This window comes from Melospiza georgiana, chromosome 3 (genome assembly GCF_028018845.1).
Source record: "Melospiza georgiana isolate bMelGeo1 chromosome 3, bMelGeo1.pri, whole genome shotgun sequence".
NCBI lineage: Eukaryota > Metazoa > Chordata > Aves > Passeriformes > Passerellidae > Melospiza > Melospiza georgiana.
The window spans coordinates 28548391-28620479 of record NC_080432.1 but is presented as its reverse complement, the minus strand read 5'-3'; the positions used below and the strand labels follow the sequence as shown (position 1 = coordinate 28620479).

The following is a 72089-nucleotide window of genomic DNA, read 5'->3' as shown; positions in this document are numbered from 1 at the left end:
AGGGTTAGGGACCCTTAGACCAGGAAACCCCGAGCTCAAGGAACACTGCAGATGCAAAAGGCATCCCAAGGGAAACGCAAAAGTACCACAACAAGGCTGCCTCCACCTCTTTCATTGAGACAATCCCTAACCCTAGGCTCATTTACCTGACTAGTGTTAGAGATAGTGTTAAGCCAAGGTTTAGGGTTTGCTAAACGAGGGAACCCTGAGCTCCAGGCACACTGCAGCTATGAAAGGGTCGCAAGGAGAGCACAAAAGTGCCATAACATGGCTGCCTCCACTGCATTTTCCTTGGCACCATCCCTAACCCTAGGCTGACTTACCAGCTTAAGGTTAGGGTTAGGGTTAAGTCCAGGGTTAGGGTTTTTTAAACCAGGAAACCCTGGGCTCAAAGAGCACTGCAGCTGCGAAAGGCATCGCAAGTGGAGCATATAAGTGCCAGAACATGGCTGCATTCACAGCTTCTTACTTGGCACCATTCCGAGCCCTAGGCTGATTTACCTGTCTAGGGTTAGGGCTCGGATTATGGTTTTTTAACAAGGAATCCCTGAGCTGAAGGAATACTGCAGATGCAAAAGGCATCCCAAGGGGAGCGCAAAACTGCCACAACATGGCGGCCTCCTCCGCTTTTTCCTTGGGACCATCCCTAACCCTAGGATGAATGACCTGGTTAGGCTTTGGGGTGGGGTTAGGGATAGGGTTAGGGTCAGGGTGAGGGTTAGGGATAGGGTTAGCGTTCCTCAAACCAGGTAAATCTCACCTTAAGGAAAACTTCAGCTGCAAAAGGCATCCTACGTGGAGCGCAAAACTTCCACAACAAGGCTGCCTCTACCTCTTTTTCCTGGGGACTATCTCTTACCCTAGGGTGATTTTCCTGCCTCCAGTTAGGGCTAGGGTAAGGGTTACGCATAGTGTTTGGGCTTTTTAAACCAGGAAACCCTGAGCTCAAGCAGCACTGTAGCTGCGAAAGGCATTGCAAAAGGAGCACATAAGTGCCACAACACGGCTTCGTTCACAGCTTTTTCCTTGGCACCATTCCGATCCCAAGGTTGATTTACCTGTCTAGGGTTAGGGTTATGGTGAAGGTTTTTTTCAACAAGGAATTTCTGAGCTGAAGCAATTTGGTTGATGCAAAAGGCATCCCAAGGGGAGTGCTAAAGTACCACAACAAGGCTGCATCCATCTCTTTTTCCTGGGGATCGTCCTTAACCCTAGGCTGATTTACCTGCCTAGGGTCAGGGTTAGTGTTAAGCCTAGGTTTAGGGTTTGGTAAACCACTGAACCCTGAGCTCCAAGCACACTACAGCTGCCAAAGGGTCCCAAGGGGAGCAAAAAAGTGCCATAACATGGCTGCCTCCGCTGAATTTTCCTTGGCACCATCCCTAACCCTAGGCTGAGTTTCCTGCCTAGGGTTAGGCTTAGGGTTTAACCTAGGGTAAGGGGTTTTTAAACCAGGAAAGTCTGAGCTCAAGGAGCACTGCAGCTGCGAAAAGCATCACAAGGGGAGCGCATAAGTTCCAGAACATGGCTGCTTTCACAGCTTTTTCCTTGGCACCATCCCGACCCCTAGGCTGATTTACCTGTCTAGGGTTATAGTTAGGATTGGGGTTCCGGCTAGGGTTAGGATTAGGAGTAGGGTTAGAGCAAGGGTGAGGACTAGGGTTAGGGTTAGGGTCACTATTAGGGTTACGGTTAGGTTTAGGGTTAGGGTTAGCATAACGGTTAGAGTTAGGGCTAGGGTTCGGGTTAGGGTTAGTGTTTAGGGTTAGGGTTAGGGCCAGGGTTTAGTGGTCCTGCTAGGGTTAGAACTAGCATTAGGGTTAGTGTTAGAGTCAGGGTTAGCTTCAGGGTTAGGGTTTTGGGTTAGGGTTAGGGTTTCTTAAACCAGAAAAATCTTACCTCAAGGAACACTTCAGCTGCAAAAGTCATCCCAATGGGAGTGCAAAAGTACAACAACAATGCTGCATCCTCTTCTTTTTCCTGGGACCATCCCTAACCCTTGGCTGATTTACCTGCCTCCTATTACTCCTATAGTAAGGTTAGGGTTAGGGTTAGGGTTAGGGCTTCTTAAACATGGAAAATCTCACCTCAAGGAGCATTTTACCTCTAAAAGTCATCCCAACTGCAGTGCAAAATTACCACAACAATGCTGCCTCCACCTGTTTTTCCTAGAAACAATGCCCAACTGTGGGCTGATTTACCTGCCTAGGGTTGGGGTGATGGTTATGCCTAGTGTTGAGCCTAGTCTTAGGATTAGGTTTAGGGTTTAGGGTTAGGCTTGGGTTTAGAGGTAGGTATACGGTTAGGGTTAGGGTAAGCGCTTCAGTTAGGCTTGGGTTTATGGTTCAGTAGATGGTTAGGGTAATGGTTGAGGATTAGGGTTAGCATTAGGGTTAGGTTTAGGCTTAGGCTTAGAGTTAGGGATAAGAGTAAGGTTAGGGTTAGGGTTAGGGTTAGGGTTAGGGTTAGGGTTAGGGTTAGGGTTAGGGTTAGGTTTAGGGTTGGGGTTAGGGTTGGGGTTATGTTTAGGGTTTCTTAAGCCAGGAGAATCTCACCTCAAGGAACACTTCAGCTCTAAAATTCATCTCAAGGACAGCGTAAAATTTCCACAACAAGGCTGCCTCCACCTCTTTTTCCTTGGAACCATCCCTAACCTTGGGCTGATTTACCTGCCTAGGGTTAGGGTTTGGTTTAGGGTTAGGGTTAGGATAAGGGTTATGGTTAGGGTTGGGGTTTAGGGTTAGGGTTAGGTGTACGGTTTTGCTTAGCGTTAGGGTTAGGATTAGGGCTTGGTTTAGGCTTAGGGTCAGGGTTAGGGTTAGGGTTAGGGTTGGTGTTAGTGTTTAGCGTGTTGTTTAGGGTTAGGGTTTAGGATTAGGGTTGGTTCTAGTTTTAGGGTTGAGGCTAGAGTTAGGATTAGGGTTGAGCTTAGTGTTAGGGTTAGGGTTAAGGATAGGGTAAGGATTAGGAATTGTGTTAGAGTTTCTTAAACCAGGAAAATCTCCCGTCAAGGAACATTTCAATGGCAAATGTCATCTCAAGAGGAGCGCAAAAGTACCTCAACAAGGCTTCCTCCCCCTCTTTTTTCTGGGGACTATCCCTAACCCTAGGCTGATTTACCTGCCTCCTATTACTGTTATAGTCAGGGATAGGGTTGGGGCTTCTTAAACATGGAAAATCTTACCTCAAGGAGCACTTTACCTCTAAAAGTCATCCCAACTGCAGCACAAAATTACCACAACAATGCTGCCTCCACCTGTTTTTCCTAGAAATAATGCCCTACTGTGGGCTGATTTACCTGCCTATGGTTGAGGTTAGGGTTATGCCTAGTGTTGAGCCTTCTCTTAGAGTTAGGTTTAGGGGTTTGGGTTGGGCTTGGGTTTAGGGTTTGGTATACGGTTAGGGTTAGGGAAAGCACTTGGGTTAGGGTTGGGTTTATGGTTACGTATACAGTTAGGGTTAGGGTTAGGGTTTAGGATTAGGGTTAGCGTTAGTGTAAGGTTTAGGCTTAGGGTTAGGGTTAGGGATAAGAGTAAGATTAGGGTTAGGGTTAGGGTTAGGCTTAGGGTTAGGGTTAAGTTTAGGGTTACGTTTAGGGTTTCTTAAACTAGGAAAATCTCACCTCAAGGAACAATTCAGCTCTAAAATTCATCCCAAGGACTCTGCAAAATTTCCACAACAAGGCTGCCTCCACCTATTTTCCTTGGGACCATCCCTAACCCTGGGCTGATTTGCCTGCCTCCAGTAAGGGTTAGGGTAATGGTTATGGCTAGGGTGAGGGTTTTTTAAACTAGGAATACCTGAGTTGAAAGAATACTGCAGCTGCAAAAGGCATCCCAAGGGGAGTGCAAAAGTGCCTCAACATGGTGGTCCTTTCCACTTTTTCCTTGGGACAATCCCCAACACTAGGCTGATTAAGCTCCCTTGGGTCAGGGTTAGGGTTAAGGTCAAGTTTAGGATTAGGGTTAGGGTTTAAGGTTAGGGTTAGGTTAAGGACTAGGGTTAGGGTTAGGCTTCGGGTTAGTGTTCCTTAAACCATGAAAATCTACCATAAAGGAAGACTTCAGCTCTAAACGTCATCCCAAGGGGAGCGCAAATGTACCACAACTAGGCTGCCTCCAAGTCTTTTTCCTTGGGACCATCCCTCACCAGAGGCTTATTTTCCTGCCTAGGGTTAGGGTTTGGGTTAAGTTTAAGATTAGGGTTGGCCTTATAGTTATGTACAGGGTTAGGGTTAGGGTTAAGGTCAGAGTTACGATTTGGTTTAGGCTGAGTTTGAGGCTTAGGGTTAGGTTTAGGGTTAGGGTTAGGCTTAGGGTTAGGGTTAGAGTAAGGGCTAGGTTTAGGGTTAGGGTTTCTTAAACCTGGAAAACCTCACCTCAAGGAACACTTCAGCTGCAAAAGTCATCCCAAGGGGAGTGCAAAAGTACTACAATAATGCTGCCTCCACCTCTTTTTCCTATGGACCGTCCCTAACCCTAGGTAGATGGACCTGCCTCCAGTTAGGGTCAGGGTAAGGGTTGCGTCTTGGGTTAGGGTTTTTAAACTAGGAAACCCGGAGCTCCAAGCACACTGCAGCTGCCAAAGGATCTCAAGGACAGCGCAAATGTTCCACAATATGGCTGCTTTCACAGCTTTTTCCCTGACACCATTCCGACCCCTAGATTGATTACCTGTCTGGGGTTATGGTTACAATGAGGGCTTTTTTTAACAAGGAATTTCTGTGCTGAAGCAATTCGGCCACTGCAAAAGGCATCCCAAGGTGAGCGCTAAAGTACCACAACAAGGCTGCCTCCACCTCTTTTTCCTGTGGACCGTCCTTTACCCTAGGCTGATTTACCTGTCTAGGGTTAGGGTTAGGATAGGGGTTCCGGCTAGGGTTAGGATTAGGAGTAGGGTTAGGGCAAGGGTGAGGACTAGGGTTAGGGTTAGGGTCGCTATTAGGGTTAGGGTTAGGGTTAGGTTTAGGGTTACGGTTACGTTTAGGTTTAGGGTTTTGGTTAGCGTTTGGGCTAGGGTTCGGTTTAGGGTTAGTGTTTAGCGTTAGGGTTAGTGTTAGTGTTAGGGTTTAGTGTTCCCGCTAGGGTTAGAAGTAGCATTAGGGTTAGTGTTAGAGTCAGGGTTAGCTTCAGGGTTAGGGTTAAGGGTTAGGGTTAGTGTAAGGGTTCGGGTTGGGTTACGGTTAGGTATAACAGTAAGATTAGGGTCAGGGTTAGGGTTAAGGGTTAGGGTTAGTGTAAGGCTTCGGGTTGGGTTACAGTTAGGTATAACAGTAAGATTAGGGTCAGGGTTAGGGTTAGGGTTAGCTTTAGTGTTTCTTAAACCAGATAAATCTTACCTCAAGGAACACTTCAGCTGCAAAAGTCATCCCAAGTGGAGCACAAAAGTACAACAACAACGCTGCATCCTCCTCTTTTTCCTGGGACCATCCCTAACCCTTGGCTGATTTACCTGCCTCCTATTACTCTTATTAGTGTTAGGGTTAGAGTTAGGGCTTCTTAAACATGGAAAATCTCACCTCAAGGAGCACTTTACCTCTAAAATTCATCCCAACTGCAGTGCAATATTACCACAACATTGCTGCCTCCACCGGTTTTTCCTTGAAACAAAGCCCAACCATGGGCTGTTTTATCTGCCTAGGGTTGGGGTGAGGGTTATGCCTAGTGTTGAGCTTAGTGTTAGGGTTAGGATTGGGGTTTAGGGTTAGGCTTGTTTTTAGGCTTAGGTATACCTTTAGGGTTAGGGTAAGCGCTTGGGTTAGGGTTGGGTTTATGGTTATGTATGCGCTTAGTGTTAGGGTTTAAGATTAGGGTTAGCACTAGTGTAAGGTTTAGGCTTAGGTTTAGGGTTAGGGATAAGAGTAAGGTTGGGGTAAGGGTTAGGGTTGGGGTTGGGGTTGGGGTCGGGGTTAAGTTTGGGGTTATGTTTAGGGTTATGTTTAGGGTTTCTTCAGCCAGGAAAATCTCACCTGAAGGAACACTTCAGCTGTAAAATTTATCCCAACGGCAGTGCAAAATTTCCACAACAAGGCTGTCTCCACCTCTTTTTCCATGGAACCATCCCTAACCCTGGGATGATTTACCTGCCTTGGGTTAGGGTTTGGGTAAGGGTTAGGGTTAGGTTTAGGATAAGGGTTAGGTTTAGGGTTGGGCTTTAGGGTTAGCGTTAGGGGTACGGTTTGGCTTAGTGTAAGGATTAGGATTTGCTTTAGGTTTATGGTTAAGGGTTAGTTTACGGGTTAGGGCTGGGGTTAGGGTTTAGCGTGTTCTTTAGTGTGAGGGTTTTGGGTTAGAGTTAGTGTTTACGGTTAGGATTAGGTTTAATTTTAGCTATAGTGTTAAGGCTAGAGTTAGTATTAGGGTTGAGCTAAGTGTTAGGGTTAGGGTTAGGGATAGGGTAAGGGTTTCTTAAACCAGGTAAATCTCACCTCAAGGAACACTTCAGCTGCAAAAGCCATCCTAAGTGGAGCGCAAAACTTCCACAACAAGGCTGCCTCTACCTCTCTTTCCTGGAGACCATCCCCAACCCTAGGGTGATTTTCCTGCCTCCAGTTAGGGTTAGGGTAAGGGTTACGCCTAGGGTTAGGATTTTTAAACCAGGAAACCCTTAGCTGCAGGCACACTGCAGCTGCCAAAAGATCCCAAGGGGAGTGCAAACGTGCCATAACATGGCTACCTCCACTGCATGTTCCTTGGCACCATCCCTAACCCTAGTCTGATTTACTTTCGTAGGGTTAGGGATAGGGATAGGGTTAGGGTTTCTTAAACCAGGAAAAACTCACCTCAAGGAACACTTCAGCTGCAAAAGTCATCCTACGTGGAGCGCAAAACTTCCACAGCAAGGCTGCCTCTACCTCTTTTTCCTGGCGACTATCTCTAACTCTAAGGTGATTTACATGCCTCCAGCTAGGGCTAGGATAAGGGTTACTCCTGGGGTTAGGGTTTTTTAAAGCAGGAAACCCTGTGCCCAAGGAGCACTGCATCTGCGAAAGGCATTGCAAGGGGAGCGCATAAGTGCCACAACACGGCTTCGTTCACAGCTTTTTCCTTGGCACCATTCCAATGCCTAGGGTGATTTACCTGTCTAGGGTTAGGGTTACGGTGAAGGTTTTTTTCAACAAGGAATTTCTGAGCTGAAGCAATTCGGCCACTGCAAAAGGCATCCCAAGGGGAGCGCTAAAGTACCACAACAAGGTTGCCTCCACCTCTTTTTCCTGGGGACCGTCCTTAACCCTAGGCTGATTTACCTGCCTAGGGTCAGGGTTAGTGTTAAGCCTAGGTTTAGGGTTTGGTAAACCACTGAACCCTGAGCTCCAAGCACACTACAGCTGCCAAAGGGTCCCAAGGGGAGCAAAAAAGTGCCATAACATGGCTGCCTCCGCTGAATTTTCCTTGGCACCATCCCTAACCCTAGGCTGAGTTTCCTGCCTAGGGTTAGGCTTAGGGTTTAACCTAGGGTAAGGGGTTTTTTAAACTATGAAGGTCTGAGCTCAAGGAGCACTGCAGCTGCGAAAAGCATCACAAGGGAAGCGCATAAGTTCCAGAACATGGCTGCTTTCACAGCTTTTTCCTTGGCACCATCCCGACCCCTAGGCTGATTTACCTGTCTAGTGTTAGGGTTAGGATTGGGGTTCGCGCTAGGTTTAGGATTAAAAGTAGGGTTAGGGCAAGGGTGATGACTAGGGTTAGGGTTAGGGTCACTATTGGGGTTAGGGTTACATTTAGGGTTACGATTACGGTTACGGTTAGGGTTAGGGCTAGGGTTCGGGTTAGGGTTAGTGTTTAGGGTTAGGGTTAGTGTTAGGGTTTAGTGTTCCTGCTAGGGTTAGAACTAGCGTTAGGGTTAGTGTTAGGGTCAGGGTTAGCTTCAGGGTTACGATTTAGGGTTAGGGTTAGGGTTAATGTAAGGTTTAGGGTTGGGTTAGGGTTAGGGATAAGAGTAAGTTTAGGGTTAGGGTTAGGGTTAGGGTTAGGTTTAGGGCTTCTTAAACGTGGAAAATCTCACATCAAGGTGCACTTTACCTCTTAAAGTCATCCCAACTGGAGAGCAAAATTACCACAACAATGCTGCCTCCACAAGTTTTTACTTGATACAATGCCCAGCTGTGGGCTGATTTACCTGCCTAGGGTTGCAGTGAGGGCTAGTGTTGAGCGTAGTGTTAGGGTTAGGTTTAGGGTTTAGGGTTGGACTTGGGTTTAGGGTTTGGGTTACAGTAAGGGTTAGGGCAACCTCTTGGGTTAGGGTTGGGTTTATGGTTAGGTATACGGTTAGGGTTAGGGTTAGGTTTAGGGTTTAGGATTTGGGTTAGCGTTAGGGTTAGGGTTAGGGTTAGGTTTAGGCTTAGGGTTAGGGATAAGAGTAAGGTCAGGGTTAGGGTTAGGCTTAGGGTAAGGACTATGTTTAGGGTTTCTTAAGCCAGGAAAATCTCACCTCAAGGAACACTTCAACGGCAAATGTCATCTCAAGAGGAGCGCAAAAGTGCCTTAACAAGGCTGCCTCCCCCTCTTTTTTCTGGGGACTGTTCCTAACCGTAGGCTGATTTACCTGCCTCCAGTAAGGGTTAGGGTAAGGGTTACGCCTAGGGTGAGGGTTTCTTAAACCAGGAAAATTTCACCTCAAGGAACACTTCAGCTGCAAAAGTCATCCCAAGTGGAGCGCAAAACTTCCACAACAAGGCTGCCTCTACCTCTTTTTCCTGGCGACTATCTCTAACCCTTGTGTGATTTTCCTGCCTCCAGTTAGGGCTAGGGTAAGGATTACGCCTAGGGTTAGGGTTTTTTAAACCAGGAAACCCTGAGCTCAAGGAGCACTGCAGCTGCGAAAGGCATTGCAAAGGGAGCGCATAAGTGCCACAACATGGCTTCTTTCACAGCTTTTTCCTTGGCACCATTCCGATCCCAAGGTTGATTTACCTGTCTAGGGCTAGGGTTATGGTGAGGGCTTTCTTTAATAAGGAATTCCCGAGCTGAAGCAATACGGCCGCTGCAAAAGGCATCCCAAGGGGAGCACAAATGTGCCACAACATGGCGACCTCCACAGCTTTTTCCTTGGTACCATCCCTAACACTTGGCTGACTAACTTGCCTAGAGCTAGGGTTAGTGTTGCGCCTAGGGTTAGGGTTTGGTAAACCAGGGAACCTTGAGCTCTGGACACACTGCAACTGTGAAAGGGTCCCAAGGGGAGCACAAAAGTGCCACAACATGGCTGTCTTCAGTGCATTTTCCTTGGCACCATCCCTAACCCTAGACTGACTTACTACGTTGGGTTAGGGTTAGGGTTAAGCCTAGGGTTAGGTTTTTTAAAACCAGGAAACCCTGAGCTCAAGGAACACTGCAGCTGCAAAAGGCATTCCAAGGGGAGTGCGAAAGTGCCTTAACATGCCTGCTTTCTCAGCTTTTTCCTTGGCACCATCCAAACCCTAGGATGATATACCTGTTTAGCGTTAGGGTAAGGGTTAGGGTTTTTTAAACCAGGAAGTCCTGAGCTGAAGGAATTCTGTAGCTGCAAAAGGTGTCCCAAGGGGACCACAAAAGTGTCACAACATATCAGCCTTCACCGCTTTTTCCTTGGCCCCATCCCTAGCCCTAGGCTGATTTACTTGACTAGGGTTAGAGTTAGGGTTAAGACTAGGGTTAGGGTTATCTAAACCAGGAAGCCCTGAGATCCAGGTACACTGCAGCTGCGAAAGGCATCCCAAGGAGAATGTAAAGGGCCACAATGTGGCTGTCTCCACTGCTTTTCCTTGGGAGCATGCCTAACCCTGGGCTGATTTACCTGCTTCGGGTTCAGGTTAGAGTAAAACCTAGGGTTAAGGTTCCTTACACCAGGAAACCCTGAGCTCAAGAAACACTGCAGATGCAAAAGTCAACCCAAGGGGAACGCAAAAGTACCACAACAAGGCTGCCTCCACCTGTTTTTCCTTGGGACAATCCCTAACCCTAGGCTGATTTACCTGACTAGGGTTAGGTTTAGGGTTAAGCCTAGGGTTTATGGTTTTTTAAACCAGGAATCCCTGAGCTTCAGGCACCTTTCAGCTGCGAAAGGCATCCCAAGGGGAGCGCAGAACTGCCACAACTTGGCTGCCTCCACAGCTTTTTCCTTGGGACGTTCCCCATTCCTAGTCTGATTTACCTGCATCCAGGTAGGGCTAGTGTTAGGGATTTTTTAACCAGGAAGCTCTGAGCTCTAGAATCACTGCAGCTTCAAAAGGCATCCCAAGGGAAGTGCAAAATTGCCTCAACACGGCTGACTCCACTACTTTTACCTTGGGACCATCCCTCACCCCAGGCTGATTTACCTGCCTAGGGTTAGGGTTAGGGTTCTCCTAGGTTTAGGGTTTTTCAAACCAGGAAACACTGAGCTCCAGGCACACTGCATCTGCAAAAGGCATCTCAAGAGGAGCGCAGAAATGCCACTACATCGCTGCCTCCAATGTTTTTTCCTTGGGACCATCCCTAACCCTAGGCTGATTTATCTGCCTAGGGTTTGGGTTAAGTTTAGGATTTTTTTAATCAGGAACCCCTAAACTCCAGGCACACTTCCGCTGTGAAATGCATCCCAAGGGAAACACAGAAGACCCACAACATTGCTGCTTTCACAGCTTTTTCCTTGGGACCATCTAGAACCCTAGGCTTGTTTACCTACTTCCTAAGTACCAAAGCCACTCCCTCACTCCTCTCCACAGCTATAAAGGGGAGAGAAAATTTAATGAAATGTTCATGGGTTACATGAGAGGAGATCGTCAAATACCATCATGGACAAAATAGGCATTAATTACAATTACGAATTAAATGTATTGCTAACAAAATCAGAGCAGAATAATGCGAAGTAAAATAAAGCCTTAGAAACACTTTCCCCCCAACCCTCCCTCCTTCCCAGCTCTGCCTCCTACTCCAGCAGCATAAAGCAAGAAGAAAATGAGGGTTATGATCAGTTCATCACGTTTTCTGTCTCTTACTGCCCAGGAGAGGAGTTGCTCCCTTGGTCCACCCTGGGTTCCCTCCTTTGGAGAGAACTCTGTGAACTTCTCCAATGTGTGAGTCCATCCCATGGGCAGCAGTTTTCCCCAAACCACTGCAGAGTGGGGTCACTCTTGCATGGTGTGCAGTCCCTGAAGGACAGGCTGCTCTAGCATGGTCTCCTCTCTCCATGGGCCTCTCACTGGATCACAGCCTCTTCTCAGGCACTCCCAGCTCCTCCACAGGCTGCAGGTGGATCTCTGCATCCCCATGGATCTCCATGGGCTGCAGGGCGCAGCTGCCTCACCATGGACTGAACCACAGGCTGCAGAGGAATCTCCCCAGCTCTGGTGCCTGGGGTACCTCCTGCCCTGCCTTCTCCACTGACTTTGGTGTCTACAGAGTTGTTCCTATCACATATTCTCACCCTGCTCTGGCCACAACTACAACAGCGCAGTAACTTCTTTTTCTTTCTTCTTAAATGTGTTATCCCAGAGACATTACCATCACCTCTAATTGGCCTAGCCCTGACGAGCAGCACATCCAACTTTGGAGCTGCCAGGAATTGGTTCTGCCAGACACATAGGAAGCTTCTAGCAGCTCCTCCCAGAAGCCATCCCTGTAGCCTGCTGGCTACCAAAGCGCGGCTGTTCAAACCCAGTGTACCCTCTAAGGGGTAAAATAAGGAAACAGATCAGAGAGTATGTTCATTGCTGCTGGTACACCCAAGTTCTTGGAGGAAACCATCCATGTGAACATTGCACAGTGCTGTGTCTCCACATGATGCTTGGGGTTATCACAATGTGGCTCACCCTGCCTGGGCCAGCTCTTCAGCAGGAAAAAGAGGCAGCTCACAGTCCTGCTTCTTGTTTAAACAGTAAATAAATACACTCTGCCACTCACTTTATGAGCCAAAGGGCTGTTTTCTGTTAGAGTTGCCTATGGTAATGCTAATATGGAACAGTTTTATGAACACCATCAGCAATTCCAGCACAGTCCTTCAAACAAAAGAACTGAGAAAAGGGAAAAAATTGTAAGAAATAAAGTACAACATATGCAAAACGTACCAGTGCCTTTACAAGGTTTCTTGTTCCCCACCATAAAGCAAGGCAATCACAAGGCGTGCTGAAGTTCAGCTGGCGTTTTTCTGTAAAGACAAAGAGAAACAATAATCTTTTGCACAAAAAAGAATTTTTACACATTAATATGAGGAATCTTTCATGTCTTACAGCTGTTTTCCTATACTCTATGGAAGAGCTTGTGCCATTTCTGTTAGCCTGTAGGCTAAAATGGCCTGTGAATGCCATGAGACATTATTTTTAATGTTTTTCTTGTTCAAAGTACCCAGTACATGTCCCTGTATGCATTTGGTGGCTGCACTGACACCCACCTCCAGTGGTGTATTTTACAACACAAGACCAAACTGTGTTTTGGACTCCCTGGGGCCCAAAGCACAGTGGTATTATGTTGGAGGTCTGTGTAAGGCAGGAGGATGTAAAGCTGGGGCAGCCGCATCATGCTGTTACTTGGGTGTCCTTCCAACCATCCCCGGTCCTCATTAGAAGCAAAACTGTTCAGCATTCCATCCCCTACAGCCACCACTGGTTTTCACTGTTCCCTTTGCCTTACCCTTTCCAGCAGGCACAAACCAGCACAATTTCAGGCCATTGTGAGGTTTTGTGCTCCTCCCCCGCAGAAGCTACAGCCTGACACACTTGAAATGAGAAACTCACCCATACCAGCAGACATTATTTCTAACTATTCCCTTTCTTTTGATTAATCAGCTGCATCTCAAGCAGAAGTCAGTCAAAAAACTGGGTCATAGTCCTTCTGGCTGCAAATATGTAGTATTTCCTACACACCTATAATGTTAATGGTGGCATAAGCATCTATATCTTGATCAGATATATAAGTCGGGGAGATTTCCTTAAAAGTTTTTGCATAGTTCTACAGTACCCCCTTGAGTATCCCATAATGTTCCCAGTAATCTCTAGTAATCTTCTTTCCCTCTTATCAGCTGAGAAGTCTAGGATGAATCCCTTTGAGAAAGTCTGCAATTTCAGAGGTCCAACAAGTAGTGGCTGAAGAGTTTTAGTCTTGGATACTGTGCCTTCTATCCCTAGTCTGCTCAGCTGATGTTGTTGTGCTTCTTTATCAATTTGCCTATTGATTGCTCGCAATTAACTGGTAATGTCCAGCATCATATGGTCTAAATGGAGCAAGTAAATTCACATCTTTCCACATAACCTTGAAAAGAGGAGAAAAAGCATCTCTGAGAAGTTACTAGGAAAGGCTGCTCTTCAAATGTCAGAGGGACTTGTAGCGCTAAACATGCATCTCCAACGTCATGCATCTCGTCTGCTTTTCAGTTTCTCAGTTGTCTCAGGACAATAAGCACTTGAGACCACTTGGTCCTAGTGGTAAACAGTCCTTGAATCTATCAGATTTTGTTTTTGGTTGATCAGTTTTAGGCTGCTGCTACATTGCCGTCAAGGCTTTAGGCAGAAGTTACTTGACCTTATTTTTCTGTTTCCTCCCTGGTGAGGAAATACTTCTTGTAGCTTTCATTGAAAATAAATTATACCTGTATTTAAGCTTCCCCTCTTTTGGCAGCATCTCTCTGATATCACAAGTGCCTCTCATCTGACATCTCTGTTTGGCACCAGAGAACTCATTTTCTCATTTTCAGGTAACATCACTTTGGTGAGGCCTTGCTGCTTCAGGTGAAATGAAGGTAAGGATTTTTTTTTCTGGATCTGTGTTTTCCACAGAAGGAAGGGGAAGGTACCCATAACAGGAGCAGGACATTTGAGCACTCACATAAAATGCAAGCAGCATATTGTCTGGCCTAACATGCATCTCATATGTAATGGACATCTGCATTTTTATGAATGAACAGCCAGATGGATATGCCATTACATTAGGGCATACTTCACACGACTGTTTGATCTTTAGTTTCCTTGTTTTCTAGGCAGTAGAAGGAATTAGCAGAATATTCTGCTTTCTTTTGATGCAGAAATTGGGACTTGAAATGCAGTAATCAGTTCTATTTCATCCTTTCAGTCAAGTAAAATTGAAAGATAAATTAAGGAACAGATTATCTGGAAAAATACACATGTATCTCAATGATAATAGAAAGAGAATCACAAAATCAAGATTCTAGAATGGACGAGCACCAGAATTAGGCAGGAGCTAGTTAATATAGGTATTGGTTTTGCGTGGCTAGGTTTTGGTAGCTGGGGAGGCTCAATCTTACTTTAGAAGCTGCTAGAAGCTTCTCCCATGTCTGGCAGAGCCAATGCCAGCTGCCTCCAAGAGGGACATGCTCCTGGCAACGATTGAGCCCATCAAGAATTACAGTAATACCTGTGTGATAACATATTTAAGAAGGATAAAAAGAGTTGTTACACAGATGCAATTGCGACCAGAGAAGAGTAGGGTGAGAACATGTGAGAGTATGTCTTGGTTTGAATGACAGGTATCTGCCAAGGAAGGTAGAAACCTCCCTCGGAATGAAAAATGTTACTCACTTCCCTCCAAATTATTATTATAATGATAAAAGTAAGGGTCTTTCAGGTGAAGGTGTGGGAAAAGGAATAACAGTTCTTCACTAGTATGCATATGGATAACAAGACAAACAAACAATGACAGCAACAACACTAAACGGAACCTCAAACCCAGTCCCACGGGCACTTTCCCTTTTGGTGCAGTTCAGGTCACAGCCGGCAGGGGCACTGGTGGCTCCTGGCTGGGCAGAGTGGGTGCAATTATTCCCCCGCGCCTGCAGGGGGCGCTGCGGCGTGAGCTCAGCCACCTTTCCACGTGGCAATGGAGACTCAGGTGACACAGAAAAGGGGAGGTGGCTGCCTTGGCCACTTTTGTCACTTAAGTACCTGTTGTTATCATCTCTTAGGCAACAAATGGGACAAAATTCTCTGAAGGAAAGAAGAAGAAGAAGAAAATAAATTCCTAACCTCCAACAGAGTATTAGCTCTGCAGACACTCAGGTCAGTGGAGAAGGAGGGGCAGGAGGTACTCCAGGCTCCTGAGCTGGGATTCCTCTGCAGCCTGTGGTTCAGACCGTGGTGAGGCAGCTGTGCCCTGTAGCCTATGGGGATCCATGGGCATGCAGAGATCCATCTGCAACCCATGGAGGAGCCCACACTGATGTAGGTGGGTGCTTGAGAGGAAGGAAGCCTGTGCTGTAGCAGGCTCCTGGCATGGATCTGCAGGCCCGTAGGAGAGCAGCCCATGCTGGAGCAGATTTTCGAGTAGAAGTTGTGACCTTGGAGCAGGCTGTGCCTAAAGGGCACACACTGGAGCATTTTATGGAAAACTGTTGCCCATGGGATGGACTCACAGTGGAGAAATTATTGGAAAACTGTCTTCTGAGGGAGGAACTCCATGCTGGAGCAGGAGAAGGACTCCTCTCCCTGAGCAGCAGGAGAAACCACAGGTTTAACTGACCATAACCCCCATTCCCATCTGCCTGCACTGCTGGGGGAGGAGATAGAGCTGGGAAGGAGGAAACGTGTTTTTAAGATTTAATTTACTTCTTATTATCTGTCTCTGATTTTGTTATTAATAAATTCAGTTAATATCTCCAAGCTGTTTTGCCCATGACAGTATTCAATGAATGATCTCTCCCTGTCCCTTAGCTCATGAAACTTTAATTATCTTTTCTTTTTTCTATCTCCTTATGGAGGGGAGTGAGAGAGTAGTGGGTGCTGGGCATCCAGCCAGGGTCAATCCACTAAAGTCTTTTTGGTGGAATTATTGTGATCATGAGGATTTTGTGATAGGGATAACAACTGGGAGGGGTAACAGGCAAAACAACTGTACTGGACAATGTTAGAGAGTGGAATGATCATGCGGAATTTTTCTTGTAATTGTGGTGACCAGACAAGGGGTAGATTATGTGTAAATTATCCACTTTTGTTCAATAGTTGGATGATGCTATCTTGATTTTTGTGGGGGTAATTTTTGTTTTGTTTTGTTTAGTTTGGCTTGTTGATGTAAGTGAAGGCTTGTGATGAATGTGGATTTTAATGATAATCCTTTAATATGTGATTCATAAAGGTGATGGGAGGAACGGTGGAGTAGTCCTGTAGCTCCTCCACTACCAAAACTTGGCCACACAAACCAAATACAATAACTAAACCTCTGAAAAGAAAAATTAAAAAGGGTAGTTTAAATTGCTCAGTATATACAAAAATAAAGACATTTAAAAGTTGTCATCTTCCTCCTGTCAATGAACATATTGGAAAAGAAAGATGAGTTGCTGGAGGAAAACTACAGGAATTTCTCCTGGAAATAACTTCACCTTCAAGACACTTTCAAACAGTTGCAGCAATGACAGAAAAGCAAATAGGAAGGGTACTGAAAGCTGTAAGTAATTTGAAATTAACATCTAGGGAAGAAAATGTTGACTGCATCTAAAAAGGATGTTCATCTAGGACTGATCTTGAACTGGTGACCTGATCTGGGTTGAGGCATTCTCCCTCAGTTCCCTCCTCCACAGCCTTCAGCTTTGGCCAATTTTCCCCTCAACATTCCAAAAAACATTCTCTTCCTTGTTAGTTCATCTTTTCTTGTAGCTGAGTTTTATTATATTTCTTTTCATTTGCAAGTTTGCTTCTTACGCCAAGATCTGTTGACACATTGAAGTTTTGATTTATCAAGAAGTCCAAATAACTCAAATACAATTCACTTGAAATTGAATGTGTTCCATAATACCATGTAAAAATTAATTGCTTTCCTTGCCTGTGGAGAGAGATAAGATGGAATTGAGCTACAGGCTATGGGACGTGCCTGCAGAATGCCCTGGCAGCACAGAGAGGCTTCTTTCTGCCTGACCTTGGGGGAGGAGATGTGACATGGCAGATGCCCTACGGAGAGGAGCCTGCTAGAGTGTGCTGGATGAACATGCACGTGATGAACAGCACGTGATAGCCATCATATAATATAAGGACATTAAAGGGTGTTGCTGATGTGGTAATGTGTGATAGGTCGCTTTGTGAAAAATACCATGTAAGGAAATACTGTGCCTTGAAGAAGTGTATAAAACCAGCTCATTTCTCTCGATAAATGTCTCAGTATCCCTGCTGATCTGAGTCCCTGCATCAGCCATTCGCACATGCCTTTAATCATCTTTATACAAAACCAATGAGATCCTACAGTGCCTAGGCTAGAGCAACAGAATTGGGAAAGGAATTCCAGTTTTAGGATGCAAAGCATCAGTAACTGCATCACACTGAAAAACTTTAATAGAAGTCTCTGAAGGGCTGCAAGCAACAACAAGCAACAAATTTATTTCACTGATCAAACTGTGGAAACAATGCCAAGAAGATATTAGGGAATACTTGAGAATTTAGATATAAATGTGCCATTTCAAATCTTGTCATCAAGGTACAGAAAACCAAGACTTTTGTTTCAGAAATTTTGAGTTGACTTTAAGAATTCCATTCATCATTGTGCATTAGAGGTGACACAACCACCAGAGACACCAGAAGAATAACTGTTTCAATCCCTGCCTTGCAAAACAAATTGAAAATTGCCCTTGCTTGCAGCTGAGTGCTGTGCATGGCCAGTTTGATTAACAGTGCCACAGCCCAGGTAGCCAAGAGCCATTCATAATTGCATTACAATTCTTTATAGATTTAATTCTATACAAGAAAAGCTAAGCTGGACAGACACCTTGTCAGACTGTCCCAGTAGTATCCTATTCTTTCTCATCAGTAGATCTTGAAGTGCTCAAGGACTCCATGACCTTTCAACTCAGCTGTCTCAACAGAAAGTTGTGGCTTTCCAACAAGACAAAGCCTGTAAACTTCCAAGGCTTTTCATTTTATATCAGGTAGGAGAAAAAATTTAAAGCCCAGTAAAAATATTGGCTTCAAACAACCGAGATTTTTGATTTGCTCACATTTTAGAGCTCCAGACTGCAAATTTCCTTCCAAATTCTAATAATTTTCAACTAAATTAAGTAAATACAACAAGAGTGTTATACTAGGAAATATTTAGCAGCTTTTATAGTGTCATAGAATATCCTGTGTTGGAAGGGACCCACAGGCATCACTGAGTCCCGGTCCTGGCCCTGCTTTGACATGTGGATCTTACCAGTCAATATACAGTAAGTATATTCTGTAGGAAATTATCAAGCTCTGTTTTTCCTTTTAGTGCCTTCCCTGTTGCATTTAGATATTCACCGTATTTGAGTTTTCTTTCTGGAATACAAAAAGACCAATAAAGGATGAAAAGCTGACAAACAAACCCCTGGCTCCTCTTTGTCTTCTGCCAAAGCGTTGCTGAGTATCTTCGACAACAACCTTTCCTCAAAAACAGTCTCTCTCAAAAATATATCAGAAATTGACAACAGCTAATTCTTTCTTTTTAATAATTTCCCTGGGCATTGTCCTCTCTGCCTACTAACTTTATAGTTCATCTGTTTCTCTCTGCACTGGAGGAGCCAGAGGTGGAGCACAAAGCTGAAAGCATCTTGTGAGAAGCAGGTAACGGAGGGCATTAGTTAAAGCCCTGTGGAGTAGCCTTGAATGACATGTGGCATAGCAGCATGAGAAGTCCTCATAAGAAAACACATTTCTGTGCAGGTATCCACATATCTCAGCATATCTTCCCTACCTCCAGCTTTTACAGCAATACTGTATTTTTGGCATCAGCCCACAAGTTATGTAAGTCAGGGAGTCTTTAGAAGGTAATGCCAATGCTTAGATTTCTAAATGCCGGGCTAAATAAAAAATATTTCCAAGGCATTGAATTTGAACATTGCACTCCTAATATATACAATAGAAGTCAGCTGGACCTGTCAGACATTCAACACTTCTGAAAATTTGGCTTGCCAATTACTGAGTCAGGAGCCTAACGGTAGATGTACATCCACTGCTGACCATACAAGCTGCTGCTTTACAGATTTCCACACCACCAGCCTCTACAACTGCTCAACAGAAATGCCACACTCACAACGTGCAATTACTACGCCCATTCCTGTGTCAAGAATTATTTATGCATTTAATTCAAAATGCTTTTGAGGTCTTCCCCATCCCCCACTTTTTGTTTCAATAATTATTTGATGGGGAAAACAGTTATGGAGAGCATTTGTTTTCACTGTTCTCTGTCATCCTTTCAAAAAACAGTCCAATTTCTGCTTCATATTTATTATGGCAATATTTGGATTACGATTTGAATAAACAGCCAGGGGGAGTTTTGCTTATTTGTAGTTAAGTGTTTCTCAAGAACAAAGGTAGAAACTTCAGGTCAGTGCTGCTGCAACAGGAAGTACAAACTAATATTTTCCAAAGCTCACTAATTTAAATTACCTTGTGTACAAACTGTCAGGAAGTCAGTAGGAAGCCTTGCAGTGATTTTCGCCTTAGAAGGAGCATGGTAGAGAGTGAACTAACACACAGAGTCACACACCACATGGATGAGCACATTTATAGTAAAAGACAGTATCTGGGCAAATGTGTGGTGACTGACCAAACTGAAGCAAAGCTTAGGTGCAGCTGCTCAGAGGAAAACCCATGCAAGTCCCTAGGTCCAACAGGCTCCTGCTCATCATGCCTTCCTGGAGGCTGCAGGTACAAAATAACACGTTCCTTCTGTTGGATATGGGGCTACTTAGAGTCTTGAGGCCAGTGATGTTCATTAATGTGTGTTCATTAATGTCATTGCTCTGACTCTCACTTACCTAATACTGTGCATGGTTCACTGATGCACAAAAGCCAAGACAGTGTGGTAGACAAAACATAGGCTAATGTGCCCTGTGCTTGGTATTCCTCTCTACACTATAAAACCCTTTTGCCTCAGCAGTGGCACTGGAAACCAAAATATTCCTTAATTAGGTATTTGTAGGTTTGTGCTGGACCAGCACAACCTTATTTATGTTCCATCGTGACTTCACTGATGTTTTCTGACTGGATTGGTTAATGCTTCTGGACATGAGTCCCATTGCTGCAGCAAATCAGAGCAGCTGGAAGAGGCAGTTCTCCAGTTGCACAGCTGGCTAGCACCAAAAGAGGGTCTGGCTCCTCACTTAACATATGTCACTTGGTATTAGGTGATTGCCAGAGATCAAATTTTTTTCCTTCCCCTGTCAACACTGCCCCTATTACAGTTTGTGTAACCTCTGTAGAGGGGTGTTGTTTGCATCAGTTTCTGCATTAACCATTTGTAAGTAAAGTCACATTTAGCTCTGATTTTAGCTGAACCCAATTTTCATATAATTCATTAATGTTGCTACAGTACCATCTCGAACCATTCAGACTTCACTCAAATATTGTCCACTACATATAGTGCGGCTGCAAGATCATTTGTAAAAATAAGCAAAAAAAACCAGTTCAATCCCTTTGACTAAACTTTGCTTAACTCTTTTTTTTTTTGTTTGTTTGTTTGTTTTAAAGGGCTTGAGGGGTTTTGTGATTTATTTATTTTTAAATTCTGCACTAGGGTCCATAACTGAGGGTCTCAGAGAGAAGGTCACCTTCCTTCCCCATGTTTCCTTGCTCAGATGCCACCTACCAGCTGCTAACTTAATTTTGCGGTGCTGTTTATTTGTGTTTATTTGTGTGCTGTTCCTGCTAGGACAGGAGCCACTCAGCCTGTGCCTCATTGTCACAAGGGAAAAACATATCTCCACTGGTAAATTCTTCATTTCTCTAGAAACAGTTTGGGGAGTGCTTTTGCTTTGGCCTCCGTACCTACTTTTTGTTGACACAACCAGACTACTTCATTTGAGTCTTCATACTGATATGAAAATGCAGCTCAGGGAACACAGAAGCTGTTTTAAAACCCAGCACTAAGAAGCACGCTGGAAAGTCATTGTTGCATTGATAGCTTCATCTTTAAATCAGCTCTGGGACAGAGTGAGAGAAGGGAGAACAGTGAAAATATGTGATACTTATATTCTCCCCCTCATCAGAATAGCATTCCCAATAAACCAGCCAAGACAAACACCTTCTCATTAGTTTCCTTGAATTTAGCCATTGCCTAAGAATCTTGTAACAACAGAGTTGCAGTGTGGTTAATGCACAGGGAATACCCACAGCATTTCAACCCCACTCTACATGTGATCACTCCAGTGTGGTCAACCATTGTCCTCTCATGTTCAGAGATCAAGGCCCCTGCCAGACAGAGAAAGAAGGAACAGTTACAGGTCAAAACAGGGTAGGTTACTCTGTAATTACAGACACAGATCAAGAAGAAGAATGGGAATGTTTGTATTGAGGAATAATTTGCACACAAGAGTCCCAATGAACAAACTGGACTTTTCCTTCTTGAAGGACAGAACTTATTTCTTCTTTTTGTTACTCATGCCCTGTCTTTTTAAGGTTGTTAAAAAGTGCTGCAGACGAGCACTTTCAGATCCACAGATTCTGAATATTTCAGTTGACAGAACATACATTTATTTATTACTTTAGAAGAATAAAGCATGCTTGGCTCAAATATAATTATATGCTGTACATGTACCTTATATTATAAAAGTGATTAGCAAATGACCTAAGCTTCACTTTAAGTGTGCATTGGGACCAGGATCTCTGTGTTGCAGATGGATACACTCAGCATAGAAAGAGATCTGCTTTGCCACATGCAGTTAAAATAAGTCTCATCAACATCCCCACACATATCCCCCTTACAGAAAAAAAGATCTCTGGAAATCATACTGTCCAATCAGGCTGTCCAATTTCCCTTAATTAAAGTTGATGCAGATTCCTTTAATGAAATAAGATTAAACATGGCTTATCAATGAACCAGTATTAAAATCCTGTGCTGTTTGTCAACATGCTGGATCACAAGGCAGATATCTAGGTAATTACAAACCATGAACATTACCATGGGATTCTAGATATGTCACCAAAACATAGCAGTTTGCAATTCACAAGCCACATTGTGCAACTTGCTTTAATGCACCTTATTAAACACTTAAGAAACAATTTATCAAAAAAAAAAAAAAAATCCCACTTCTTCCCACACTGCTAACTAAGCTCAAGCTCAATGCTTTACAAAGATTTATTGCTATCACAAGTGCTTTACTACCAAAGAGTGTGATCAGCTGGCGATGGGCAGATGTGGGCAGGAGGTTTTGGAGCTGAGGGAACACTCACAAACATCCTCCCTGTAACTGAGGCTGCTGAAAGAGGAGGCATTAATCCTGTAGCAAAGCCAAACCAGCTCCTACAATCCCTGTTCCTCAAATCCCAGTTTATGCCTTTCATCCTCTTTACTGGGCTTGGTTCCTGTATAATTTTGCTCTGTTTGCCTTACAGGAAATCGAGCCCAGGGTCCTCTTCCCTAAGAGCAGGACCTTGCCTTCAGCTTGCTGTGTGACTGCAGATGAACCAGTTGCAGTGATAGTCTGACAACACACATTGCCATTACCAAAACTTGCCATGGATACAGCACAGCACCATTTTCCCCAGAAGCATTCTTACTTTACCTGTTCATAAACAGGACTGAAAGTTTTTCAAAATACTTTGAGAAGTTATGAACAAGGCCTCATTCTTCTTTTACTGAAATTAAAGAGAAAGGAGCTCTGTTATTTTAACAGGTAAGTTTGATTCTACCGATCAGCTTACAATTTGTAATGCTACATAAGATAAAGTTAAACCTGGATAATTTCAGCATATTTTTGAAAGATCCCCCCCCAAAATGCTGGTTTAGAAAGCAAAGTTCCAGTACTCACAATCTGTATTTTATCTGTTTTACCAAAGGATAAAGAATTTCCCCATACATGTCTCTTCAGAATTTTTTTTTTCTTTTAGCCCAGGACTGAAGATAATGTTTTCCTACTAAATTCAGTATTATAGTGTGGGATCTCAGCACCTCAGGATGAAGGTGCAGAGTGACCCACACTCTGCACCTCAGGATGAAGGTGCAGAGACCACCCTTGGGGGGCTCGGGAGTCCTGGAATGTTGCCAGAAGTGTCTGGTGGCTGGACTTTGATCCTACACAGGAGATGACATCTGTATGAGGACTGGGAGGATTTTACTGGGTGAATGGTGAAAGGATAAGTTAATTAAGGTGTAGAACACAGGGTTTAGGATTTCTGTACAGGGGGGTCTAGAGAAGTAAGATGGAGGAATTGGGGCGTGTCCTGTCCTTCTTCTTCTTCTTCTTGGCCTCCATCTTCTGTGGTGATGGTGGCACTTTGGGATTGGTCTTTACTAGAAGTGCACCGGTTAATAAGAGTAGAAGGTATTGGGGAAAAATTATAAATATTGTACACGTAACTTCGGGTATAAAGATAAGTGACCGCCCCAGGGGCTGCGGGAGTGTGCCCATGGCTGACTTGCTGTGCAGACCTCTGTCGGGCTGAAAGAAAATCTTTTAGATAAACAATTAATAAACACCGAGACCGAAACAAGATCAGAAGTCTCTCCTTGTCCTTTGAAGCGCGGGCTGTCCAAGGCCACTCTGGGCCTTTCCAGGTCTTTGAAACAGCCGAGAAACCGAGCAAGTGGCATCCCTGAGCTATCACCGGACATAAACCAGTCATAAATCAGCCAGCAGGAGAAACAGAAAACCAACAAGCATAAATCAACCTAAATCAGCATAAATCAGAAAAGAGAAACTCATGAAAATCTACATTATAGCTCCAGAGTGAATTTCACATAATTGCAGCCTGAAGGATATCTTTTGTGAAAATGAAAAATGAACACACTATTTACCTAACAATACTGTAGCACATGCATTCATGTTAGACATGAGCAGTTTGCTTCCCCAGTTGCAGCATTCTAAGATACACCTTGCACTGCTGAGGCTCTGCTGGGAGGTTATCTGTTATAAAGAGCTTTCAGCTGCTGGGCAGAGAAAATGTCTCACTGCAAGCTAACTGTTAGCTACCATAATTTGAGTCTAATTCACTCCTCCCTTCCCTTCCACACAGAGTAGCTTCCTGCTTTTTTGCAGTTTATAATGGTGCTAATTGTACTGGCTTCCCATTAAGTGCTGTCACCCAATGCTGTTATTGGGTTCAACCAGGTGTTCCTAGAGGATGGGCCACGCTTGCAGTCCTGTCTTGAGCATTTTCATTCCAGCTGATTCATAATGTGCAGAATAACATGCTTTAGGGGTTGTTTTCTTTGAGCTGCCTCCTGGCAGAAGTCCAGCTACACGGCACTGCCAGGCTGGGCTGTGCCTCTGGCTCTGGGGTGCTGCTGTCTGAGCCTCCTTCACAGGGCCATGTTGGGACCCAGAAGGCTCTTCAAACTACGTGTTCATGATCTGTCAAAGGTGCAGGTTTGATGTCTGGGTGTCTGTTCATTAACCTGAATGTTAAATGCACCCTGACCACATCAAATGTGTGGGCCTTAATAGGGTACCACATGTTCCTTGCAGTAAAAATAACTTTAGAGTAGGACAGGTAAAGTATGTTGTTAGTCAGAAGCTGAAAGGCTTTTTCAGAAACATAGCAATACTGACAGAAGGAAGAAGCAGCAGAAGAGTTCCTACTCATTCTCATCTCATCCTTATTCAGAAGCTGATCCACAAACTTTAATCTGTGTTATGACTAACCTTGCTTTTGGAGGAAGGGTATTTTGAGGAGCACTTTAGAGATGAAACATGTTATAATGAACCCCTGTAGGATCTTGCTGGCAGACTAAAATCCTCCAAATTAAATGGGTGGGTTAGAAGGTCTTGTCTTGCATGGCCCTGCGCTCTGCACATGCCACTCTACTTTCACCTGACTTTGCCTTGACTGTTAATTTTTCAGCCTTCAAAGTTTCTTTCACTCTCTCTGAAAGTCATATCTCCAATCAACTACATATGTTTCTGAAAACTAGAGTTTTTGAGGAAATTTACTCAAAGTTCTGATTTTTAAAAGTGGGATGAGATAACCAAACGTTATGAAGATAAAAAGGTTTTGACAGCAACCTAGGTTTTTTGGGGTTTCCTAAATAGTTTGAAACGTCAGTCCTTTGCAATGAGCACACACAGTCTCTCAGTACCAAAGCTGGGCAGTAGAAAGCTGTACTGAATGTATCATTGTGCAACAGACTGCAGTTGAAATCTTCAGTACAGGTCCTGCCTGGAGTAGGGGAAATCAGCGGAAATTTTGGCATTGATTTTAATAGAGATGGGCTGTCAAATTTAACATTTCTGCCTTGTGTCCTCTGTGAAAAACACCAATCACCTGTTTTTAATTTTTAAAAGTTTAATAGTAATAAAAATGGTTATAAAAATAGTAATACAAATTAGAGCAATAAGAATTTGGACAATTAAGTTAGGACAATAAAGGACAATAAAAGCAAAGAATTGTGAACACTCGGATGCTTTCCTCTTGAAAGCATGGTTCGCAAACAAAGGATTAACTCTTAAAAGAAATAGCCTGCTTCATATTCAATATCTCATACATGATTCAAAAATTCTTTTCAAACAAAGGGTGTTTTCTGGTTGTTGTCAACTTCTTCCCTCATCTTGTAAATCAATCGTCTTGGTACGTTGAAGTCTGGTCCCCAATAAAGAGGCAATAATTCTTGATGTCTTGTTGCTGTTATCTCTGTGCGAAGAATTTCTTGAGCTAGTTAGAAAAAGTATTTTACATCACATAGTTTTTATTTTAATATTATGTTATAGCCCAAAACTATGTTTAACATGCTACTCTAAAGGATTATTACAGTATAACTTTCTAACATAACACATATAATATTCATTTTTACATTTGCAAAAAGCCAATCATACAATATGCATTTTTCACACCTCTGAGATGCTTTTTGTAGGAGCAGAAAGAACTTGGAAAATTGTAGAAGTAAGCTGAGCTCCTGTAGGTACTTGCTTGGCTGTTGGCATTTGAATTCATGTCTCTTCCCAGGAAGCAGGATCATGTCTGGAAAGTTAAGCCCTGCAGCAGAGCTGCTCCCCACTAAGGCACTACCAAAATCTAGAGCAACAGTCCCATCCTGTTCTGTCTGAAAGGATGAACTAACCAAGCAGACACTAGTTTGATGGAAACAACTTCAATTTCAGGGCTGGAACTCCCTAATGAGATACAAGGGGCAGCACTCTGCTGCCCTCAGCTGGGGTTTGATTCCCGGCAGCAGTGCAGACAGGGAGCAGTTACCTACTGCTAGGGAAAAAGCCAGAGAAAACCTGCAAAGAGGGGCCAAACTTTGCAGGGAAGCTGGTCAGGAGGTAAAATCCAATAATAGATTGCTGACTTGCTGGCTTGCTTAACATGAAATTAATTTTCCTAGACTTTTTGTTTTATAGCAGGATATGAACAGCTCAGTGCTTGCATGCAGGTCAGCTCCTGGTAGGATTGATATGAAGTGGGATAAGAACTATGAGCAGGAGGAACAGTTTCTGACTACACATTCTCCATCATATATGGAACAAAAGTATTCCCTGCCCTCATTTATGAACAGTAGAAATGGGAAAGAGTGAGAAACAGGGCTTCCAGTTAATTTTATCCACTTCCTTTCCCATATCCCCATAATGTTTGTTTCTTTTCCCAAACATCAGATTTTTTATGGCTTTAGAAAGTCAGCAGATACTGCCCAAGCTATGGAGATCACTGAATCCCTTCTATACATCATATACATAAAACATCTCACGCACCTAAATCTTGTAATCTTCTGCACTGTGAACAACTACCCTAAGTTAAACCTGTTGCACAAAAGTTGTAAAATGAATAATTTTTATAAGTGGCAAAGAGAGGTCAGGATGCATTTGCAGAGAAATAAAAGCCATTCATTATGAAGGATGGTCATATTGCTTTTACCTATAAAATTCCATGTTGTAAATGTACTGAGACAGTCATGAGACTTGAAGATCTCTTGATCCTGTTTTGATACACATGAAAGTTATGTATAGCCATTTCTTAGCAGGCACCAAAATACAGAATCAAATATCCATGGATGTCTTCTTAAAAAAAAAAGCAAATATTTAAATGTCTCAGTAAGGTAGGGAAAAGTTCTGATGATGTGCAATGGATAATAAGCAGAAGTACTTCAATTGCAGAAATAAATTTTTTCAGTACTTCCATCAAAAATAATTTTGTAGTAATCCTAATAACTTCTAATGAAGCTTCAGGGTAAAAGTTCAAAAGTGTGTTTGTGTCAGATTCCAAAAAGTATTAAAGCATCTGAGAATATACCAGGTTTATGATTCTACAGAACTATCAGAACTATAAGCAAATTTATGCAGCCAAGAGTATAAACAGACAACACTATTTGAAAAACCCCAAACCTTTCTTATCATTCATACTACACCTTCATCTCTGGAGAAACAGTATTTTCTGGAGAAATCTTGCTAATTCTCCTTGCTTTAAAAAACAAAACTGAAATCACAACATACTTGAGACTAGCTTTGCAGGGGGGTCATCATCCCAGCTTTACCAACTGAGGGATTTCACAAAGGATCCAGACAGCATCAGAGTAGCATGACTGGTCCCATGGAAAAACAAATGCTCAAAACTGAGCACTATTGTAAATTCTGGTGCATCACTAGAAAGCACCAGATGAGCAGTTCTCAATGTCAAACACCAACTGCCAGCACCAAACACTTTCCAAACTGTAATCCAATATAAGATAGCAAATGAAGTCCTTGAATATATTACCCAGAGCTTCTACAGAAAGAACCTGATGCCTGAAAAATATATATTGAATCTGAAAGCAAGACTCCTACTGATTGCAAAAGGCTCAGAAAGAATCTTGGTAAAATTTCCATGTGACAAAACTGGGCACAAGGTGGGGTGGGGTGGAGAATGTATGAAGTGAGAGGAGAAATGTGTTGACTTCAGAATGGAAAAATAATAAAGTGTAAAGAAATGTCTCATGGGGTAAATCTTGCACAGGCCAGTGACAGCACATTACTCCATGTACTTAAATCCTCAATTACTGATAGTATGCATTACAAATTTATACTTATCTTCTGAGGGTAGATATCGCAGACATCTTTTCATGAAATCCTTAGGATTTTTGTGGGATCTCAGCACCTCAGGACTGATGTGCAGAGTGACCGAGACCACCCTTGGGGGGCTTGGGAGTCCTGGAATGTTGCCAGAAGTGTCTGGTGGCTGGACTTTGATCCCACACGGGAGACGACACCTGTATGAGGATGGGAGGATTTCACTGGGGTAAATGGTGAAGGGATAAGTTAATTAGAGTGTGAAACACAGGGTTTAAGATTTCTGTACAGGGGGGTCTAAAGAAGTAAGATGGAGGAATTGGGGCGTGTCCTGTCCTTCTTCTTCTTCTTCTTGGCCTCCATCTTCTGTGGTGATGGTGGCACTTTGGGATTGGTTATTACTAAAGGTGCACTGGTCAATAAGGGTAAAAGGTATTGGGGAAAATTGATAAATATTGTATACGTAATTTTGAGTATAAAGATATGTGACCGCCCCGGGGGCTCTCAATGTGCTCATGGCTGGCTTGCTGTGCAGACCTCTGTCGGGCCGAGAGAAAATCTTTTAGATAAAAAACTAATAAACACTGAAGACCGAGGAAAAACCTGAAGCCTCTTCTCATCCTTTGGAGCGCGGGCTGCCCAAGGCCACCCCGGGCCTTTCCAGGTCATTAAAACAGCCGAGAAACCGACAGATTTTTTTCCTCTAGAGAAGCTGTGAGGCCTCAGGGACAAAATGTAAATAATGCTTATCTGCTGCTGTGGAATGCAACAGGTGGGTGCGTGATTGGTCTCATGTGGATGTTTGGAACTAATGGCCAATCACAGCCCAGCTGGCTCGGACACTTTGTCCAAGCCACAAATCTTTGTTATTCATTCCTTTCTATTCTTAGCTTAGCTAGCCTTCTGAGATGAAACCTTTTCTTCTATTCTTTTAGTATAATTTTAATGTAATATATATCATAAAATAATAAATCAAGACTTCTGAAATATGGAGTCAAATCCTCATCTCTTCCCTCATCCTAAAACCCCCGTGACCACCGTCACAGGTAGGAGCACAGAATTTTTAATTTTTTATGCTCACAATCTAAAGCCATGGCAATTAACCTTTTAAGTGTATGCTGCCAAAAAAATCTTTTGTGAGTTTTACATTTTTTGGTAGTTAGGAGCAAATTTAATCCCCTTCAGTGTCTTTTTGGACATGTAATCCTTGAGAACTGGAGAGAAATTAGCACAATCAGTAATCTGGCAGGTGATGATGGCAAGCACCCACCCAAAGCTGCTGGGTGTCTCAGAGCTGTGCCTTCAATCATTCTGCTCCCTTACAGTGAAATTGATATGGCAGGACATGGAGACAAATGGAATAGATGCCAGGAGATGGCCAGGATTGGCATTATATGTTCCCACTGGAAGATCCTGTGACATTGATTACACATATACACCTTGCCAGGCATCAAAGAAAGCTGCAGGGAAAGATGATATTTTTTTTTACCTGGTGTGTGAAGGGTGCTGAAAAGAGGCCCCAGGTACCAGGAGGAGAATTGCCTGATGCATCCATTCTTTCCTGTGCTTGTCTTCTTGTGCAAGCATGTATTTTATGTTGGTGACAGCCACTAAGTGACTGGCTGCCTGTGTACAGGAAAATACCACTCCATTTAGGAAATGCAGAATCTGCCTGAAAACAGAAGAAAAGCAAAACATTGGAAAGATTTAGAAGTCAAAGAAACTAAATGCCAAGGCAATCATCTTCTGAGAAATAAATCAAGGCATCATTTTCATACACTGTCAAATTATGACAGGTAAACAGACCATCTAAAGAGAAAATCCTTTTAATTAAAAAAAAATTGCCTTCTAGGAGGGCCAGCCAGCTGATATTATGTATTTCTAAGGCATTTGTCACTAATGCTTTACTTTGAAGCTTTCACTTCAGTGTTGTCAACAAAATTACTGTCCCCATTCAGTACATGTAACCAATTTCTTATAGATCCATCCTGCTCAGACAAAACTGACTGTCATGGCTCAATGTCTGCCCCTTCAAAAGGCGTTCCACTGGAAGATTGTAACACTTCAGACAATCTGCATACAGTTTGTTTGTCATGAGGTACACTGTTAGTTTTTGAAGAGCTTACATGAATGAGCCTTTCATATTTTAATAAGCAGGTGCAAAAAGAAAGAACTAAAATGTCCCAATTTTTTGGGACACATTAAACTGGGTGTTTCAGAGGATGCATGAAGCAGTCATAAGGCTTGAAAAACAGCTATGGGAATTAATTTCCAAGGCAGTTGACAAAGGAACTTAATATATCTGGTATTGGGTGTTGGAAGTCATACGCCTTTTTTTCTCATCATTATCCCAATACTTCCTAAAGCTCTGTACTAGCCTTTTCTATACTCCAAGAAACTCCTGTGAAGATGACTGTCATCATATTCTGAGCAACATGTCCTGACAGAGACAGGACACAGACACAGACAGAGATATGAAGCATTTTGGTAATGTATGTGTTGAATAACAGTAAAGACTGATGTTTCTTTAATACCTGGGAATCTGAAAGACAGAGGATAATGTAATACTCTTGCTTTCTCTTTCACTTTCTCTGTGAATTGGTCTTATTTTAGTAAACACAGGACCAATTTTCATCCACTTCAAATCCCTGTTCTGTTGTTTGTAGAAGGCGGTAGCTGTCAGCAGTAGCATTTTCACATCTGCTCTTGGCTAAACATCGTAAATTATGCTAAAATGGCTTCTGTAAAGATGCACAGCATGGGAAGATTGAATTTGCTGTTTTAAAAACACAGTGGAAAAACATCAGATGTCAGTTGAAACACCAGGTAATGAGAAATGCGTAGGAGTCATTTTCTGTTCTCTTGTTTTTATAGGAGGTAGAGAGAAGTATGGAGTGGTAATCAGGAGAAGCCATTAGGACAGGCTCTGTCAGTGCCTTTTAAGTCAAAATGCTTATTGACTTCAACAAAATATTAATCATGTTAAAGGGATTTGTCTGCTAAATGAACAGGACTAATGTCAGGGTCAAGTTGTGTTGTTTCAGGTTTAAGTCCACAGCTGCATTGGCTGATCCATGATCAAAATCTGTGGCAAATGATATCAAAGACAGACCTGAAGGCTCAGGATCTTGCCATGCTAGTGGTGCAGTTAAGCTCTCTTATCTATATCCAGGGCTCTTTTTTGCTAATTGCTTGGCAATATCTGCTGGCAGATGTTATTTCTAAGGCAGAACATTTTCAGCTTTTGCAGCCATCCAAGGAGAGAGAGAAAGGAAATCCAAGTTGTTATAAATTATCAAATTGAGAGCCAAATTTATAAGAAAATTTAGCGATGATTTATTAGATTGCCAGCAAAACAGAATTTCGATTGGCAAAAAAACCCCGGGATCAACGCTGGGTGAACACACGGACCTGACCCCCAAATGTCAGAGTTCACGCATGCCGTTTTGCACAGCAAGTTTTTATACAGTTTATTCTGCCTGAGGCAGAGATGACCGAATGTTCCTTTGTATCCCTTCACACGCAGAACCAGGGCTATGTGCAGAGTTAGACAAAAGTCCAGTCCAGGTGTCTAGATGTTGTCAGAGCACTCCGGAGAAGTTGGCATTCACATGGAAAAGGGTGGCGCCGGTGATCACTGGTAGTAGTATGTTGCGGTGTGTTGTAATAACCTGTCTTAAACTTCCGGGTCCCTTCCCCAGGTGTGCCAATTCCCCTCTTCCCCTTCCCCCCCTCGCCCCCTGCTGGGCTGTCAATCAGTTTTAACATTCCAGCAAGGCGTCATGTGGTTCGTCACTTTCAAAGGATGCCCCTCAGGCCTGGGGGTCATTGGCCTGTTTAGGTGTCCCTCATCCCTTGAGACCCTGCCCCTCCCACCTGGTTGGTGGCTCACCTGTCCCTCCCCTCCCCCTGTCCCGGAGCTTAAAAGGTGAATCAGACCATGTGCTCAGGATTCTGTTGGAGCTGTAACCAAGATTCAGAGCTCTGTGACCATGGAATAAAGCTTTGGATATCAACCCTCTGGCAGAATCCGTCTCCTTTCTCTTCACCATCGCCTGAAGCCTCCTCCCCTGAGGTAAACGGAGTTCCTAACAAGCCTGGACTTGTTCAGCTGCCCAGCTGCAACCTCCAGCAAGCTAAAGGTGTCTCTGGGGTGATACGCCACAGTTGCCGCCTTTGGCCCAGCAGCAAGGGTCAGACTGGCCCAGGCACAATCTACTTGGTAATATTGGGATTCATATTCCAATAGTAGTAGAGGCAATCTTCGATGTGTGAAATCACTCTTGAGTGGTCCTGGCATTCCAGGGAAGTCAGTGATCATTGCTCAGGAAGGTTCCATTCTTACGTTAAAGCACTTGATACTATCTTAACGTCATCCGGGAACTGGATGAAAAAGAATAAGACTCTGGTCCCAGCTGGGGTAGTCAAAAGACATAGCTTAGATCTTATAATATTTTATACATTAATAGCATGAATTATCTCTACCATATGCTACAAAGTGAAATTCAAATTTTTACAATGAGGAAGGAAATAAAGTTGCAAATTCTTATTTCCAGGTGAGTTACCCATCATAAATTGTGAGGCTGCAGGCTGAATGCAATTAGAACTGGTCAGCCCTCCCATTGGTCCTTTTGGAGAACAAACCCTGAGGTGAGAGCAGCTGCATCATCCAGTGAGGCAGATCAGATTTATAAAGCCATGCAGTATAAAACAAACACACTCATCCTAAAGCTGAAGCTTGAATGTGGCCACCAGCTTCCCATGGGACACATTCTCTGGGTTTCACAGACCAACTTAAGCCACCTATTAAGCCATCGTTCTGTCTTGAGCGGTAATGAACATGCTTCATATTTTGTTCTGCTCCTGTCCTCAACTGCTGTCAACAGAAAAAGCATTTTAGATCTTCTTGAGAGAGGTGGTGTGTGAGTGCTTTGACTATGACAGCAAATTAGGTTAAAAAAGGGTTCCCTGAGCAATTGTTTCCTATTCTGTCTACCACAAAGCCCAAGAGCTGACAGAAAACAATCAAAACAGGTATCTTGTGAGACTTCTCTCATCCTCCAGTAAAGTCTCGTCTGAATCCCAGTTTGACTGTATCATGTTACCAATTAAAAGTGTTGAAAATGTTAAAAGAAGTATTAGTAATTGTTGAAGGCTTGGACATTTTTCCAGATAATTTGAATTAATGTAGTCAGACTTCCCTAAAAAAGGAAATGTGGCCTCTCTCCTACCTTGGAGAATGTCATTAACTGTTCATTTAATTTGGGAGCAATGGATCTTACATGTTTTGTGGCTGGGTATTCAGTTCTGGTTTATTTGTTTTACATACAATATAGGTGAAAGAAGTAAAGAATGCCCTTGCCAGAGCTTCAATGTGTAACACTTATGGCCATTCCTGAGAAAGAATTACAATCTTGAACTTTTAAAATGGCTTTACATCTTCTTCAGTACATATGTACATATAGTTTTAAACTTGAGCTTCAGGAGAAATATACTCAGATGCATGTCTTCCCTTCAAACTCTTGATATTGTTAGCTGTAGAAACTTTTCCCTAGAAGTGAGATTGCATGTCAGCATGATGCTGAGCTTAAAATGACCAAGCCATACTTCTTAGAATTGCTTTCATGAGGTTAGGTCAGGGGATAGAGATACAGAGGTGAAACCTGGCGTGAGAGGTTCATGGGGACTGCATGGCTCAGTGAAAGATTGTGCCAGTGAGGCTGGGAGATTTAGAGGCTATGGATGACTTCCTTTCATCATTTTACCCTCATATTCTGCCCCTGAAACTCTGTTTCATGAAAAGACAAACATTTCTCCAAAATACATCCTTCTGCAAGGATGTCCCTTTTGATGGACACAGGCTTTTTATGTAAGCGACATGATTAATGCCTCTCTTGTCAGCCATTCAGGGAAGACAGGAGTAATCTCTGGGCCATTTGCAGGGGATTTAAAAAGGCTCTAGGGAGTTCAGGCGATCTGGAGCAGTGAACAGGGCATAGCAAGCAGTGAGTGTGTGGCACTGCAGTTTGCAAAGGCAATATGAGCAGGAAAGGGAGCAGCCACCTTTTTGGTGGTGGGTTGTGTGTTGAGTGGCTGTGGTCTTTTGGCTGGCTGTGGGATGTTGTGTGGATTTTTTTGTTTTGTTTTATTTTACCCACAGTAATGGTTTACAAACAATCAAAAACCATTGCTGCTGCTGCCAGCAAGAGTGTGCTAAGCTAAACAAAATCCCCCAAGAAGCTGTGCAGGCCCCTGGCTGCAGACAGTGTGTAAGCCTGGTGTTAGTTGCAGAGGACAGTGCACAAGACATCTGCATGCAGTGTGAGTGTTCAGCTCTGTCTGGTAGCGGAGCTTAAGGAAGAAATGGATAGTCTAAGGAGTATTAGGGAGAGCCAAAGAGAAATAAACCAGGGGAGTTACACCCGTCCAACCCTGAGAGAAACTCAGCACTAATCACAGGCACTCTGCCCCTCTTGCCATCAGGCAGCAGGAGAAGACCAGTAGATGGGGGGGATGGAACTGGTCCTTGCTTAGGAGGTAATTAAATTCCCTCCCAACCCCCATCACCTTTTCATGTGCCCTTACAGAATAGATATGAGGCTCTTGTTCCAGAAAGTCAGGCAGGTGACACTAAAAAATAAAATCTGTCTGGAGGTCCCCCATTTGCACTTTGTCTGTCAGAAGGATCACAACTTCAAGTACTAAGAAGAAAAGAAGGGTAGTTGTAGTAAGTGACTACCTATTGAGGGGAACAGAGGGCCCAGTATATGGACCAGAACTATCCCACAGGGAAGTCTGCTGCCTCCCTGGGGCAGGGATATCATCAGGAGACACCCTGAACTAATTCAGCCTTCTGATTATTACCAGTTGTTGGTTGTCCAGGTTGGCAGTGATGAGGCTGACAAGAAGGGTACCAGGGTAACTAAAAGGATTTCAAGGGTCTGGGTTGATTGGTTGATGGGATAGGAGGACAGGTGGTGTTCTGTTCAGTCCCTTCAGTAGCAGGAATGAATGATGAAAGGAACAGGAAAACCGACTTTATCAATGAATGGCTTAAGGGTTGGTGCCGTCAGTGGAATTTTGGATTTTTTGATCATGGGGCTACTTTTACAGCATCAGGCCTGCTTGAGTGAGATAGGGTCCATCTATCTAACAAGGGCAAAATAATTCTAGCCCATGAGTTGGCAGGGCTGATTAAGAGGCCTTTAAACCAGATTTGAAGGGGGAAGGAGATAAAACCAGGCTCTCCAGTGAGGACCCTCAGGGTGATAAACCAGAGCTGGGTGAAATCAGCAGTCCTGCTGAAGTTCATGTACAGTAATGAATGGGTAACAAACAGGAGGAGCTGGAAGCCATGGTACAGCAGGAAAGCCCTGGCGTTGTCATCATCATAGAAACATGGTGGGAGGACTTGCACAACTGAGTACTGCCATGGATGGCTACCAGCTCTTCAGAAGAGACAGGTGAGGGAGGAGAGGTGGCGGGGTGGCTCTGGTATTAGGGAGGCTCTAGAACTTGAGATTAATGACAATGAGGGTGAATGCCCATGAGTAGGAATCACAGGGAAGACCAACAAGGCAAATATCCTGGTGGGAGTCTCTTACAGACCACGCAACCAGGATAAAGAGGTGGATTAATTATTCCGTAAGCAGCTGGAGGATGTTTCAAGATCTTCAGCTCTTGTTCTTGTAGGAGACTTTACTTGCCAGATATCTGCTGGGAACTCAATCCTCAGAGAAGAGGCAATCTAGGAGGTTCTTAGAGTATGGAGAAGATCTTGTTCTAGCTGTTTAGTTAGCCAACCAGGAATGCGGCTCTGCTAGACTTGCTGCTTACAGACAAAGAAGGGCTGGTGGGAGATGTGGAGCTCAGAGGCTGTCTGGGGAACTGTGACCATGAAATGTGAGTGAAACAGTTCTCAATATTCTGTGAAACAAGGACGGGCACCAACAAAAGTTCCAGACTGGACTTCTGGCGGGCAGACTTCAGCCTATACAAGAGATTGATTTGAGGAGTATCTTGGGAAGAGACCCTTAAAAATAAAGGGGTCCAGGAAGGATGGACATACTTAAAGAAAGAAAGAAGTTTTAAAGGCACCAGAGCAGCCTGTTCCTATGTGCTGAAAGAGGAGCTGACAGTGAAGATGACTGGCCTGTATGAGCAGGGAGGTTTTGAAAGAACTACGGGGAAAAAAAGAGGGTGTATCTGTGGTAGATTGTTTTTCTACTGTAATTTTAAGGTGCTCCTTATTGTGAGTTTATAGTTGTTTGTTCCATGTACGCCGTTCAGTTTCCTCAATGGTTTTGCCCTGAAGTTGTTTATACTGTTTTCCCACCTAATCTTCTGTCAGTCCCCATGTCAATCTCCCTTGCACCTCCCTGATTTCCAGACTCTTTTCTACCGATCCTGGAAGTACTGCCCTCTTCCCTTGCTCATCAAATGTAACCCCACCCATTTCTCTAGAACCTTCCTTGTCTATCACCCTTCCCTTGAAGTTCCATTGGTATGCCAAGCCTGATTCCCTCCCCTGTTATCCCCTATTGGTTACCTAGAATTTGATCCTGCCTATGTTCCTCCCCTGCTGTCCTACTATTGGTTATCCTCCCCTAGTACCCTCCCCTGTTCTTAAGTTGCTGTTATTCTGTTGGAGCTTGGTCGCCTGTTATTTGTGTGTGGACTCTCTGGGAGATCACAGCCTGTTGAGAACTTTACAAGTGGTCTCTCTCGTCCCCTTTTTTCTGGCTTCCTCGACTCGGGATTCCTATCAGCAGCTGCACAGAGCAGCTTTGCTGCCTCTGGGAGTTGGGCAGCCCTGCTCTACTGCCACCCAGACCGACCCGAGGGGCAGAGAGGGGGCAGCCACTCTTTGCACGGGCCAGGACGTGGGAGCTAGCTGGAGAATCACCAGGAGACTGCCTGTGTCATGTATCACTTTTGGAAAGAGGGGCAGGCATCTCAGGAAATGTTTAAGGATGTTGCTAGGTCCTGTAGGAAGAAAATTAGAGAGGCGAAAGCCCAATTAGAACTTAATCTAGCCACGTTTGTAAAAAATACTAAAATCTGGTTTTATAAATACATTAATGGCAAAAGGAGAGTCAAGGAAACTGTCTATTCTTTATTGGACATGGGGGGGAAATACATTTACCAAAGGCGAGGAAAAGACTGAGGTACTTAAGACCTTCTTTGTCTCAGTTTTCAACAATAAGACAGGTTGTTCTGAGGACAACTGACCTCCTGAGCTGGTCGATGGAATCAGGGAGCAGAACAGTTCCCTTTAATCCAGAAAGAAGCAGTTAGTGATTTGCTGAGCTACTTAGACGCGCACAGGTGTATGGGACCAGAGGGGATCCATCCTAGGGTGATGGGAGAGCTGCCGAAAAACTTGCCAAGCCACATGTCATGATTTACCATCAGTCCTGGCTCACCAGAGAGATTCCCAATGACTGGAGAGGCCAATGGGAGCCCACTCCAAAGAAGGGCCAAAAGAAGGATCCAGGAAACTCCAGGCCTGTCAGCCTGACCTAGTGCCCAGCAAGGTTATGGAATAGATCATATTGAGTGTGGTTACGTGGCATTTAAAGGACAGATGAGGGATCAGACCCAGCCAGCGTGGATTTGGGAGGGGCAGGTCCTGCCTGACCAGCCTGATCTCCTTTTGTGATCAGGTGACCCTCCTGGTGGATGAGGGGAAACTGTGGATGCTGTCTGCCTGAACTTCAGCAAAGTCTTTGACACCATCTCCCATGGCACAGTCCTGGAAAAGGCGTCAGCCCACAGCTTGGACAGATGCAAACTCTGGTTTAAGAACTGGCTGGACAGCTGGGCCAGAGAGTGGTGGTGAATGGTGTTGCATCCGGTTGGTGGCCAATCATCAGTGGTGTCTCCCAGAAATCTGTGTTGGGCTCAATCCTGTTTAATATCTTTGTTGGTAATCTGGGTGAGGGGATTGAGTCTACCAGATGACACCAAGTTGGGTGCCAGTGTCAATCTACTGGAGGCTAGGAGGGCTCTGCAGAGGAACCTGGACAGACTGGATAGATGGGCCAAATCCAATGATATGATGTTTAACAAGTGTCAGGTTCTGCACTTTGGCCACCACAGCTCCCTGCAGTTCTACAGGCTGGAGAGAGAGTGACTAGACAGTGGCCAGGCAGAAAGGGACCTGGGAAAGTGTCCTGCTTTAAAAGACAGGTGTCTGCCAAGGAAGGCGAGAACCTCCTGGAAGGCAAAATATGATTCCCATCCTTCCAAATTATTATAACTTTGAAATCACAGGGCTTTCAGGCAAAGGTATGGGAAAAGGAAAACCAGTTTTCTACTAGAATATATATAACGAGACAGACAAACAAACAATCAACAACAGCAGCAACACCAAACAAAACCACAAACCCTGTCGGAGCCTCTCTCGGCTGTCGGGCACTTTCCCCTTCGGTGCAGTTCCGGCCACAGCCGACAGGGGCGCTGGTGGCTGCCGGCTGGGCCGGGTGGGTGTGATTATTCCCCCACTCCTGCAGGGGGAGCTGCGGCGCAAGCTCGGCCCACTCTCCCTCACGTGGCAATGGAGACTCAGGTGGCAGAGAAAAGGGCAGGTGGCTTCCTTTGCAAAACCCACAGGAAACAGCCAGTCTCAGCGCTGCTCTGTGTGGCAAGCTGGACTGTAGCAGTAACTTCTGAGCACAGACCTGGAACAGCAGAGCTGAGCAGACCAAACAAAGTGTAGCAATAACCCTAAAGAGGTGGCAAGAACGGCATGGGGCCAGGTGGACCTGGGGTGTCAAGCTTAAGTGTAGAAAAAACCCCTGGAGCAATGTCAGAAAGAGTGAGGGCTGGGTGGTCCCGGGAAGAGAGAAAAGGTGAAGGGGGGTGTTTTGGGTTTCTCCTGGCTCTCACATGTCCCATGTGATGTCCTGGTGACAGCAGCAGCATCCAGGCTCTGGCAAGCTGAGGGGAGGTGGGAAGCATCCAGGCTCTGGCAAGCTTCCTCCAGAGGGAAGGAGGAGGTGGGGTATTGGGTTTCCCCTGAGGCACCCAAGCAGATGGTGAGGGTCTCTCCCAGTGAGTTTAGATGTTGAAAAGTCCCAGTTCAGTGGCCACTCTTGACCCACAACAAGGAGAAGCACTGAAGGAAGAAACTGCAGTAGCAGTGAATCCTCTCTGCAGCAGCAGTCCAACACCAAAACCACAAGCATCTGTCCTCTGAGATGGACAAGGACTCCCTCTCCCCAGCTAAGAGACTGCTGAAACCACACTACCTCCCCACTACTCCCCAGGACCAAGAAGACACACCCTTAAGCTCCTCCAAGGGAAATTTAAGCTGGATATTTGGAAGTTCTTCACAGAAGGAGTGACTAGGCACTGGAATGGGCTGTCCAGGCAGCTGGTAAATTCACCATGTCTTGAGGTGTTTAAGAAAAAATTGGATGTGGCACTCAATGCCAGGGTAGAGTTGAATGGGTGGTGTTAGGTGATAGGTTGGACTCAATGATTTAAGAGATCTCTTCCAACCTAGTCAATTCTCTAATTCTCTGAATATAGGAGTTGAAAGCTCTTTCTTTGCCCTTTCCCACAGTAAAAATGCATCAGTACATCACTACAGTGACATGGACAGGTAATATCTCAGGGCAATATACCTATGTAAGCTCTAATCAGACTTAGTCTTGCCCCTTGTGCTAAGATTGCAGACAAAGTGGTATTTTCTTCATTGGGAATACCTGTTCAAGGAGGTAAGGCAAGACCACCCTCAAGTCCTGCAAACTTCACAAAAAGAATCATGGATTCCTTGGTCCAAAAAGCTCTTCCATCACTGTGAAATACCTGAATTCCCACTGCTCTTTCTAAAAAATTGCTGAAATGCAATACTGTCACCTTGCAGGTGCATTGCTCCTCTCAAAGCTGAGGCAAGGGAAAAGGTAAGAGCTAACTCTTTGCTTTCACAGCAGCCAGGGGTCATTTACAGGTGATTTCCTGCCTCTTGGCTGGAGAACTGTAACTTCCTAAATTTTAAGAAGTGAGCATACCTTGCATGAGAAGTCCTTAAATTTATGGGTAGGTGTAATATCTTTGTTTGGGTGGTAAACTGAGGTACAATCTTAAGAGTTCTTTCCTGTCCCTTCTGTTGCAGGGTGTGGCATGACATCCATCACCCGCTCCCCCACCACAGATAGTTGATGCATAAACAGATAACCTAAGGGCTGAAAGGTCCAGCAAGCACCAAAAGTGCTCAGGCCTTAGCTAAGAATCAACATCTTAGTCTGGAGAGCAGATGTGGGAAGAGATAAAAGAAATATTCTTGACTAAGAGACGCTGTTTTACAAACCATAAAAGACACATGAGTTATCGCAGAGGTAGAAGCCTTCTACACACACACCCTGAAAGTGCAGGAGACCTTTCCCTGGAGCCTGGATGCAGGTTCTGTGGTTACTTCTCTGGGGATTGAAGGAAAGGATTTCGATATGTGCCCCACCAACAACTGGATGGTAAGATACATTGAATCCTAAGTTACATTATTTCTTCACTAGGTGTAACATTAATAGGTATCTAACCTCACGCTGTGTGTATCTACTAGTAATCTCTTCTCTTTTTGTCTTTATTCCTTTGTAGTATTACTTTAATTCTTATGTCAGTTAGTTTTATGTCTATTAAAAAAATAATTAATTCTATAATAGACTGAATCAGCCATTATTAAAGAACTTGTGAATGAGAGTGGGCTTTGGGTGCTGGCTGCCTCAATAAAGCTACTGCCTGCTGCCAGAGGCTTGGGCTAAAGGAGAGACTTCTCTAAACCCCCAACCATTCATAACACAGGGTAGACATAGGTATATGTTCACACTTGCTCAGGTTGTAAGAAGGGAGTTACTTGGAACAGTGAACTCCCACAGCACCCACCAAAGAAAAAAATAAACTGTTTTCTGCCAGGCCAGCATTTAGATAATGATGAGCTCCAATTCCCCTCAGCTCACCTCAAGACCTCCAGTCTTGTAGTGTTTGTGATCATTCTGAATAGCAGAATATCATGTATATTACATTTTGGCATCTTCAGACAGCAGACATCTGCAGTTTGGCATGATGATATGTGGCTGTTGATGACTGAAAAAGAGAAAGTTAGGTATATTTGGACAGATTGTTCCAAAGCTGCTCCTGAACCAGACTGCAAGAGATACGGATCACCTGCAGCTCTCACTGACCTTCTCCTTGCTAATGTAACCATGCTTCTGTAACCATGGTACTGTGCTTCTGTGTTACTCATAGTTTCACTGAAAACCTTTATGGTGTCTGGTTATTTCCAGTGTACTGAAATCTGCTACTGGTAACATCTGAGTAAGAGTGCTCGCTCTGTAGTGCTCTCTGCCCTCTTCATTAGCAGTTTTTCAAAAATGAGGCAGAAATAAATGGCCTTTGAGTAATACATTATGGGCCACTTCAGTGCACTCCCAATATCAGCAGTGTTCCAGAGCATCACCTATCAAATGTGCCTGATTTCTTTCAGCTAATTCATATGCTACTCTAAATTTGACTTAATGAGTACAGAACATTATACAGATCAAGAACATTCAGGGCCTTCAGGTGGTGTAAAGCAGCTGCAAAATCCTGAAGGGTCAAAATGTACCCATGAACTGCTGTTTTCTGGGAAAGATACCCTGTCTCTCTAACATTACTCCCTTAGTAAGGTTCAACCTAGGCCAACTTCTGCCATCATGACATATGGCAGGATTTTAACATTCCAAGGATGTGGTACCTAGTGTCTCGTCTGTGACTCTTCAGGCAACCCGTGTGCTACAGCAGCTTTTGGAATTTGCCTGCCCTTTCCTATCAGGGCAGCTGGCACTCACCAGCAGGTGCATTTGCCATGTGTTTCCCTGGTGAAAAAGAGACTGCAATATTTTCTGCATGATTCTCTCCTTATTTATTTATTTTGCACAGATGTCTCCTGCCATCTGATCAAAGAGACTGAAATCCTTATCTTAAAGGTACTTGCTGGCTAAGTTCTGTACTACTCCGGCGCTCATTTCTCATTTTCCTCTTGGATCTTAAATGTTTCTCCCTGCATTCTTTCTGTTCCACTACTCCACCTTCCTTCTGCAAATGTCAGTCAGCCTTTACTCTTACGTGTCTGTCCTCCCAAATTACCGACCTTTGATTTGTAGAGAAGAACTGTAAGTTTTATCTGGGAGTTATATCAAAAGAGTTGCTTTTGGAAACCTCTCACATTCACTTGTTTCCCCAGGCTTTTTATTTTGTCAATCAGCATAAATTCAAACAGTCAGGGTGCAAGTGGAGTCAACCACTACTGGGAATTTATCAGAGGCACTGCAAAAGATTTTAGTCGTTACAAACTGCTTTAAAGGGTTTTTTTTCAGCCTTAGAAGTTTTAGCAAAACAGCAGAACACATTTCTAGACATATATAGCAAAACCAGAATACATTTTGAATGTGTTTGATTTTTATATAGTGATTTCCAACACTTACAAAAAGATTTATCATGGAAAGATCAATTTTCTCTGGTTCTGTAAACAGTTATCAACATGTTCATAAAACATCAGATAGAAAACTCCTGACACCCTCTCATTCTTCCAGTGAAAAATTAAAGCATTAGAAGGTACAGTAGTATCTTGAAGAATGTGGATCTTGATCCTATGACTTAATTGCCATGTCACACTTTTCTGCTCTTAACTGCTTATGCTTAGTCTGTGTGCTGAATAACCCTCGATGTAGCTGGAGCCAATAGACAATGCCCAATCAATCAGTCAGCAACAGTTAACAGAACAGTTAACCATCAAGAGAAGAAAGGTCTTTTAGAGATTGAAAGTTATTTCTCACTTCATGAAGATAATGAACCTTATGGACTACCCCAGAAATGGCACAGAGACAGGAGAAAGAATAAAAATACTACACCCAGAATAACCTTTAAGCAGTATGAAACCAGCAATGAATGAACCTAAGCACTACCTCTGATTTAAACTTTGCACAGGATGTAGTTTGGGGTATATATTTCAATTGTTGCTTTTGATAAATATGTATTTTTTGAAAATACAGCTGGCTTATCTGAACAGAGTCAGAACATGATAGCTGATGCTTCTTAAGTAATTTTGGCCCTGCTGCTTGGTCTACACAGCTCTTGTGGATTCAAAGTGAGCAGCTCACATAAATCTGCCAGGGGCCTCTGCCAGTGAGCTGCAAGAGTTTGAACATGTGAACAAAATCACTCTCCTAAGTAAGTAATAGGTCTTGAGCCATTACAAACAAATAATTACACTCAGGATCCTTGCCTTTCTCTTTTCAGCACATGGTGCCAATTGGTTGTTCTGTGGGAAAGATTTAGGATTGGCTCTGTAATGACATTGAAAGTAAACATTAACAATTAATGTAATGCATTATCACAGTATTTTTAAATGGGTGCAAATTGATTTTTGAAGAGTATCCAAACCAATCTGTTTTAGAGTAACTGCTAACAGTAACTTACCTCTTTGTGGTGCTTAGCATTTACTGAAATAAAAATGCACTATTCTAAAATTTATGAGAATTTATATAGATGTTCTAATGAACTTATCAGAAAGTGCAAAAGTCTTCAGTGAGCTGCTTAGGATGGGCTTCTGACAGCATAACTGGTATTCAAGAGACAAATTGTATTCCAAGATAGTTATTAAAGTCCAGCAAGGCCATTTGGTGGGCCTAAACAATGATGTGTAATTCAGTATGAATAGACATATAAAAATCTGATATTATGAAGTGTTTCTCAGCTGCCAGGAGCCTTGCTGTTCCTGTATTGAATTAAAAGCACTCAGAAGTTATGTCTACTATTTACAACTTCAAAATCAATTAGTGCATTATTACTGGTTAATGTGAGAGTAACAGGAAAGCTGTGATAAGGAAAAACAAATGGAAGAAGGAAATACACAATTATTGAAAGTCCCAGTCTTGGTAATGGCTATTTCTTATTAAATATAAATGGATGAGAAATGTCTGTCTCTAATACTCTTGTCAGATCACCACAGGGTAACAAAATTATAAATCATCTCCCACAGGCAAACAGTTTTTTGTGTAGGAAAGAAGCCAGATGTTCAATTGACTTATTTGGATTCTGCTGAAGGACAGGCATCTAAGTGAGTTTGAGAGACAAGAGAAATGAACCTGAACCCTGGTAACAGTTTACAGGAACTGTAATGCAAATGAATGAAAGAATGCAAAGAGCCAGATCAGAAAATCATAATTTTATCATCCTGCTAAGAAGGTGAATGCTCTCCCTCTATTAAGTCATCAATATAATGGATTATATTGTAGGTTAACCTAATGGATTATACTGTTTGGAACTCGACATTTTGGTAGATTTGGATTTGAAAACACATAAATGGACTTTTTGTTCCTGATAGTCAGTGAGTTATCTATAGGGTGCAGAAGTTTGCCATGTGGAGTTGGAACTTACTTAAAAAAACATGTATCGGTCAGCAGGGACTGAGCTCCATCCAGAACAGTGTGTAGCAAAAGATAATTGGGTAACACAGATCAACCAATTATGACAAGGTAAGCACAAATATTTTTCCACAATACATCAAATTTGAATAAGTAAACTTGTTATCTCACGGAAACAGACTCTAGATGAATGTCTTGTAGTTCTCTGCTCTTGCTAAGGAAAGCAATAATAAAGCCCCCCAAATGTAAAGCTTTTATAACATCTAATAAAAGACAGTTGTTACAAGTCTGGTCAGTGTCAGTCTGGTCACATTAATTCTTACTCAACATAAAAGCTTTAGCCATTCTATGTCTTCTCTTGTTTCCACATATTTATCTATTTTAAAAAAAGTAAATTATCCTCATGCACATTTTAGATTTATGCCTTTCATTCCAGCTTTATTATTTTCATCTGGTCCCAATTGCCTTATTACATTTTTGTGTTGCTCTTGCTGTCGAGCTGTTGGTGGTGATTACCACTTCAAAAGTTAATATTCATCCTGGAAGAGAGAAATATCATCTTCTTCAGCTTTGGTGAAGTCCCCAGTACCGACTTCCGAAGAAGATGCCATCACCATGAACAGGAGTTTGACAGTGAAGGCACACTTCAAACATTATCTTTAATATCTGGAGGCCAGGACTGGAAAAAAAAGTCCTTAACTGTCTGCATCTGACTCCTGCACTTGCTGTAAGGTGAGTACCTCATGCCCTGACTCCTCGCATTTCCCAAAGCTGTTCTTTTTAAATTCTCTTGAATATCTGCGATGCTGCAGGCACATCTGGACAGACCAGTGTGGGAGTTACAGGCAGGATAAGCCTTTCCATATGGTCAGGTCTTTGTGTGGTTAAGAAGCTACTGAGCTGCAGTAAGTGGCACTATGAGGACTTAAAATCTTCTTTAGGGCCAAGATGTGATAAAGCCTCCCTAGATTGCATTGAAACAGGCTCTGGGTGCTTCTTTACGTCATGAAAGCTGGAGGATGGTGACGGGTGAGGCAGGTGTGGAAAGTGCACAGTTTGTACATCTGTCACTCCAGCTACAGTGGAAGAAGCCACTCACCTCCAAACTGAGCACAAGCACTTCCAAAACACTCTTGTACCCTTTGAATCAGGCCCTTTGTGAAATAAGTCACCTTTTACTCAAAGATATGTTTTTACATGCTCTGTGAGTCCATCCCTTTACCCATTCTCCGCACATGGAGAATCTATTGTTTCTTGCTTGGCCTATAGGTTTTGTAGGCATTAAAGTGTCCATGAGCATAGGGTAAAGGCAATTAAGCATTTATACCTGGTAAATGAGATTCAAATGCTGGAACTTTCTCAGTCACTAGTAGTCACTGATGCTTCTGTCACCCCCAGTTAGCTAAACCATTAATTTTTCTGGTATGATAAAAATCGAAATCCTGCTCCTAAACTGTAACTTGCTCCCAGGACGTGTGACGGAGAAAGAGAACTCAGCTGAAATCTGAGTGAATTCACACATGTGAATCTGAAAAACGTTACAGTCATCTTTCTAGAGTTAGCACATGCAAGCTAATTACAGTCCCTGAGCAGAAAAACACTTAGTATGGGTTTTAAATTAGTGTGACTACAAGTAAGAGATCAAAGTTATAGAAGCAGGCTGCAGTTTTCACAGCATATCTATGGAGTTAACACCTAAACTCCTGTTTTCTGCAGCAAAATATCAGTGTCATGTTTCTCCTTAGCAGCACAAGACAGATCATGGCTGCTTCTGACTCTTTCTGGAAACCAAAGGGACCAAAGTTCTTTCTAAAGAGCACTCTACAGAGCTCTACAGAGGGTCACATGTGAGAGATTTTCATGTTTCCTCCAGGCCCCTTGCACATTTGCTATGTTGTTTCCCCCTCTCTGTTGAAGTAATAAATCCTGTGGGGCTGAAGCTGCCTCTCACTGTGGTATAGCACACAATTTTGCTTCAGGTCTCAGTGGAGGCTTTTAGCTGTTACTGTAAGATAAATTATAGCAGGTAACTACAATATAGATGCTCTGTAGTCTTCAGAAGGATCACCTGTCCACAAAACTAGTGTTTCACATGTCTCAGCTAAAGTTTACTTGTTTCTTGTTTATTTATTAATTGAAAATACCTTGTGCCTAAAGGTAAAACAATCAAAAATTATTAGCTTTCATCTGGAGGAACAGATATCATTTTAACCACGGCTTTTTTTGTTGGCTACAGTTGGCAGACCCTCGCGCAGAGGCAGAGCTTTTTGATTTGGTCAAGTAACAGATGATTAAGCACAGCACCAGGCAAACCCAGAGAACTAGGAAAATTTATAGAGAATGCCTCCAAAATACTTCAGCTTCAAGTTAGGCAGAACATACCTTTCACTTGTTCACTCTGGCCCACTGACTCAAACAGTAAATACACTGGGCAATTTAATAGGTGGCTGATGCCAGCACCTGTGGCTACAGATAGGAAGTGTACTTGATGCTATAAAGAGCAAAGCTGGTAAATTTGCTGTAGGATCACAGAAAGGATGTTTCTCTTTAATGATTTCTAACTGACAAACCTCTTGCAAACAAGACATTAGTCGATTTCAAACTGACAAACCTCTTACACTTTGGAAAGCCTTTCTCATTAATTCAGCATTCACAAGCGGTAACAAGATTGTCATCCGTGCAGCACAGGATGTACAAAACACATTCCTGAAAAACTGAAACTTGAGAAAACCTCCTATCTCCCAGCAGCTCTTCCTCTCCCATCACCTTCACAAAACATTAACCTTAAGGCTCACCCAGACTTTCATTTCTCAAACTGTGAATAAGGGAGAAGCCTCAGAATCTGAGATACCAACAAGCAGAATGTAAAGGGGCAGTGCTGCGACAAGATGGGAGGTCCTGTCCTCATTAGCATCCCTCCAAAACAGAGGTTAGGGATACCCCTCAGCCTGGAAAGTGCTTCCTAGGGAGACAGTTCTGAGTGCTACTCAGAGCTACAGTAAATCTGGCTGCATTTGCACCAAAATTTGATTAGCCATTTCAAACAAAGAGAAGCATTTAGCTTGTTCTAATGTTTTACGAAACTTGCAAACCTGCAGGAGTTTTCCTGTGTGAACTGTCTCTAATTACTGCTGTTTTCTTTTAGCTTTAATCAGAACATGGAACATCTGCTTTGACGTTCATCTCAAGGTAAAATGCTGATACTGTGAATGGCAGCATTGTCAAAATGCTCTGATATGTTTCATCATAGTTACATTTTTATTGTCTTCTTTAAAAATTTAAAGGAAAAATAAAACCACTTCAATATTCCATTTTGAAAAAATTAGGAGTTGTTCTCATGAAATAAAATTCTGACAAAAACTTTGAGGAGTCATGTTATGCCATGATGTCCTGCAGCAATGAAGCCCATACAACTGCAGTTTATGTGCAGCAAGTCCTAGTACTTATTTCTCTCTTCCAGCAAAACTCACATGCCAAAATCAGCCAAATTTGGGTAGAGGTTTTGCACACCTATTAAGCTTGTAGATAGGCAGCGGGGTAGAAAATCCACTTTTTTTGCAGAGTGTGTTACATTTTTTATGTTTTGTTGATGACATTAGTTTATTTAGGGTGAGAACATCCTGCTGTGAACTACTTTAATATGAGAAAAAAATAACTTTGTCACTGGACAATGGATGTATTTTCCAAGTTTCTTTCCACAGGTTGTTTTCCACAAACTTGTTTGTTTTTTGTCAGGGGGATGAAGTACACCAAACATCATAATAACCCAGACAGAAGAGGGATCCTGGGTTTGGAGGAGTAGAGAACAGTCTCAGTAGTAGAGAAAAGGTTCCATATGAAGAGAGCATGATATTGCTCTACACCCCTCTGCAAATTGACAGACAGCAGTGTGTTTTGGTCATAATAATCCATCACAACACAACTTCCCATCCCCCGAAATGATAAACCAAATTAAAGTTAGGTGCAAAGAAAGTGCAATTAAAACTGATTTTTTCCAAATTTCATGAGAGGTGGCCTAAGGCAGAGATCTGCACAAGAAAAAATCTGCTCCACAGAATACAGCACTTGGCTTTGATATTTTTCTCATTAAAGTAAAAGCCCTAGGATGGGTTAAACAAGTGACAGTGCAGGAATGAGAAGCAGCAATGTCTCCCTGCAGTAAAGGGGAGCTGTACTCCCTCCTTCCATGCTGAAAAGCAAGGGAACAGACTTCATTTACCTCCTCTTCTGTTTATTTCACGCACTCTTAAAATACACATTCCTTTTGTCAATATTCACAAAAGAGGAAGCCATCAGTGAAGTAATGCATTTTGCTTAGGGAGAAATGTAAATTCTTTCACTTTGAAGCACAGCCTAATTCTCACCTCCAGAAGTCAGTAGAATGTAGCCATGATATTTTCGGAAAAATCCTTTCCTTAGGATTTTTTCTCCTGAGAAGCTGAGAAGCCTCAGGAACAAAATGTAAACAATGATTATCTGCTGCTGTGGAATGCAACAGGTGGATCTGTGATTGGTCTCATGTGGTTGTTTCTAATTAATGGCCAATCACAGTCCAGCTGTCCAGATTGTCTTGGTCACAAGCCTTTGTTATCATTCTTTTTCTATTCTTAGCTAGCCATCTGATGAAATCCTTTCTTCTTCTTTTAGTATAGTTTTAATATAATATATATCATAAAATAATAAATCAAGCCTTCTGAAACATGGAGTCAACATTCTTGTCTCTTCCCTCATGCTAGGACTCCTGCAAATACCATCACAGTAGAAGACCTTTCTTAGAAAGCAAATTTTTGCACAAATGTACAGTTTCATTCTGGCTATTTCCAGATCTGAGGATAATAACTTGAAAGTAGGTAAAATATGTCAAACCGAAGGTCTGCAGAGGTCAGTATTCTCCCTCTAATTGTGAATATGGAGGCAGGCTGTTCTGTATCCTGTACATTGTTGTTATTTGTTGTCCCCTGGTATCAGCTGTTTTCCCTGTTGTTTTTTTCATTTTCTCTTTTTGCACTTTCATGCCCTATAAGACCTCATTGTTCACTTAGGTTCACGCCTGGCCATATGAGCAGGCTCCAGTATGAAATGGATAGAAGTGCATAGGAACAGAGCAGAGAGTCAGACTTTTCCAATTGGGATGGAATCCTAGCCTTCTTCTTCCACTGTGTTTGTTAGCATCTGGGTTTATTCTCTTAAGCTGCAAACCATAGGTTTTTGCTGGTCTGCATCAAAACAAGTATGAATATAGACTACAAACCATGTCCTGAATCTATAATGGATGACTGCTTAAACTGTTCAGAGATGCTCCATGAATATTTTAGTTAGAGATAGGTCAGCCTACGAGTAAAAAGTACAGTTGCCTCTTACATGGCAAATGAACATGTGTAGAATGGTAAATCAACAGCATTTATCTCCATTTTTCCAAAGAATGCCTAAACCTTCTTTGAAACTTTTGAATACATGGAAGAATTAAGCGTCTATACTCTGATAGGGCAGCTGTCAGAGTATATACCCCACTAATTTCAGTGAGGTTGAGAGATCTTCAGGAAATCAAATGTTGCATGGGGTCTAATATTTGAAATTTTTCCTTGATGTCTGTAAACAAAAAAGCTTCATCTTAATCTACAGAAACTATATTTTCTTCTTTTTTTTTTTTTTTTTCTGGATATCATCAAAAACAAGGCTTGATTTATCAATATAAAGCAAAACCAGATGAAAATTTACAAACTACATACATTGTTTCTAAAACTTAGAACAGGCGTAATATTTATTTCCTACAGAGCATACATACATACTACATAGTATCACTAGTAGAGGTATCAGTGTTTGTGACTTCAGTTATTGAAAACTACAGGTAAAAAAATTTCTTCGGTACTTGAATTTTCAGTACTTCACTAGAAATTAGTGTCTTAGTGTGACAGTGGTCACAGGGGTTTTAGGGTGAGGAAAGAGATGAGAATGGTGACTCTATGTTCAGAAGGCTTGATTTATAATTTTATGATATACATATTACATTATAACTATACTAAAAAGAATAGAAGGAAAAGTCTCATCTCAGAAAGCTAGCTAAGAATAGAATGGAAAGGAATGAAAAACAAAGCTCTGTGGCTCAGACAGAGAGAGAGACCCAGCTCTGCCGTGACTGGTCACTAATTCCAAACATTCACACGAGGTCAGTCACAGATCTACCTGTTGCATTCCACAGCAGGCAGATAACCATTGTTTACATTTTGTTTCTGAGGCCTCTTAGCTTCTCAGAAGGAAAAATCCTAAAGAAAAGGATTTTCACAAAAGATGTCTGTGACATCTGAGGAACAAAGTCGAATGTGCATCTTATGCTTGCATTCAGGAAATATATTACTTTGAACATACTGGGGAAAAGTCTACTCTAGAGCTAAGGAACTGATGACTGAAAGAAGTTATGAATGCAAACTCTTCAACTATTAATATAACAGATAAGTCATATTCATAATACAGAAAAACCTCTAAAAATTAAACGGGATGAACCTCTGACTTTTATCCTTTCCCTGTTTGTAGATTCGGATGTTCCCCAATGTCTTACAGAAAATATTTTTATATGGCACTTTAGACCTAGGAGCAATCTTCCAGTCTATAAACTCCACATTTAATTTCTGTCGGCTTTCATTTTTCTCATCAAAATTTACTCTCTAAATTACACTCCCCAGAGTATTTTCACTGAAGATAGCAGGACAATCCCAGTAAGGACCTAGGTTATAACAGGATGTTCTTTTCAGTTGGCCCAGAGGAGTCAGGAAAGGTGGGTGAGACACAAATCTAACCTTTTGAACTGAAATCTTGCTCAAAGATTTGAGCCAGAAAGCATTCTCCAATTTTTCCTAGTTGACCTTGTTATGGGTCAAATGGGAGCTTCAGACAAGCCCTGCCTTAGGCTAAGACTTTTGGCAGCAGCTTGATTTTAGGCAGCTTGCCCCTAAATCACTTCAGCCCACAAGTTGTCCAGAATGGTAGATGGGATCATTATAAAATGCATTACATATTGAATAGATAGAAGATTAAGAGTCAAAAGGCCTTAAACAGAGTTACTTACTACACAGTATAAAAGAACCACTAGTAGATTACATGAAACTGTGCACAAGATTAGGGTACCTATATTAAAGCTAGCAAAGAAACAGTTTAGATTAGAAGTCAATGTAATTTATCACTGAAATGACAATAGTGTACATAGAGTCCGTTCACTCAATCCCCAGCAGAGTAAGCACAAAGAATTGGTGTCATGACTTTGGGGAGAAAGCTCCACGTGTTTCCAGGGAAAGTGCAGAAGATTTCTGCTTTGTGAAAGTTTGATGTAGCTTTTAGAGTTGTAAAGTGAAGCGACTGTCAGTCAGAAATTCCAGCTTATCTTCCTACATGTGCTTCCACAGCAAGATGTCCACTGTCACCTAAAACCATCAATTCCATGGTGCTGAATTAACTCCATCAAGGCAAACTGTCTTGATTGAGTCATTGCACCAAGGCTTAGATGAGCATATGTGAGATGCCCTGAGTTATTTCATCAGCTAATGAGCAACAGATATGCTCTCATGTGATGGGGGATGATGCCCTGCTACAGACCTTGCTGTGGACCTCACAAACTGTAAAAGCTAAGAGAAGTAAGTGAGTTGATGATCACAGGGATGGCTTCTGTTTACTCTAAAAATGTCATGGCCAAACAATGCTACTGGTCAAATGCCAGTTTTGCATGCATTAGCAGAGGTAAAGAGATGTTTTTACATTCTGGAAATCTCAGCTGGAGGACAAAGAGTTTAGTACCTGAACAAGAACAGACACAGTAAATATGAGGCATTTACTTGTATAAATAAGTAAAAAGTCTGCATCTTGAAGTCCATATCCTAAATGTTTCACTCAAGTCTTACCTCCATTTTCATATTCAGGAAAGCTGAAAGGACACGAGGAATTAAGGCAATCAAATGTTCAGAATTAAATAGAATCATATAATATATAGCAAGTACTAAAGCTCAGAAAAAAAATCAGAATATGCCAATGTAATTGATATTCCTATGCATTAAGACATAGCCTTTTAAAACATGCTATTACGCTGTTTTATTTAAGAACTTTTAACTCATCATTACTAGATACTTTTCTCACTAAACACCTATAAACTCCAGACTAAATTTCTTGTCTAGGGTGAATACAACACTAAAATTTCCCTGTTGGCACTCCATGCATTACTATAGAACTGCTTGGGGGAAGTCATCAAGTTCAGAAGTGGAAGGTCCAACATGAAAAACTCAGGTCTGTCTGTGAGAACATGGTGTGAGTGACTATCTGTAGGGATAACTGGCATCTCCAACATTACACTGAGATACTTTGAACGAGCAGGATAGGTCTGAGTCTGCCAGGAGATGAGCTGGTAGTGTCTGTCACTGGAAATGTCAGGGAAGGTCCAAGCAGCAGCTCTGACTGTGAGCCCATTTTGCCCCAAAGTACATGACAGACCATGCAGCAGTGGTGGCCCTCAGACAAAAACCAGCAATTTAAGTTCTAGAAGAACTTAAATAATATCCATTTGCCATCTGACTTCCAGGAGCCAGACAACTGCCTCCATGATGGCATCTTTGAAAATCTCTACAAAACAATCTCTCAGAAGTCTGCAGTTCCCAAGCTCCAGTGCCCCTCTTCACAATGCTAAGATGATGAAGTGCACTATTTATGGATTCAAATGGTACATTCTTCTCCCAAAATAATTGTTGTATAATTGGGATAATGTCCTTCATTGTCTGCCTAAGTGAAACTTGGGTAGGAAATAACTCCTGGCTTTCAGCCATTTGATCAGTAGTCAGAGCTGACTGAAAACTTACCATCACAGCATTCAAGAATAATTAATCTTTTTAAATAAACAAAATATGTCGCAGTAGCACTCCTCTTCCTTACAATATTTTATAGTATTTTAGATTGAAATAATTTTAAAATGTCTTTTCCCCCTTCTAAAAACTCTTGCAATAATGTACAAAGCAATTATGACAATATTTTCCACCTTTTCTCCTCCTCAACCTCTTCCCATCATCAATCCTCTTGCATAAGCAGATGACAAGATTGTGATAGGGAGTTATTACCTCCATATAGACAATAGGTCTAGTGATCATGCCACTGCAGCCTTGGGAAGGTTTCCAGAAGGAAGTTAAGAAAAGGTCTCCAGATTCCTGAGAGCTTTACAATGTGAAACAGGGGAAACTGAATCAATTTGGCATCTAAAAGAGAGGGTAAAGACTCTGATAAATTTCCTGGATGTGTCCACAGTGCTGTAGTGGAAGTAAATATACTCAAGTACCACAGTGGGATCTCTGTAGCTGTACAGCCACAGTAACATGTTTGGCATGTTAATTAACTCTGAGTTAATTATCCCTGAGCTAGTTAACTCAGGAGTTAACACAACTTTCACAGCAAATTTTGCAGAGAGCTCTGAGTCCTGGTTTTGCTGAACTGAAGGAGCAGAGAACTTATCTTGAGAAGTTTGAAGCCATTTGTGGCACTGGAAAGGCTTTTATCCTCTTGACTTCCATGTCTAATTTGGAGAGGTTGCACTTTTGATAAATGTATGAAAACTATCCTTCTGCCTTGCACTGAAAAATAAAATTTCAAATCCTTAAAACATCTTGCAGAACCAGACCCAAGGGCAGGAACTGCACCTTTGAAATATCATCAATTATGATATATGGAAAACATGTGAAAAAACAGGTCAGCATCAACATATCAACAGTCCACACCAGCACTAAACACCTGTGTGAGGGCAAAGATTCAGACACCTGTGAATGTGTACAGATATACCTCTTCAAGCTCACCATCTCAGGCACCCTTGGAATATAACAAATCACTGCCTCTCACTGCAGGATTTGCTTAATAACGAGCTCTCACCTCTTGGCAAATCCTGCACAGTTTCTCATTTGCAGTATTACAAAGATATTTTCCCTTAAGTATCCAGCATTTCTACTGGCAGGGCTGAGCTCCAAACAAGAGCAGAAGCATCTCCTATGAAGTTTTCAGTAACTCAAGGTCTTTAACACCTTCTGTTTTAGTACTCTTGAGCAGAGTCTGAATCTGTTGCTATTTGTCTGTGTGGGCTGTATTTCCACATTTTTAAAACATTATTACAGCAATTCTTTACATCACAATGATGTGACCTGACTAGATTTCAACAGTGAGCAGCTTTATGTTTCAACATTTTAGGAGAGATTCTCCCAGACAAAATGGTGATTTAAGTATGGAAAGATTCAATGACCAAAAGAACCCCTCAAACCTAGTTCCATATGTGGCATTCAGGGGAGGCTAGAAGCTCCCTTTCTCCTCTCTTTAATATCTGAAGATGTTAAATGAGGAAGACTCAATAGGAAGTAGCTAGCAAAAGTGAAGAGAGAATTATACAAGAATCAAAATATGGGAATGGAGAGTAATTTTCTGAATCTAAACATCCACACACAGAAAATGAAATTATTCATTGAGAAATAAATCAGGATTGGAGATAAAGTAATTTGGTGAAGAAGAAGTAGTAACAGATATCTATCTAGGTTAAGAACCTAGCTGTAGTATTATGTATGAAATGACTGATATTTTTCAGCTCAATCTTCTGATCAAACTAGGAAGATTAACAAAAGAAATAAAAAGAAAATAAATACAATTATCTGTAGCAAAGTATTTTTGTAGGTTTCTAATCTAGTAAGGAAGTAGAGAGAGGGAGAGGAGCTACTAATCAATGAAGTGTTGCTTTTTGCCTTACTGGTCTGCCAAGAAAAAAATCTACCTCATATGTCAGATTTAATTATTTGTATACATTGAGAGTAATGATACTGAAAATTACTATAAATCTTCCTTACTCTGATTTTTTAAAATCCATGACAAACATTTAATACATTCAAATGGCAACAATAAATCTGTTCTAGCAGGGCTGGGAGCTTGGTGATGAGCACCCTTACTCCTGGTCCCCTCCACCTCATGTAGTAAAGCTGAGAACTCCTAAGTCAATAATGTAATGATTGATACACAATCCTTCCTGAGCTGGGTAAAGATGGTGGAAACACTTCACTTCCTTGCATTGCATTAGACTGAGTAAAGACAGAAGAAACCTAGCCTACCAAGCAGAGGACTGGGCTCCAAGACACTACAAGAAACATACAACAAGCAGCTCATATTCCTGCCTTTTCTCCTCACATTTTCTCTTCTCCTCCATGCTTTCTCTGCAGCAATACATCTACTCCTTAATTTTTGAGCTTATACTGATGCCTTAGGATTTTAGCTTTTATATTTTTCATTTATTTGTAATCCTGCAATGCTTTAGTGTATAACTCCAAACTCCATATAAAGTGTTAGCTACTGCTTTCCCATTTTGGTCAGACACAACAATTCTTCTCTAGGCCTGGGAATCAAGTACAAGCTACTGTCTTAGGACCAGAGAAATGTAAACAAAAGTGAGTTGGAGGAAGAGCAAACTTAGGGTAAATGTCTTCATTACCCAAAGCTGAAATTCTCAGATTGACCCCCAGTATGCAAATGGACCAAACTTTTAAAAGTATCAAACCCATCACCCTTTGTCCATTTTTGGGTGTAGCCCCTGAAGGGGCATCATCAGCCCTGAATTATTTTTAAATGAGGCCTTGGCTCTAGTTACTCTTCCCTTAGTGAGATAGTTTGGTTGAGCTGCTCTTCCACAGTTAATGGAGAGCTAAATTAGCCATGTGGAGTATCAAGAGAGTGCACATGCTCACTGCAAAAGCATCACTGACAGCAGCCAAGAAGCCTCTCAAGCTGAGCACCTGAGTACAGCATGATGCCTGCAGGCACGGTCACAAACATAGAATTACTGATGTAAGATGTTGGAGACTTATTTCATAATGGGGCATGTCCTGGCCTTGTCTGAAAGAGCACAGCTGTGACTAACAAAAGTGCCTCCATGTGGTTTTATATGGACTTGGAACGTGTTCCAATCCAGTTAAATGGGATTCCACGAGCTAAGATGTCTGTCCAGCTGCTCTGACCTGGGCAGACTGAAGAAATTTGGAAAATACCTGGAGGCTAATACCTCCAGGGTCTGACACACAGTGGAGTTACATTCCTCCATGCCCCCTGAGCTCTGGAGTCCATCCTATTTGTGCTCTTCAGCCTCAGTAAATGTCATCTGAGTCATGTCCCCTAGGAATGAAAAGCTGAGCAGTACTTGCAACCACTGTACTGCTGCCTCAAGAACCAAATGATGGCACTCTGACTTGCTTCCCTGCTTCCAACTGCAGCAAAAATTGGATGTTTTGGGAGAAGAAGGTGGTCAGAGCAAGGAAATATGAATTATCATCTCCCAAGGGATCGTATGCAACAGTCTGCACAGACACTGATTACAGCAGTGGGCTTGGGACCCTGAACAGATGTAGAGATCGTCTCCTTCACTGATACATCTAACCAGTTTTCAGGTGTTTACTCAAATATTAGTTCTGCTCAGGTAAGGAAACATTTCCTACTAAGAGTGACAGATAACCTTCACAGGCCTAGGGCTTGGTTGGCTACAGTTCCTGCATTCCATGCAGTGCTACCATGGCTCTGCAGGCTTCTCACTGAACTCACTCAGAAACTACCAATCCTCCTGCCTTGTCACCTGACAGGCCAAAACTTAAAAGCCTCATCTACATGAAGCGAGGACAAAGTATGTCATTCACTGATAAAGTATGCTATTCACATTCAAAAAACCCCAAACAATTCAGCTTCATTGGTTTTTGTGGATCTGGGCCCCTGCTAAGAGACAGTGACCATGAATTATTTCAGTGTTCTGGGGGTAGAATAACCAACTGTTCTGTTTTCTGGGCCTTTCTCATATTTGCTTTCCAAGAAAAGACATGGTCTTCTGTAGCTTAGATTTGCTCCAAGCTACAACAACTTACAGTTGATGTGCCAACTTCAACAATGTTTCAAGGCAGTCAGACTTCTTCAGCTCCTCACACTTCTACTCTGGAACACTGCTGGGGATAGCTGTGAAATTTCAACTGATTTGCACTGGTCTAGGATATTGCCTTGGACTTCCTCATTAATACAGAGATAAATAGGACTTACTGCAGAAAATGCAATAGATATCTAATTAAGTGGATATTTGTATTGTTTATAGCAGAATTTGGATGAAGACTGATTTGTCTCTGAGTGGTCAATATTGAGACATATCCCCAGATGGTGAAAATGCAACGAGAAAGGGGGTATGCACAAAGCAAATGTATGGAATCAGACTGTGTACTATTTCCACAGTCATGTGATATTTCACTGTCAGAAAGTCTGATGTTTACTCTTGGCCTGTTGCTATGCCTAATTGCTAAGTATTTATTGGAACAAATTATTAGAAAAAATAAGCCAAACAGGAAAATAATAAGGACTCATTTATGTGGAGGAAAAAAAAATAAAAGCTTCTCCCCACATCTGATAAATAGCCAGGCAGGCATAGCTGAAGGATCTCCATGTCAAATGAAAGTTTGAGGTACTGAAAAATAAATTTCAGTGAATTACAGGAAGTTTACCTAAAAGGATGCTAAATGTAGCTTCATTTTTTATTCCTACTGGGCATGAAAAAAGTTTATACGCAATGAAATCACTTGGTGAAACTACAACATGTATGTGACTTCAGATTATTAACTTGCCTTTCTGTTGGTTTTCCCAATTTTGATAAAACAGATTAATCACTGTAGAGTTCCTCCTTATTTGGAATAAAAGGGCTCGATATCCAGTCATTTTTATGTCCTAATTTCTCATATTTGTCTTGTTAAACGAGCTCAATTGTTTGTAACCTTACCCCACTGATGTCATGGCAAATATCTATCAGGCAATCACTTTTCCACAGAACTGCTCAGCCCGCAAGATTAATAAAGGCAGACCACACAGATATCCAACACCCATTTCCTGGCACTCTAAAAAACCTCCTGCCTCAAGACACCCTCCAGTTACTTCCTTTGTCTTCCTCCACTATTACTCTTTCTCCATTTCTGAGCATCATCTTAGCTCACACATGTTGGTTTTCCCCTATGACTTTCCTGTGACTTCTTATGGTGGGATCATTCTCCTCCTTTTATAGGTGGGAGCACTGCAGCATAATATGGTGTCAAGATGAGAAAAAGTATAGGCAGCTGTGGCCTCTTCCATAGTACAGGAGGAAGAGGATGACAAACATTAAGATACAACAGAAATTAGGAAATAAACCAAAACAAAACAAAAACCAAAACAAACAAAAAAAACATCCAATTTGGCTAGGGCATTTGAGGAATCTAATGCTTTGAATACTTTCAGGGCATAAAAACCATAAACTGTATAATCATTATTAATAGCTTTTCTGACATCTTAGTCCTTCATATTGAAGCTCTGTTTTAATTCACTAAATAGTCACCACAGAAACCTGAAATCAAACAAAAAAGAGGTCTCAGTGATAGAAGCATGGCGATATGGCACAGAGTGATACTCTGCCTTTGTTATCTGTGACCACCAGAAATACAGACAGGAAGAGAGAGAACACAAGGGTTGCTTTAAGATGTGTATTAACTCTCAGGCTGTCAAAGCACAACACCAGAAATACATCTGCAGCAAACTCCTGAAACAAAGAATTACCTTATGCAACAGCTTCAGAGGATGAAACTGCATTTTTGTCTCCATAAATACAGCTTCATAATTTAGTGTCTCCTAAATGTTGTCAGTAGAGGAAGGCTCTAGAAAATAAGTAGCTTTATGTGGTGAGTAGTCTGCAAGCTGCATGTACTTCTTATGACAGTGCCTAGCATATACACAAGAGCCACCCAAAACAAGCCCTCCTGATGCCACAGCTAGCTGGAAAATACAGAAGAAGAATATGTTTAGTGTATTCCTGAAATTCCACTCACAAAAATACAAACTTTTTTGTCCACTCATACATCAAACCTTTAGAGATAGAACCACACAGATTTTTGCTGCTTTCTGGAGACAAGAAACACAACCAGTGTAAGGGTTGCACGTTAATTTTGTTTAGAGAAATCTTGATCCTTTTGCACATCTCTAATTTGGAATAGGACAGTCACCAACATGAGCTATACTAAATAGCCACAAAGAAGTGTTTGTAACCTGGTTAACTTTCCATGCAGAGAGATTTACTTAACTTCTGTAACAGAGAGATTTCTCTTGCAGAGAGAAATCTTCTTAAATAGACAGATAATTCAGAGAAGCACTTTGAACTCACGATTTCATGGCTCCTGCACTCTCTCTTAGTGACATCTAGATTTCCCTGTATGTGCAGCACGGGAGGTGGTATCTATTCACACACTTTTGAAGTAAACAACTCAAATATTATAAAGTCTAGAGTACCCTTAAAAAGCCACCCTTGGTCAAGAGCCATCACACAGTTGTTACATTTATTCTGGTTTGGTCAGTTTTGGTTGGGTTTGGTTTTGTTGTTTTTTTTTAAATATAAATTTATTTTCAGCATGAAATGTCTCCACTTAACTAAATTTTATCCATTTTCAATTTACCTAATTTTGCATTTCACTCCTGCCTTGCAGCACTCCATCTCATTTCAGGGATAATCTTACCCGATTTCTTTATCCCTTCTCTCCAGACACAGTAATTATCAGCTCTGAGAAATCAAGAGGGCAGCTTCTCACAGAAACCTTAATAATAAGTGTTTTAAAAAATTGTTTAACAAACTATTCTAGATATAATAATTAAATTTCCCCCTGAAATATAAGGTTTCGGAGCTGATAATTTCTTTTATACTGTTGAATAAAAATGAGTTTCTTCTAAAGAAAGTGCTCTGACAGATATGCTACAGATTTCTGCCGAAGTGATTTCAGCTGGCAGTGCATCTCATTGCTTCTTATTTTCTTTTCTCATTTCATACCCAGCCAAGATGACCAAAGTATAAAATCTTAAAGTAAGTTTTCTCAAACATGTGGACTTAACATGTGGTTCAGATAGACGCATAATGTTTTTGGAAAACCCCATTTTCCTGATGCAAGATGAAATGTCACATTAATGGGGATTGCTGCAACTTAATGGGAATAAACACTACATCTGTGATAACCAATAACTTAACCAATGAATGGCTAAAATGCATTTTAGCTTCTAATCTGTGACCTACTGTTTAGGCTCCCATCAATTTCAGGGATTTTTTTGCCCACAGCTGAATGGAAAAAAATATTTTTCTATTGAAAAATCTAATTTTACATAGGTAAAAAATTTGCTCTGTTCTTTTTTTCCTCTTTGGGAGTTTTCAAATGATGAAATCTTTCCTCTGTATCCCTCAGCCAAGGGAACAGAAGTGACATGACGCTGATACATATTAGAACAAGGCATTTGGAAGGGTGGGTGCTGACATCAGCTGCCAAATTGCCTCCCATGGAAAAGCCAAGTCACTGGAAGCACAGGACAGGAAGACAGTGCACTGCTGGAGAAGTTCAAGCTGCTTTCACCCTGATTCAGGGTGTTTTTCAGTTCAAAAGCAAAGTAGTTGGAAGGAAGCAACTTGGTTTTGAGAAGCTCATCACAGACCCCAAGAAAAGATGGATGTTTTGAGAATAAATTGCATCATCAATAAGCAAAAGGATTTGTTTTCTAATTTTACACTTAGTTTTACAGAACTTTCAGACAAGCAGCTCAGTACTTATATATCAGTATTTCAAAGTACATGGACACTGACTTTCCAGAAAGTCCATGAAACTCACTGATGTGTTCAGCAGCAGGGCTGCTGAGCATCCCTGCAGTGAAGACTTGTTCAACCACTGGCCTCAGCCTCTTGAGAGCCTATAGACAACCAGATACTGAAATCTGCTAAAATAATGCAACTTTAGGCAAAAATAATTGCTTTAGTTGCAAAGTTTGAGATGTCACCTGCAATTCAGTTTCAAAAGAGTAGAAATCTTTTTAAAACCCTGTTCTGGCTTGGCCCTGACAGATTGAAAGGGAAGCCAAGAGTGGGGTTACCCTTTGCACAGTGCATGACATCACTGACTACAACAGTAAGTCACAGGAAAGGAAGCAAACCCACCCAGTCAGGTTTCATGTAACTTTTTATTAAAATATAACTTACAAATAACACATCTTATGAAATTACAGAGTCCAATTGTAATTCCTGAATTTTACAGCTCAGCATGAATATTGCCATATACTTACAAATGGTGTAAAACAAGTACATTGGGATCTTTAACACAAAATAAACTTGTTTGATGGAAAAAACTATTTTATATATCTATACAGAAAGGACTTTTTTCCAAACAAGAGCTACAATTAAAACTAGCCACTACCTTAAACTAACTACTAACTAAATCTTCAAAACATAGGAATGGCTTCACATTAAACTAATCCATGAGAAATAGACCTAACATATGTTACTATATATTGCTACTATATTATGTAATATTATTAATGTTAGTTATATTATATTATATTGTATTGTATTATATTGTATTATAAACATATATTACCACTGCATTGCATTAATATTGTATAATAACATCTATTAGAAGAAAGGTCTATGTGGTGGATTGCAGCTGGTTCCGTGTTTTAACATTAAACAGTTTCAGCACTGGAAAACCCATAATAAAAGTTCATATTCAAAATTTTCAGTTTCCTTTAGGAATCCAGATGAGCTCTTTTCTTTGGCGGTGTCTCGTCATCTTCATCATCAGGATAACCAAATACTTCAAATAGACCTCTCTGCTAATTAGAAAAAGATAAAAAAATGAAATTCCCACATTGAAAAAATACATGCTGCATATCTGTTTTGCCCCCAAGTCTTAGGAGTGAGCAATAGAATTCTTGCCACAGTTTTCTGTAGCTGCTCAGAAGCTAAGATTCAAATAATTCTCAGCTGTAAAAGGCACAAAAGAGTTATCACTTCCTGCATTTTGTCTGCTTAAAGACACTTATAAATTCCCTGATGGGCAATAGATTCCAAAAAAGGCAATCTTATCGGTATATCACACACACAGGGCACCAGCTGGGCAGGGAAGAAAGCCAAGGAGTAAGTTCAGTCATGCAGAAGAGGCAAAATTAACCTGTGCCCACCAGATTAACAACAGACTCCAGTCCCACCTTATCATCCTTGAACCTTACCCCAAACTAATCAGGGTTTCACTCTTAGTGAAACTAGTCTGAGATTTGGGTGAATTTGTCCCTAACTAAGGTACCCTGTACAAGGCTTTTGCTGACTGTTCCACATTACACCCAGTAAAGTTCCACGATGCTGCTCTACTGTCCTATGTAAGGACAGAAGCTTCCATAAAAGTTCTCTCCCACCTTGGGGGCTGTCACCACTGTTGTCAGGGTTGGATAGGAGCCATTGGAGCTTGCTGGTGATGTTGGAGCTGCCTTCTCTTCACCTTCACTGAACTGCACATCTTCATCCACCTGTGAGACTGCTGCTTTGACAAATGTCTCACCAGGTAATATGGAGGAGACACTGCAAGAGACATAGGACAAGTGATTGAAGCTTTGCCTGATGTTTAATACTCAGACAGGTCATAAATGGCTTCCAGAGCTTTAAAATTAATTGACTTGAGAAAGGTAATCCAGCTCCAGCCCTGCTTCCACCTGCACCAGAAGCTTCACAAATACCCAGGCAGACTGAATCCTAACTCAGAAGAACAAAGCAAGATTATGCTTTTCATAAACTGAGAGTTTTCTGAACAGAACATTTAATCTACTGACCACATCAGCTCTGCTCAAAGAAAGGTAAATGGGGGTTTACTCTAACTCAAGGAGTTTTCAGCAAGAATGAAATCCAACCCCAATCCCAGCCACCTGCTTCTGCTGCTCTTTGGGAAATTAAAAACTAACCAGCAGGCCTGCAGAATGGCAGTCACTGGCAGTCTCATAAGACAGAAACTGGGCCATACCTGTTCAGTTTCTCATTTTGCTGGTATTTTTCTTGCTCATATTTTGTCTTCAGTCCTTGGAATGTGTGAATGTTTTTGACAGATTCCAGTGCATAAGAGAAGTTCTCAACTATGTGTGCAATAAGGAAGTGAATATCCTCCTGAGTAAAAACATATACAGGGTTTCAGTCTCAAATGTTCACATACAGAAAGTCAGAAAGCTTTTAACTTTTTATTTTGGAAAGTAACTGCTTCCTTGTCCAGAACGAAAATATTGTTGTCAAGAGCAAACAGGAAGCAATCAGATTTATTCTTAGGAAAAAAGCTGAGATCTAGAAAGAATTATTAAACTTCCCTTAGAAATAGACAATAGACTCAGCAATGTCCCAGTTCCATTTATGACTCTTCCAGCAAAACAAGATGTTTGCTATCTTGGAAAAGTCTGCCTTTTGCCTCTTGCCCTGCGAGGTCATGGACGTGTTGGTGCTAAGGCTGCTGCTGAACTCACCTTTCGGATGAATTCAAACAGCTCTATTGAAGCAGACTTGAGCAGGTTGCACTTATTCCGGTTGTCCAACACAGCATTTACAACTGGTTCAAACAGGTTTCCCAGAGTGATGTAATGGTTATAAAGTTCATCTTTCAGGCCAATTATCCTCCTCATAAAGCGAAGAGCACCTGTGTGAAGAAAGATATTCAAGCATTCAAAAACCACATGCCAGGCTCTCATCTTCTTGTGGAAGAATTTAAAAACCTGGTGTTACCCCAAGAGGAAGATGCACCCCAAAGTGCAGAAGCAGATTTGTTGACTGGTCATCTTTACAGGAACCATGGATTTCTTTCTCAAGTCCAGCAGCAATGCATTCCAGCATGCATAAAGTTCATATATTAACTCTCCACTGTGCTTTTGTCCTTGTTCCCCTCCCAGAACAAGCCCTAAGTCTTTAAAGATCCTGGTTCACAGAATTTCACTCACTCTCCACAAAGAGAAGCAGATTTAGGACATTATTAAGAAAGGACACCATTTCCACTGAAATGAGGTAGGAAATCTGATTACAAAGGATCCTGCCATGAAGATTTGAAAGGATCTCTGTAGAGATTTGAAGATTTGAAGGGAGACAACAATGCTCTTCCTGCAAGAAACTGCATTAGTCTGTACTTACAGACAGCTGCTACCTCATTTTTTCCAAATTACTTAATTGTAGCCTGTAAAACCCAGCAAATGAACAGGAATTCTGAGTTCAAGTGTACATTGGTACTAGTACACCTTCCACACAGGACACACAAAGCCTTGAAAAAGGAAATCATGACAGCTCCATACTCACACAAGGCCAGAAATTTGTGTTTGGATTTCATCAAGACCAGTGTTCTTCTTAGGAGATCTTTCTTGATAATGAAAATCTTCATGTGATACTTGTGCCGTTCCACACAAAAAGACAACAGCTGCAAAACTGAGGCAAGTATTTCTGCTGTTTGATAATTATCTACAAGAAAAAGTAATGCCATAAGTTGTACAAAGAAAAAAAAGAATGTACTGTCAAAGTACACTGAGCTCAGTTGCTATTGGAGTTTCTGACATATTTTTAGTGGACTTTTTGTTTTACTGGATTGCTTTAGGAAGCAGGACATTGGGTCAGAGCAAAACAACAAACACAACTGTGGCTTTTTTGCCTTTACAGTAAATATTCTTTAAAATTAGACTAGTAAAACTATGGCATTATTCTCAATATACATGAAGGAAGCGCAACTTTATAAAGTAGACCATCAAGCTATGTCAGCATTCACAGCTTCAGGAAAGGGCTATGAAACGTCCTGCCCCCAGAATCCCTGTCCCTGGAGGAACAGCAGCTTGCTGGCATGCATCACAGGTTTATTGCTGTTACCAGGACTGTAAGGCCCTTCAAAGGGAAAAAAATTTAAATTGTCATTACCTATTTCATACCATTCTTCTGATGTATCAGCCAGAAGCGGTGCTGTAAGAACTTGAATGTAACGGTCGTAGAAGATATCGAGAAATTCAAATATTTCTAAATTCTAAAACAACAATAACTTCATTAAACACTGCATTCACATACAACCTTTTAAAAAAAAAAGTAGTAACAGAAGAAACATCCTACAAAGAATTCTACTGAGTTCTTTGAATCTGCAGCACTGTCTTCACACAAGATCAATTTCTTCATTTTGGGACAAACTTTTGTTTCTTGTGTCTCCAAACAACCTAGCTATCACTAAAAGAATTCCCAGCATGGATGCAAATATATACTGGAAAGAACATCAGTGACTCAAAGCACTTGACAAAGTGTACTTAAACCATTCTGAAGTGCACATAGTTTTGATCAGAAGAGCCTGTAAACCATTTTTACAGGTTTTACAGGTATTCTGGTACATAACTATGTATTAAAATATTTCAGGATTTATCATCCAGATTAGAGAGCTATGGTCAGACAGTGCTATGGCACTGACACGTGCGATTGTGTGGTTTAATACTGGCGCGATGACCCAGACACATACCTTTCATCAGAAAATTAGCTTATCTTTTGCTTATTTAAAGTCACTATCAGACCACAATACACTCAATTAAAAAAAAATTTTATGTATAATTTTTTTATCCTCTGCCCACAATAACAGCAATAGAGAATATCAGGCTTTTAAGTTTACCAAGACAGTATCATATTTTCTGCCATTCATGTTCTCTTACACTAGCTATGGCCAGCATTTTTTCTGGATCAATCAGAGCACACAAAATCTCCATCAACTGATTATCTCCTCCAAACTCAGGGTTTGGACTACAGATTATCTGCTCAATGACCTCAGTGATGAGTTGGGTATCCTGCAAAAAAAAACCCAAAGAAAGAAATGACAAAATAATTACTCACAAGAATAGAATGAGTTCCCCACTTTCTTCAATTTTTTAAAAAATAAGAATTAAAACAAAAGGCAGAAATTTAGGTTTTATTTTTCTGGTTATTTTCCTGTTTGCCATAGAACTGGTATATTCAACAAACTCCAAACCACTTTTACTTACATTCTCACTCTGCTGGGCCTCTTGCATTACAAACTGTTGGACGGTGGCTGGACTAAATTCTACTAGATAAGACAATATATCCGTAGCAGCAGCTCTAACTTGCAGATCACCCATTCCCTCACAAAGAAAAAAAAAAAAAAAGATTAATTTGTTAGAGTAAATAAAGTTTGGTACTTATTATCATGTAAAGCTGCAAAGAGGAGGCAGTTAAAAACTGCAGAACATTTTGTTACAAAAATTTTCATGAGAAACACGATAATATGGTTACAGAAAAACAGTAAGGAACCAGGCAAATCCTTTTCCTACAATTTTCCTCCTTTAGAAAGGGCACAAGGCTTTCTGTGTATTTGAGAGCCCTAACTTAGGCTAGAAACATTCACAACATCCTACTTGCGTCAATATCTAACTTTATTGATATTCTATGCCTGCTATCCACAATTTATTAATTTTATACTAAAGGACCAACTGTACAAATCAAGGTGTACCACCGTTTCTGTGCCCATTTACAGGCAACAAGAATCCAAAACTTCCTTTGAGGGATGTGATTTTCTCTGATTAAAAAAAAACAACAATCAAGCTTCCACATGAAAAAGTCTTTTTCACCTTTTGACTACCTTGTCACAGGGGCTTCACAGCCCTCAGACATTTTCATCATGAAGTCTGAAAAGTAAAAATAGTAAGAGCAGTGAAGCCAGGCTACTCCAGAGCAGAACTGTGGGCAGCTTCTGGATTCTGGACATTAACAGAAAACTCCACTCTCAGCAGAGCAATACTCTCCAATCAGACTTATGAAAAGGTGCTCAGCAGATAAAAAAAAAGAAAAAAAAGAAAAAAAAAAAAAAAAGGAGAAAGGCTACATGGCTGTGGGCTTTTCTCACTTTTCTCATTTTATTAAAACCAATTCTAAGTTTTCACTTACCATTAACCTTTCAAGAGTTGGAAGAAATCCCAACTTTGACAAAGATTGAAGAAATTCATCTCTTTTCTCAGGTAATGTGAAAGAAAAGGCACAGAATTCCTTTAAAAACTTCATCTGGTGCACAGGAAAAAAGAAAAAAGTCATGTATTTGAGTCAGAAAACTCTCTGAAAGGAGGAAACAGTTACAATTTGCACTGGAGGCGTACTGCTTCTTAGAAATACTTCTAAGACTGCAGAACTCTAAGGACAATTTAGCTTTCTACTTCATCCCTCTCATTTAAAGTCTTTGAGGAGCCACTGAGACTGCTGACTTACCAATTCACATCGTTGCTCGCCAGCAGTAGCTTCATTTGTTAATTGTGCAAAAACTTCAGGCAAAAATTCCTCATCTTTCTGTGGAGCATGCAAAAAGAACACAAATTACACAGGGCCTTCTGGAAAGTGAAAATATGATCCTTCTATGATCACACACTGCCATTATTTTTTATCAAAAAGAAGGCAAATGCTAGAGTACACACCCAGCACGATAATTTCCTGCACTTTCAGAACTCCTGTGCAGCTGAAGCATCTCCAGGACACCAGAGCCACAGGTAAAGCTGGGCACAGGGGATGATCCCTAAAGCTGATCCCTAAATTTGTCTCTACAGTGTGGCATTTCCTTTCTTTCTCTGCTGTGCCACCTCTATGCTTTGCAGTTCTGCCAAAGCCCACAGACTCCCTACACCCACACACACACACATCAAAAAGACAGAGACGGACAGTCCTAATTTGTTTCAGACTCCCTCAGAGCACTTTGCACATCAACGTCTAGGGAAGCAACTGGAACACTTCTAACGTAAAAAGTGTTAACCAAGAGAAAACTTTGGCCATACTGTACCTGCACCATTCATACTACACTGTGAACATCCCAAGGGGATCAGTTTCCCTCTTTTGGATCCACAACATTGCAAAGCACCTTTTCAGTCCATCTCTGTGAGGACTCTATTAACAGATTGCAATTTGGCTGCAGCCACATTCTCCTGAATCTTACTAGCAGTAAAACCAGCTCTCCCACATGAAAGCACTCTGCTTTGCCAAGATGGGAAACTTTTGTGACTATTATGTGCTTTTCAGATTCACATCCTCTACCGGTATAAGATGTTTAAGGATATATAGGACAACACTACACTTCGTGTTAAGCATTTCATTCTTTACACTCCAAGAAACCCAGGAACGTCATAATCTCTCAAGTGTTTTGGCACTTTCTGCCATATCTGTCCACACATTTCTCTGCACCCTTTTACATGGAAAACAGTGTAATAAATGTCCCTGGAATGAAATACTGGAAATTGCATGTTCCTTAAATACTTATATAAAACCAGTTTCAAAGATTTTTTGGCAATCAAAGAGAAGGACTTTATTTTTTTACAGCCAATAAAAAGTATTAAGATATTCACCTGAAATTTATCATTTTGAAAATACAAAAAATCCAAGGTATCAGAAAGAAGGGAACGCATTCAAAACATTGTGCCTGTGATTAACTTACACAGTGTTCACCAGCTTTAAACCATTTCCAAACTACAGCCAGAGGGATCTCTACAGATCCCATCTAAGCCACATTAAAAAACACTTACCTGCAATGCCTGTAAAATCTCCTCTTTGCTGCAGCTGATGAAGGAATTGAGGGTAGAAAGAAAACCCGCTTCAAAATCTGATGGATTAGGCATGATGATGGCGTGAATGTACTGTGCCCTAGATGTCTGGCGGATTTTTTGCCTGAGTTCAGGGTCTCTGATAGGAATAACCTCCTGAAGCTTTGCTGTTTTGGTTAAGAATTCCCTGTGCCATGCTGGCTGAGCCAAACAAGGATCATATTCAAGGCATCCGACGACACCCAGAATACACTCATCAGAAAACATCACCTCAAACAGAATGGCTTTGTCCAGGTACAAAATTCCTCTCACAATGTCAAACAGAAGATGCAATCCTTCAGTGTTCTTTACACTCTCACAGACTTGGAAAAGCTGTAGCAGCTTTGGAATATAGCCTTCGTTCTTCAAGGCCAGTGCTAGCTTTTGCTTACGGATGCGTGAGAGGCGAACAGAAGTCACTAGGTCTGCAATCTCTCCAAGTCTGTGGAGTTCACAGGTGGGAAGGTCTATCAAATGACTAATTCTACTCATTTCTTTAGGCATTCCTCTTCTGACTCAAGAAGGTCCTGGGTAACTTCCAGAGAATGACACCAATACCCAAAGGGGACAAGAGGGAAGCAAGACAGGAGCCCACTCTGCACTGTCCTCCTGATGCTCTGCCCCTCCAACTGCCTCAGGGGTTCTTCAGTCATTGTGATGTCACTTGGATCGCAGCCTGCTGATTGGTCCATCCCTCTAACTCCCAGACTCCAGAATGTTGGGCTCATGACTGTCCAGGGTCACGGTAAGTGACCAGTGGCTGTTGTCTGTTGGTGACCTTTTAGAACTTCTAGAGCCCCTTCCAGTACCTGCTGGGGGCCTATAAGAAGGCTGGAGGGCATCCTTCTTACAGGCTTTTAGAGCCTCTTTCCAAGGGCACGCAGGGAAGAGGGGGAATAGCCTTAAGCTGTTTCTATTGGATATTAGGAAGAAATGCTGGACAATAAAAGTGGTGAGGCATTGCCAAAGGTTGCCCAGAGAGGTTGTGGCTGCCCCATCCCTGGAAGTGTTGAAGGCCAGGCTTGATGGGGCTTTGAGCTACATGGTCTAGTAGAAGATGTCCCTGCCTATTGCAGGGGCGTTGGAACCAGATGAGCTTTTAGGTCCCTTCCAAACCTAGCTATGATCAAATCGTCATCATGGAAGCAAGCTGGGACACTTCCCCAACTGCACTGCAGCTATGGGGTATGGGCTTTTCAGAAGAAAGAGGCTAGGAAGTGTTAAGGAAACTTCCCTCGCCAGCCACCCAAGAGCCACTCTGGAGTCACTCTCACATCACCTCATGTGGGACCAAAGGCTTTCACAGCTGTATCCTCCACTCTCATGCAGTCAGACTAGGTTTCCTTACCTGCTTAACTCTGGGTTTCCCATAGCAGAGTCTCAGATGTCCAGATCCTCAAAATAGTTTAATCATGGTTCAGTAACTAAATAACAACATAACAACTCAAGCTGGCACCTCTGAGGAGGAACCTTAAATAAAGAAACTCCTGTGCTTTTATCCCCTCACTGTACAAGGTCATGAATGTCTGGGCTCATCAACTCCTACTGTGTCTCTGAGTCCCCTGCTGTCCCACAGGTCCCTGTGCCGTTTGTAATGCAAAGGGCAGTTCATGGCCTCTTGCCTTGGGCTTGGGCTCCTGCCCCCCCCCCCGCCCAGAGCTCAACCTGCATCTTGTACTGCAGCTGCATCCCTGAGTTACCTGCACTGAATGTATTCTTTAACATCTACCTCACCAACATCTACTGAAAAAGGAATACAGCTGGCTGCAAGCAACCAAGGGCACTCCTGGAACGTGCAGAGGACAACTTCCTTATCCAGGCATTAGACGATCCACCCCGGGAAGTGTTGAAGGCCAGGCTGGATGGGGCTCTGGGCAATTATGTCCAGTGAGAAGCATCCCTGCTCATGGCAGAGGGGTTGGAACAGGATAATCTTTAAGGTGCCTTCCCACGAAAGCCATTCTATGATCCTATGATTTGGAAGAGACTTAAAATCAGTAATAACTGTACCTCTTACCCCGTGTTGGCTTCTTAATAGCATCTGCTTTTGTCTTTTCAGTAAGTGCAAAGAATAATTCATGTTTGTGCAACATCTTAGAAGTGTTCTCTTCCTGTCAATTACTTTAAAGCTGCTACATGTTCCTTCATACCACATTCACTAAGGGTGACACTGGCCCTTCCAGAAATAGGACAGATGCTGCAATATAGGGAGACATCAGTGACAGTGAACAATTCCACTAGCCTATGAGAGCTGGAAAGCCTTTTGAAAGCAGATGACAATGAACAGGTCCAGTGTTTCACAATTAAGGGCTTGTCCCAGCTTTTTCTACCCATGGTGATTCCTTGAAAAACCTATAAATTAAACAACACACACTTTCAAGATAATATTAGCATAGAAGGTAATATAAAGGCTGGTGTTTATTGGAGGTGTCCAGGGGCGTATATGGAAAATGGCCACAAAATGCACCCCTCCCCCCTCCCCCCCAGGGTAAATGCAGTTTTGTAAGTTTAGCAAATTAGCATAATCACCAATTAGAGACATAACTGGTGAGGCAATTTTCCCCACTTAAACCCTTCCCTGATTCCCACTTCCCCTTTTTAGGTACTAAACCATTCTTGATGAAAATGCATGAATGTATCTCAAAGAGCTGGTTTTGACCTTGGCTCCGAGGGAGAACCAAGATAGGATAGGGGCCTTGTAACCCCTGGGACTTGGAGCTCTGGGATATATTTTGTCTTTCTGTCCAGGCAAAAAGGTAAGGAAAAGCACTGGGAGAATGAATACACTAATGTTATGAACAGGCAAAATGAAGCCAAGATCTTCTAAAAGGCTCGGACCTGTTTACTGAAAGTCAAGACAACCAAAGAGGAGACACCAGGGTAAGCGTGGGGCCTATGCAGCAAGTCAGAGTTACAAACTAACAAAACTGTGTGCTACACAGAGTGTTTCCTTGGACACCAGCTCTGCAGAAAGACCCAGGTGCTCAGCACCCAGGGGTTTTAAAGACTCTTAAAGTGTCAGGGTTGATGCACTCTCAATCAGTTGGTCCATAACATGGTGCATTTCTGGCCAATCATTCTAGAGTTCTGCGGCTTCATTGGCTGGTTAGTCTTCCAATCATATTTCATATTAATGTCATCATCTCATGAGGTAGTTTTCTAGAAAATTCCCTCGCCCAGATCTCACCACCCCCCCTCTAGTGGGCACACATTCCTATTACAACACATTTAACTCCATAACTTATTACATAAATTAAGCACAAGAATTTATTATATTAATGAACAATTTATAACCTTACCTACAAAAGCTAACTTTATTTATAGCACTAATAGGCTACAAATACATCTGTAAAGAATACAGAGAATATGTAAGAAAAAAAGGCAAAAATCAATTCAGCATCAATGGAAAAATGCATCTGAAAT

General features: G+C 42.0%; 1 protein-coding gene across 1 annotated transcript; it reads right to left on the bottom strand.

The window, feature by feature from the left end:
• Positions 1-61808: 61808 nt before the first annotated feature.
• Positions 61809-69358, bottom strand: LOC131081042 (serine/threonine-protein phosphatase 4 regulatory subunit 3B-like). The gene is given in 12 exon segments (XM_058019904.1): positions 61809-61895; positions 62475-62637; positions 63074-63213; positions 63561-63730; positions 64378-64536; positions 64984-65086; positions 65751-65882; positions 66078-66194; positions 66997-67110; positions 67312-67389; positions 68610-69166; positions 69169-69358. Coding segments are annotated over 12 exon segments (2010 nt in total).
• Positions 69359-72089: the final 2731 nt, after the last annotated feature.